The sequence below is a fragment of the Nesoenas mayeri genome (genome assembly GCF_963082525.1).
Source record: "Nesoenas mayeri genome assembly, chromosome: 3".
Lineage (NCBI taxonomy): Eukaryota > Metazoa > Chordata > Aves > Columbiformes > Columbidae > Nesoenas > Nesoenas mayeri.
The window spans coordinates 62,051-125,294 of record NC_137544.1 but is presented as its reverse complement, the minus strand read 5'-3'; the positions used below and the strand labels follow the sequence as shown (position 1 = coordinate 125,294).

Below are 63,244 nucleotides of genomic sequence, written 5' to 3'. Positions count from 1 at the left end.
AGATTTTGACGAGGTCCCTCGCCCAGAGCTCTTTAAAAAGTGCACAGGATGGTTGTCCTGTTGGGGGTCAGAGGAAGCGATTGCAGGGGACATGTGGCATTTTCAGAGGAGCGAGGCCACTGGCGGAATCCCAGGGGGATCCACTCTAACACTGGCCTGTCCAAAATTTCCCTCTGATCTGGGAAATAAGCGGGCAGGGACTACGACCAGGTTTGAGGATTACGCAGAGCAGCAACAACTGAAAGGTAACCACCAAGAAATGCTGAAGGATCCTAGAATATGAGGTGGTTGGGAGCTGGAACAGCAGAGACAATTCAGCGTTACGAAGAGAAAGGCACCCAGCAGCCTCTGCAATCGCCCCTGAGCCTCAGGCTCCTTCAAAGCGGGTCCGAGTTCCCCTGCTTACGGGGTTGCTGTGTGAACCGGGGATGTGCTGAGAGCCCACAGCGACGCTTCACCAGCTCCTGCCGCCCAGCTGGGCTGTGTATTGATGCTTCTTCCTCTTCAAAACCAATGCCCAAGCGTTCACTTCGCTGCAGGTCTCCCATCTTCTAATTCGTGCCAGAGAACAATATCTTCTTTAAAAATGTGTGTGCATGCATACATGCATACACATATATAAACTTATGTCTCTATACTGAACCTGTTGCTCACCAACACAGAACCCACCGGAGAGGCCCAGGCGGTGGCCTGGGCTGCAGCGGCTGTGCCCTGGAACTCATGGTCTCAGGGGACACATCCAGGCAAACAGAGCAGCCAGGACCATGAACCTCAGCAAGGGAACGAGTGGCTGGGGTGTGGGACCCCTGGGGAACGGCCCTCGGGAGAAAAGGAGCATGGGGGCTGGCAGCTCTTCGAGGACACCTGGAGCACGAGAGCCGTGAACTCCCAGGCGCAGGGAGTCGGGAAGGGGAGGCGGACAGAGCGTGGCCGAGCGAGCACCTGCCAGACTGGAGCACAGGAGGGAAACGCGCGGGCTGTGGAACGCACGTCCTGGGAGAACACAGGAAACTGGGCAGCAGTTTAGAGCTGGGATCAGGAAAGCTGGAGCTACACTTCCAAGGGATGTGAAGAATAACAAAGGCTTCTACAGGTACGTCAGTCAGAAAAGAAAGACAAAAGAAATTGTACTTCCCCCTGATAAACGAGACAGAGGATCCGCTCACAGCTCAGACGGAGAAGGTTGAGGTATTCAGCAGCTCTTCCCACCTCAGTTTCCACCGGCCATTGCCGTTCCTACACCTCCCAAGTCCCTGAGTACGGAGGCAGGGGCTGCTGGACGGAGTCCCACCCACTGCAGGGGATCATCAGGCTTGGGGCCGAGGAACAAATATACACGGCCCATGGGACCCGCGAGGTGCAGCGCAGGGTCCCAAGGGAACTCACAGATGTGGTCACTAAGCTGCTCTCCACCGTATCTGAAAAGCTGCGGCACCTGGTCACCCGTGACTGGAAAAAAGGAAACTTCACACTCAGTTTTAAAAAGGAGGAGCCTGGAAGCACCGAGCAGTCAGCGTCAGCTGCGCCCAGCAAGAGCAGAGCAGACCCTGCTGGGGGCAAGTCAGGACGCGTGGGCAGAGGGGTGACCAGAGACAGCCAGCAGAGCCGCACAAGAGCCAGCTCACGCCTGCTCGCCTTCCACAACGAGCAACGGTGTCAGGGGACAGCGGAGCAGCCGCTGATGTCACCAACGCTGATTTCTGTGAGGCTTTTGACACAGCCTCACGACATTGTCACTACAGTGAAGAGCTATGGATTTGATGGATGGGCGGTTCAATGGATAAGGCATTAGCTGCATGGCCACGTCCCAAGAGTTGCAGTCAACTAACAGCTCAGTGTCCAGAAGGCGATCAGTAACAAGCGGTGTCCCGCAGGGGCCCACGCTGGCACCAGTACGGTTAATCTCTCCAGCAGTGACGCCGACAGGAGGATCTAGTGCAGGCATGCAGTGAGGGCAGGGCTGCCACCAGGGACCTGCTCTGGCTTCAGGAGCGCGGCAGCGGAGCCTCGCGAGGTCCAGCAAGGCCGAGTGCCAGGCCGAGGCAGGCCCTGGTGTCAGTCCGGCTGGGGAGGGAGCGATGGAGAGCGGAGCTGCGGAGAAGGACCCCGGGGGTACTGGTGGACACACAACTGGACATGAGCGGCCATGTGTGGCTGCAACCCAGAAAGCCAACGGTGTCCCGGGCAGCGCCAAAGGCAGCAAGAGGCTGAGGGAGGGGACTCTACCCCTTACCCTGCTGTCCTAAGACCCCGCCTGCAGCTCTGTGTCCAGACCCGGGGCCCACTGAACAATGACACAGACCTGCGAGAGCAGGTCCAGAGGCGGCCATGGGAATGATCAGAGGGCTGGAATACATCTGCTGTGAAGAATGGCTGCGAGCTGGGGTGTTCAGCCTGGAGAAGGCTCCAGGGAGGCCGTGTTGCAGCCTTTCCGTACTTAAAAGGGGCTGAGAAGAAAGATGAGGACAGACTTTACCAAGGTGTGCAGAGACAGGACACGGGACAGTGGTTCTGAACTGGAAGAGGTAGATTCAGATTTCACGTAAGAAGACATTTTTCACGATGGGGTGTGAGACACTGCGGGTCACCCAGAGACGCTGTAGATGCCGAATCAGTGGAAGCGTTCAAGGTCAGGTTGGATGGGGTTTTGAGCAACCTCATCTAGTGAAAATGTCCCTGCTGTGGCAAGGGGGGTGGACTAGATGGTCTTTAAAGGCTCCTTGCATCCCAAATGATTCTACAGGGTAGAATCCTGACTTGGATTTGCAGTGTTCGGCTAACTGAACTCTTAACAATGGACGGAACAGTGAACCGCGGCATGGCAGGGCTGCCACCGCCTCACCGGCCGGAGCCGCTCCAGCGAGCGGCCTGCTGCAGCGGGCACGAGCCGGTGGAGCACGGACCGACGGCTGCATCGTGACCTTTTCTCACGTGCCATGTTATGTGTGGGAATACACTGTTGATGTAACTCTGCAAAATCCAGACGGTCAGGAAGTATCTATGTCTAGAAAGCAGGTCTGCTTAGTAACTCATACATGACAGTAAATAGGACTTCAGCCTGAAATCTGCTAAGAAAAACCTTCTTTAATTAATGGGTTTATCATGTTGTCCATCTCTTGGTCTGAAAGGCAATAGATGTGTGGTCAAAGTACAGCTGTGTAGACCAGAGCACTGAGAAATGGAGCAGACAGACAACTGAACAGCACCAGAGCATGCAGGGCAACACACGGGGTCAGCTGAGCAAGGAGGGATGGTCCCGAGAACCCTACACACCACAGAGACAACAAAACACCTTCTCGCACTGGTTACGTTTTATTTTGTTGTCTTCTGATCTTGCCCCTTTACTGCAAACCTTGTGCAGGCTGCACAAAGGCCACGGGCCTGCACCTGCAGTGCAGCGCTGCCACCGCAGCGGCAGCTGCCGCCAACGGGCAGAGCAAGTCCTGCGCGCGCAGCGCGGCACCGGCGCCGTCCCGGCACGCAGAGCGCCAATCCCGGCACGCAGAGCGCCAATCCCCGTGGGACAGGCCGCGCCGCGCTGGGTCTGCGATGCTCGTGGCACGGGGGGCAGCTCTGGAGAACCCCCCGGCCACGCCGCACTTCCCGCCCCCAGCGCCAGCACCACAATCCTGGCAGCAACACAAATGTACAAACCCGCCCGTCCCGCAGGAGCTTCCCCGTGAATTCCGCACCAGCGGCTTTGGCAGACAGTGAAAATTCACGGGGAGGTTACGTGGGGCCAGCTGCCTATTTTGGTGCCTGCAAAACTGCAAGGAAAAGGTCAAATTCTGCAAGTTCCTAGTACAGTGGGTCCTCGGATAACAGAGGTTCTGTGGAACACATTCTCTGAAAGACAAAGCGGGACTGGCTGTGCTGCTGCTTCCTGCCAGCTTGCATGGCACCTGCTGAGATATCCCCTATGATCCAGAGTTCATGCCAACACGTGACTGAAGATAACAGACCCTCTCCATTTAACCTTTTCCACACAGGGAAGACACTGCTAATATACCTCACGCACACGGAAGAGGCAGTATTGAAAATAAACAGGTGATATAAGACAACAGAGGCGGCGTCTACAGTGCAGAAAAAAGGGGCAATATGGGAGCACGGGCACACTGGCAAGGCAGTTCAACAGAACCTGGTTTCAGCATTAGCAAGACCGCTGTTGCACATCTGCGCCGTCTCGCAGTGAGTTTGTTTCCCAGGTGGGTCTGAAACAAGCGGTCTTCGGAGGTCAATGCAGCCCGTTAGTTACCGGGGGTCTCTGAAAGGCCAGTGAGGCTCCAAGAGCCCGGAGGGTATCGGGTTCTCACTGGGCTGGAAGACCTTCCATGTACATTCAGTGCCTGGTACCACAGGGGACGGATGCCGGGGAATGCTGGGCTCCTGGCCAGGGCGACAGCGACGTCCCGCCGCTTCCAGCAGACCAGAGCTCACGAGCTGCCGCCCGGCGCTGAGCCCCACGCCCGGCGCTGAGCCCCACGCCCGGCGCTGAGCCCCACGCCCGGCGCTGAGCCCCACGCCTGGCGCTGAGCCCCACGCCTGGCGCTGAGCCCCACGTCCGGTGCTGAGCCCCACGTCCGGCGCTGAGCCCCACGCCTGGTGCTGAGCCCCACGTCCGGTGCTGAGCCCCACGTCCGGTGCTGAGCCCCACGTCCGGCGCTGAGCCCCACGCCTGGTGCTGAGCCCCACGTCCGGCGCCGAGCCCCACGCCCGGCGCTGAGCCCCACGCCCGGCGCTGAGCCCCACGCCCGGCGGGCAGCAGAGGCAGCGCCGCGCGCAGCAGACGGGCACACCAGGGCGGCTCTTCCCACACCCGGGACAGCGGGACGGCTGCGGGGCCGCTGGAGCCTGCGTGCTCTGCACAGCAACGCGCGGCGGGCGGGCACACTGTGCAAGAAAGGGCTCCCCCTCACCTAAACACTGTGCGAGCCAGTCCCTTACGGGGAGAACTGCTGAAAAAGGACCCTGATCTCACCCATCGGAGCAAGATGATGAAACAGACAGCTGCTGTACTGGGAACCACCAAACAAGCAACGAATGTGACCTAAACAGAGACTGTGACCAGAGCAGGAACGATGCTGGGTCCGGCTAGTGCCCGTGTCCGGAGAACCACGGCAGGAGCAGCCATGCGCCCCAGCCTGGGCTCCGAGCCTCTTGCTGCCGACCAGAGGCAACAGGTTCAAAGTAACGGTCACCAGGTGGAGTGGAGTCACAGTCCCAAAAACATTCAGTTGCTTATCTTGGTGCTGTGGGTTACGAGCCTGATGGAGGTGGTTTGTACTAAAAAGCTTTAGGATTACTCCTTCTCGTCGGGGTTTACTTGCGGCCGCGCTTGCGGCTGGTTTTCGGAAGTTCAGGTCTCTGCGTAGCTGGGGGCTCCCCCTCCTCGCCACTCGCGCTCCCGTTGTCCGCCCGCCGGGGACGGCCTCTCTTACTTCTCCTCATCTTTTCCACCCCAGGCGTGGGAACCTTCTTGGCAGACAGGGCCCCAGTTCTCTTCTTTCTGCCCCGGGTCAAAGGACGTTTCTTCCGTTGCTTCTTCTGCTCTTCTCTTTGGCGGATTTTCATTAGCTTCTCAAAGCTTTTGGTGGTAGTTGTGTTCGCATCAAACCAGTCCTGGAGGGTTCAGAGGCAACAGGTTGGTACTGATGGTGAAAATATAAGCCTGTAAGGGCTTATAATAAAGCTGTCTTGTGGGACACGGGTTTCCTCACACACAAGATCTGGAAGAGCAGCCGCCTAACAAAGCTCTGTTCTTTGATGTTCCTCCTCAGGTGTCACTGAGAGGATTCAGATTTGATTTGGCAATTGCCTGGCTAACGGCACGGGAAATGCAAGAGCTGCTCTGAGCGGCAGCAGCTGGGGACGAGACGCGATACAACGCAACACCTGCTCCCCAGCTGCATTTGAGCGAATCCAAGGCCACGTGAGTCCAGGACGGCTCCCAACAGCGAGCAAGAAGACACACCCGCGCAAGCACGCGGCACGTCCCTCCCGAGCCGCCCTCCCCGCTCCAGTCCCGCCCGCCTCACCTCGGCGTGCACAGAGTTGATGTGGTACTTGACGCCGCTCTCCGAGATGAACTCCTTCTCGCACAGCAGACACTTGTATTTCCCAGCCACAAAGTCTCCCTGCCACGAGAACAAAAACAAGCCATCACCAACTGCTGCCTAAAGCCTGACACACCTATGTATTGTATTTCATGGTTGGACTCGATGATCTTGAGGGTCTCTTCCAACCAAAATGATTCTATGAGTCTGTAAATCTTGCTCAGATATAACCCGGCAGCAAAAAGCAGAAACTCCTATTCACAGCAGATGATGCTTCAGCAGCAGGAGCACTGACATTACCGACCAGTTCTGCCCACAGCGCGCCGGGCTGCTCTGACATGTTACAAGGTCTCCAGCGCTGCACCTGGAGAAAATGCTCTTGCAGCTGTGGCTGGACAAGGCAGGCCTGCAGTTTCACCAAGATCACTGCTGTCCAGATGCCTCCTCCTTGCCTTCAGCAGCATTTGCAACGGCAAAGTCAGGAGCACATAGGAAGTACTCAAATTGTGAGGAACTCTGACTAGCAGATGGCAGAACAACAGCTGGAACAAGGAGATCGGGGGGCAGGGACAGTGAGGCTGCGGGTATAAAAGACAGGGAGCACAGGAAGGCTACCAACCAGGGTACATGTGCCGAGGTGAGACTTGAGTCCCGAGACACTGCCGTAGACGGACTCACAGCCCTGAAACGGTACAAAAAGAGCGTGTCAGCAAAACCCTGGTAAGAAATCGCTTATCCCTGCACAAGAAAGGCCAATCCTCGGGACGACAGCTCCAAAAAGGATCAGAGAAGTAGAGGGAGACACCGCTCCTACAAAGCCAGAAAGCTTCTGGTAAAAACACCATTAAAGGAGATTCAAGCTTTCAGCAAGTTACACACTTCCAGTTTCTGAGCACGTTTAGGCATAATAAAGAGACTCCTGTCACAGGTGCACTCACATTCTATCAACAGCCTGAGTAAAATGCAGTGAAGCCCTCAGCACAAGGAATAGATTTTGGAGTGGCTGATACTTGGTTAGAACCTCATGACTACACGAAGTCTGGTGAACACGAACTAGCTCAACTAGCAGTTTTAGGGCATCACACATGACTTGTTAAGTGACATTCTCTTGCTTAAACTAGAAAGGAATTCACCTTTGGTTACTGTCTGATCGCCACTTTGCCTGAAGCGCATCAGAGATTAATCTCAAACAAAGCAGGGGGAAGTACGAGGCACTCGGATCTCAGCGGCACGAGCAGAACCGCCGCGTCCAGCGCCAGCGGCCGCAGTGCAGGGCAGCTCGGCAGGCCCGGCCCACCAGGAGCTCCGCAGCAGCCTCGGGTGCGCGGCCACGCTCAGCCGGCAGCGCAGACCCTGCAACAGCGGGTGGGTGCAGGACTCGCCCCTGGTCGCGGGTGGTGAACCGGACAGCTGCTTTCTGGGACTGCTCCATATACAACGTTACACTGCAATTCTTATACCTGGAAATGAAACAAGCTGAAAACTGAGGAGCAAGTGCTGGGGTGGGGCAGGGCAGGGGAACGGCATCATCTCTACACCAAACCCATGTGGAAGCCACCACAGACTCTTGCCGGTCCGGCAGCGTGCAGCACGTGTCACGTCTGCCACCGCTTCCACCAACGGTGCCAGTTCCCTCTGGATCTGAGCGGTGACTGCTCCGTGGGATCGCGAGAAACCAAGTGCACGTCCACCCCCAGAGCAGGCTGCCAGCACCACGCGTTTGTCTGCTGGAGCCCCTTTCCAGCTTCCCAAAGAAAACCTAAGTGCTGTGCCAGACAAAGTCCCTCTGCTCTTACACTTCCATCTCTGCTCCTCCCTTCTTCTACAATTAGGTTTAGTACACCTGCCAGACGGGCAGGGGCTTCTCGTTTTCCCACTGCTCAGACCCCCAAAGGGACGAGCTCACAGCTGGACGGGAGAGCAGTACCGGTCTGACGCCCGTTATTGGCTCTGGAGCGGACAAACGTCCCCAGGGTAACAGTCCAAACAGGGGCTCGGTCACGCTCACCAGCTGTCCTGGGACAGAGCAGAACCTGACTCCCACCGAGACAAACCAGATTCAGGGTTGTGGAGAGTTGTTGGCTCACACAGCCCTGACACCTGTCCCCTTTGAGGCTTCAGGAACGCTGAAGGGTTACCTGGTTGGGGCAGTGGACTCTTCGGTACATCTTTATCTCCGTTTTCCATTTGCACAGCACATCTTGACTGAACGTGGGCAGTCCAGGACGAGTGTATTTCAGCTGAGATAAAGAGATGGAATGAAAGCTGGAAGCAGCGTTAGCCACACGCGGTGCCCAGCCCGGCCCTCTCTCTTCCAGGCTGACACAGAAGTGCTATTTCTTCTCCTGCTCTCACAGCCAAGCTCTCAATAACCAACCTTTTCCTGTCTCACTGACTCTCTACAAACACAACTGAATCTGGAAAAAACCCACAATACCGGAACCAAAAATGTCCCATAACTCTGATTACAAGAATTCCTCTAAATGTATTTACCCCCTTAAAATCACAAATCATCCTTTTTCCTTGTGTTTCCTTTACAACCTCAAAGATGCTCCTAGAAACTCTGAAGCCTGAAAAACATAGGAAATATCAGTGCCTGGCAGCAGTGACCTGCAGCCTTGGACTGGTGAGCAGCACACTGCCCGTAACTGCCTTTGTGCCCACGGAAAATTACAGCAACGGGACTTGAGAGTCACTGCAGCCTGACTGGATAAAACATTCTGATCACGGCAACTGCTACTGTATCAATACCATAACCTACGACCAGAGAGAACAAAACCCGACCCTTCCTACGAGGTACCAGTTCTTCAGTACTGCTTTCCATGGGCACTGGACACTGGCGACACTGCAAGCCTCCTCTGACGTGAAGACTCAACCCCATCTCGCAGTTTTAAGGCCGTGTACCTTGCGGTCGTCTGGAATCAAGTCCTGCAGAACTTTCCTCTTGGGCCACTCTTTGGCCAGCTCTTCTCCAGCCAGCTCATGGAGATAGTAGATCGCCACCTTTGCAGATCTCCGCTGAACTCTGCCCGTGCTGCTTGGCTCCCGCTTTACTTCCTTCAGGCTCTCTGTTCTCCTCTCCTCATGGAGGAAGGTGACCTGCAATGAAGGGCGGGTGAACCTCCTCCACCGGTTCTCATTTCAGTGACACTAAACACTGCCAACCTGCACAATCCCTCACAAAACCGCTGCCGCAGCTCCGGCTCCCTGTCACAGACACGGGACAGAAGCACGTCCCGCTGTCAACAGACGCCGAGTCTGCTCGGGGATCCCAGCAGTGAGGGTCACACGGGTCTCATGTGATGTTCCACATCACTCGCTGTAACACACAGACAAGTGTGGTGCTGCCTGTTCTGCTCCAACACTGGGTCTCCAAAGAGCAAAGAAAAGCATCTCAGGAGTTACACGTGTCAGCATCGTCCTTCCGTGGGGCCAAAGTCAGGCTGGGGAAGATCGACCGCTGCCATGGCGATTTAGTGTTAAAAGCTCCATCCTAGTCACAGAACAGCAGCAGCTGCTGCTTGAACGAAAGGACAAGGACAGAATACTCCAGAGGGGCAGAAAAATGCCGATTTGCTCTCTCTCATTACCCACCCAAGCAGCAGACAAGAGCCTACATGTGTCCGCAGTCCAAATGGCTGAAGTCCCACCACACCACCCTGACAACCACAGCAACTTGCGCTTACCGGGCCGTGCTTAGATCTGAGATGGTAGACAAGTCCTGCCTTTGACTTGTATGCTTTTCCACAATGGTGGCACTTCATGGCCATTTTCTCCAGCTCCGAAGCAGCCTTCCCACACTTCTTAATGTGATACAGGTATCCCATTATGCTGGTGAAGCTGCCTGTGCAGCCCTGTCAATGCAGAAGGAAAATGCATGGAAGAAAACCCTCCGCAAGCGATCAGACCACTGTGCGCAGAGTGCACCGTGTGCTGAGCAACGCACCGTCACTTTCCCTGCCAGGCCAGATAACCAGGCAGTAAACTTTAATGTTAGTCCATTCAGATAAACAAAATATGGGATAAAGAATTGCCTGCAACTGGAATAAACTGTTTCTTAGAACTTCTTTGTACATAGTGAATTACAGAAAATTTCAACATACGGAACGAAGAAACCACCTGTGTCCTGGGCTGCACCAGGAGTGTGAGCAGCGAGAGCACAGCATTCAGCTCTGGGTCCTCAGCACAGACACACATGGAGCTGCTGGAGAGGGGCCAGAGCAGCCCCAGCAATGACCCGAGGCTGGAACAGCTCTGCTGGGACAGGTGAGAGAGCTGGGGGGTTCAGCTGGAGGAGAGAAGCTCCGGGGACACCTGAGTGCACCTTTCAGTGCTTAAAAGGGGTGATAAGAGAGATGGGGACAGACTTCTGAGCAGGGACTGTTCTGATAGGACAAGGGGTGATGGTTTAAACTAAAGGAGGGAGATTCAGGCCGGACATGATGCAGAAATTGTTTGTGCTGAGGGTGGTGAGAGCCTGGCCCAGGTTGGCCAGAGAGGTGGTGGCTGAACCATCCCTGGAGACATCCCAGGCCAGGCTGGACGGGGTCTGAGCAGCCTGAGCTGTGCAGATGTCCCTGCTCCCACACAGACCCTTCATGATTCTATGACGCTCTGTCTTACAAGCATAGCTAGGGCCTTGAAACAAGCCCAGCTCTGGTCAGCACCAAAGCGCACCCAGCAGACTTCTCATGATTTCTACGTTCCTGCCTCTGCTGCTGTTCAGTTTAGGACACCGAACACGATGCAGCTTGGCCTTACCTCTCTCGTGCACTTTAGTTTGCCCATACGCTTCAAAACCTTCCGAAGGCGGTCTCGCTCAAGCTGCTCATCCACTTCTCCTCCCTCCTTCACAACTGGCTAAAGCACAGCAGAAAGATGAAAGAAAACCACAGGATGCTCAGCATTTACAGAACTGTATCTAATACGATGATCACTCTATATCCCAGAACAACTGAATTATCTTTAAAAGCAGTAAACTGCCTGAAAACCACTTTGCAGGTAAGAGTTTTAACATTTAGATAGCTATATATAAACAAAACCTTGACAAGAAATGGTGACAACCTAGAGCTGCTGGGAAGGACACAGAGCACAGAGGAAAAGCAGACTGCAGCATTAGTATCTTCACAGTGAGCAGGGACAAGAACTAAACTGCTGCTTCTGCTTTTTTACCTTTGGACTTGTAAAGAACTCAAATCTGGTCTGCTCTGGATGTAGAAATACTGGCACTTTCTAGCAAAGGACTGAAAAATACAGCCTAATGAGCAACCTTTTTTTTCTGATTGAGAATGCCTTTTGTGTGTGGCATGTAACCAGCCTAAACAGAAGTTAGTGCCCTCTGTGATGTGGCATACCTAACATTTCTGCTAACATTCTACTGGTTTTTCCAATGTCAAATCTCACAGGCAAAATAATAGATAGAGTCTAATTGAACAGCGACGACATTTGAAAACCCCCTGTTCTCCTCCTGTGCGCGCCAGGGAAGAACACAGGCTGTGTCGCCTGAAGGATGTTCGGATGCGCAGCAGCCGTTACCTGGTTGTTATGGTCTGCCATGACGTGGTATTTCATCCCTCCTAAAGACTTGAGCTGCTTCCCACAGTGATGACACGTGAACATTTCCTAGGAAGAAGCAAAGACACGGTGCGTGTAACTGCAATTAACCACAGGGGGGGAAACTCGGCAGTGGGAAGGAGCGGGAGAGCAGAACATTTTAACTGGGCCTGGTAACTTCCCATTAAGAACAGAAGAGATTTTATGGAGCCTAAAATTTAGGGGAATAATGAAATAGCTACTCCTTTGTTCGCTACCCCAAACCTCCAGCAAAATGCTAAGCACAAAGCACCGAGTGCAGCCTCTTAAAGATGTAAAAAGGACTCTTAAGAGATATGATGATGAGACGAAACGGGCTGTAAATGCAACACAAACCAGTGTGCAGGCATTTCTGTCAGTAAGCTGGAGAGGAGTAAAGGAAACGTTGCTCATTTCTCGCGTTCTTACCTGCCTGCAATTCAGCATATGTTTCTTCAGTCCTTCTACAGTCTTTCTCACCACGGCCCGGCATGTTGGACAGGTAACTCGGCCTTTGTCCTGGATCTCCAGCGACCACCGCTCCTCCATACTACCTGTCGGAACCGCAGCTCTGGAATGCAACTGCTAACACAGCATCTTTCTTTTTCCCTTCAATGTGCACAATGAATCCCAGAAGGAAAAGGGTCACACGCTACCAAACCCGTGTCCAGCCACACTTCAACCGGCTTAGCTCATGTTCAGCTCTTAACGTGTCGGTGACACAGACACAGCACTGCTTTGGGGCGGTCATTTCCCAAAAGCTCTTTAACCCCACCAGCCCCTTGGGAGAAGTGTTCTCCCACTCGTTCAGTAGAGGTTTCTTCCTTCCTTCCTTCATTTTTATTACACAATTACTTCAGGATGCAGAGTAAACTGTTCTTTTGGCAACAGGGTTTCCACAGCAGAAGCGGCCACGGCTGTGACTGGCGCTTCAGACGAAGCGCGCGGCGCGGTTCTGCCGCCCCGTCTCCAGAGCCCGCGGGGGCGAACGGGGCCGAGCGGCACCAGCCGGGAGAAGGGACTTCGGCGGCACCGCCTCCCTTCGGGGCCTCGTGTTGAGACGCCAAGCACGAGCCTGGCATAACCCACAAGGGTTACAAACTACTGAAACGGGTTCTGTGAGGAAACTGGCTTAGCAGCCACCTGCTTGAACTCTCACAGTGAACAGATCCAAAGGCTTCCTCTTTGCCCAGAACGACAGGCGGGGGGGCTGGGGAAAAGTCTGCGAATCAAACAGCACTTGGCAGAAAACTGGCACATTGAACGAGCACTGTGAGCCACACACACCAAGTCGTTCACGCGCTGAGTCAAGGCTGTGTTGTTTTTCTAGGACGGACTGCTTGGGTCCCTGGCTAGCAAGGCACCAGAAGGGATCTGGCAGCAACAGGTAGAGTTTTGCCTGCAGACATATTCTGCCGAGTAAAAAAGAATCAATACTTTTAAGAGCTTTGTAGTGAAACTCTTCTAACAGGTGTTTGCTCTAGTTCCAGAAGTGATTCCCCGTTCACTGCTCCATTTTGCAGCGGTAAACACATGTGGAGCTGAAGTGCTGGGCAGCCCTTCCCTCCCAGCCCCGCTCTGCAGCACGGCACAGGGCACACGGGCAGCCCTTCCCTTCCAGCCCCGCTCTGCAGCATGGCACAGGGCACACGGGCAGCCCTTCCCTCCCAGCCCCGCTCTGCAGCACAGCACAGGGCACACGGGCAGCCCTTCCCTCCCAGCCCCGCTCTGCAGCACGGCACAGGGCACACGGGCAGCCCTTCCCTTCCAGCCCCGCTCTGCAGCACGATGCGGGGCACACGGGCAGCCCTTCCCTCCCAGCCCCGCTCTGCAGCACGGCACAGGGCACACGGGCAGCCCTTCCCTCCCAGCCCTGCTCTGCAGCACGGCACAGGGCACACGGGCAGCCCTTCCCTCCCAGCCCCGCTCTGCAGCACAGCACAGGGCACACGGGCAGCCCTTCCCTCCCAGCCCCGCTCTGCAGCACGGCACAGGACACACGGGCAGCCCTTCCCTCCCAGCCCCGCTCTGCAGCACAGCACAGGGCACACGGGCAGCCCTTCCCTCCCAGCCCTGCTCTGCAGCACGGCACAGGGCACACGGGCAGCCCTTCCCTCCCAGCCCCGCTCTGCAGCACGGCACAGGGCACACGGGCAGCCCTTCCCTCCCAGCCCCGCTCTGCAGCACGGCACAGGACACACGGGCAGCCCTTCCCTCCCAGCCCCGCTCTGCAGCACGGCACAGGGCACACGGGCAGCCCTTCCCTCCCAGCCCCGCTCTGCAGCACGGCACAGGGCACACGGGCAGCAGACGCCTCTGGTGCACAGCAGTGAACAACAGAAACACAGTGCTGCTCACACCCAAATCTGACAATCACATCTCTTTTAGCTGCTTTATAACCAATTCTAAGCAACTGCTGCTTCTTTTTACCTGCATCATAGGTTTCTGGTTCTTTCTGAACACCGTGGCCTTTTGTTTTGGAGTTTTGTTGTGTTCCAGCTTGTTGTTTTTTTCCTGTTATAACACAAACAAGAAAGATCAGAAGACTTAATTCTTGTTACAAGCACCTGGTTACAAAAAGTGGAGATTTTTTCCTGGGAGGTTGCTGTTTAGTCTGCTGTCTCAAAGCTGCTAATTCAGAGATGCTCAGGGTTTTTTTTTTGTTTTTTTTTAAGAAATTTCCATATTACGTTCCCATCTCCCTTTCGAAACCCATAGCTGTTTATAGCTGCAGACATTAGTCCCATCCAGATATCTGTAATGGGAACTCTTCACACTGAAACACCCTCTGTTCACAAAATGGCTGAGCCAAGATATGCGCAGAAGCACAGCTGGCAGCCAGCAGAGGACAGCCATCGGGCAGAGGAAGCCTGAGGTACCGGAAGGCTTTTAACTAGGAATTACAAGTTATTTGTTTTACCTGAAATCTTCTGCTTCTTCTTGGGAGAGTCTTTAAGATCTTCGCCTTCCCCTTGCTCAGATTTCCTCTTGCCTTTCAGTACTTCTCCTGGTAATGAGTAAGAACAGAAATGCTTCAGTCTCATTATTCAGTCTGGATAACATCTTTGAGTTTCCTGCTGCCTCAGATTATCCTTGTATCCAAAACCTTAAAAATAAGCTTTTGACTCGATACCATTCAGGCGCTCCCCAGCCTGCAGGCCATAACACTGACGTTATGGAAGAAACACCGCGCCACAGCATGGTCTGGGAGAACAACACTCCCCAGGAGGAGCCAGAAGGTGCGAGGTCATTTCATAAAGAGCTCGTCTGCACACACACAAAAAGCAGCACAGAGAAACAAGGGCAGGTGGGAAACCCAAAGAATATCCTGTCTCCCCGCACTGTTTCCTATAAGCCCGTCGAGGGCTTGTCTCCATGAACGCAGAGAAGCGCAGAAGCACAACAGCAGGCAGGGGAACACAAACTACAGACTGAAAGCACAAACACGTTCCCCGCGGGTCTTTCCCAGAACAACGACCCGCACGAGTCAATGGGACCGCGCTCTGAACACCCTTTGGAACAGGCAGGTAGGGGAGCGGCGGGAACAACGAGTTAGTGCCTATGGTATGTGATGCATGGGACAGTAACGATGAACAACTCGGGATTACACCAGACCGGGATATTCAGGAGTGGTATCAAAAGAAGGGAAAGGGAGAGAACTAGCTGATTTGGAGAGGATCAAGTGTGGGAAAATAGAGGTGTGAGAGGCTAAAAAGGGGCACTTCCTTGTGAACAGGCGGTTGGTCACTATACAGGTCTGGTCACACCTGACACCAAACCAGAGGGACCAGGAGAGGAGTGTCTGTGTGAGCTGGTCTGTGAGGTCTACAAGGTCCCTATGGTCTGTGAGGTCTATAAGGTCTGTAAGGTCTCTAAGGTCTGTGAGGTCTCTAAGGTCCCTATGGTCTGTGAGGTCTCTAAGGTCTGTAAGGTCTGTAAGGTCTGTGAGGTCTATAAGGTCCCTGTGGTCTGTGAGGTCCCTAAGGTCTGTGAGGTCGCTAAGGTCTGTGAGGTCGCTAAGGTCCCTATGGTCTGTGAGGTCGCTAAGGTCCCTATGGTCTGCGAGGTCTCTAAGGTCCATATGGTCTGTGAGGTCTCTAAGGTCCCTATGGTCTGTGAGGTCTCTAAGGTCCCTATGGCCTGTGAGGTCTCTAAGGTCCCTATGGCCTGTGAGGTCTCTAAGGTCCCTATGGCCTGTGAGGTCTCTAAGGTCCCTATGGTCTGTGAGGTCTCTAAGGTCCATATGGTCTGTGAGGTCTCTAAGGTCCCTATGGTCTGCGAGGTCTCTAAGGTCCCTATGGCCTGTGAGGTCTCTAAGGTCCCTATGCTCTGCGAGGTCTCTAAGGTCCATATGGTCTGCGAGGTCTCTAAGGTCCATATGGTCTGTGAGGTCTCTAAGGTCCCTATGGTCTGTGAGGTCTATAGGTCCGTAAGGTCTGCGAGGTCTATAGGTCCATAAGGTCTGCTCCAGCCAGCAGCATGGCTCTGTGGGCTGCGGGGCTCGTACTCCCACCCCAGCAGCTGAGGGGACCGCGACCCAAAGCCAGAGATGCAGCAGACTGAGAGGTCAGTCCAGCTACAGGAGAGATCCGCATTGCACATACGTGAGCACACACCTATGTACTGCATTTATATATACGTTTTCTATATGCTTCCTTGCTGCAGCAATCTTGCTGCTATCAAGCTACCAGATTCAGGTCTCCCCACAATGAGATGGAATCAGATTCTGCCTTAGAGATAAGAAGAAAGTGCATTAAAGAAGAGTGAGGTTGTGGCTTTTCGCCACACAAGAAGTTTGGAAAACAGGTCCTAGGCCAGGAAATCTGAATGTTCCTACAGCAACGTAAGGCCCAAACCACTCCGCATCAGAAAATCATGAGTGACAGGAGGGAGAAAAAATCAATAAGAACGGCCTAAAAAAAGAATAATCTACCATCACAAAAGCTGAGTCTAATCCAGAATACTGCTGAATGCTCCCGTGTCTACCTCTTCAGAGTTGCTTGTTCTGTTGTTAAAGCTCTCAAAGCATATTCTTGATATGACTGGCAGAACCCTTATACATATCTCTTCTACAGATAAATCTGAGTTCAGTCACAGAGTCATTGATTTTAATAGATCAGTCACTCAAAAGGAACTGCAGAACAGAGAATTTTACCTCTGTTTCTGCAGTGGAGGAAGTGTATTTCTCTTAATACATGAGCGGCATTAACAAGCTTGTAATTTGTGGCCGAATGGCAGCATGTCCTTCAGATGTCATCTAATATCTCAAAAAAGAACCAGAGAGAAAAACAGTGTTGCATTGAGCCAGGAGTGACGAGTACCTTTTTTTTCTGAAGATTTGTTGACGCCGTTTTTCACTCCTCTCATTTCCAACCAGTACGCGGGCCTGCGGATGGCGCGCCTGCTCCGGGGCTCCGCGCCGTTCACCGCGCTCTGCAGCGAGGCGCAAGAACCGTCGCCGACGGTCTCATCACAGCTGCTGTTCAGTCCTGGGACAGCAGCTTCCACCTCTTCCGTTTGCTTAGACCTGGAAAACACCACCTGTAAGCCCTGGGTATAGGTGTGCGTACATACACACAGCCACAGCAGCCTGACGGACAACGTCCTCTCATCTTCCCAAGTACTCCAAAAACTCATCTCACAGCCCACTGAACCTCCTGAACTGAAAAATGCCGGCAAGATAAAACATCCTAAATGGTATTTTCCGTACATCTTTTAGAGAATAACAATAGAAAGCTCCTTGAGAGGAACCGAAAACAATATTCATTCTACCTCAAACCTTCGGCTTAAGAAGGCAGCACAAGTTAACCTCACTTTAAAACTCTGCATTTTTCCTTAAGCAAACAACGTGAAATTTAAGAATTCTGCAGCCCATCATGACAACAGAGACCTTTTCCATCCCTCAAAGGGCAGTATCTCCTTCACTACGCATTCCCAGAGCCAGAGCTGACACTACACAATTAGAAATGCTAGCAAGGATTTTAAACAGCAGAGCTTTCAGCAACAAAGACAGCTTTATAGTGTACCCTACAAATCACACTGCATTAAGACTAATTTAGACTCCAGCAGGACTGATTTTTCTTCCTGGAGATCAGAGGGAACTCTGCTTCACTACTGGCAAATCTTTCTTCCAGCACTGAAATGCCTGGACATGGACGCCACTGCACAGGACAGCAAAGTAATGAGGGGTCAAGGAAACGGGGGCAAACAGCACGAAACTGAGGGAGCAGAGCACAGGAACACTTTCCGACAACCCACAAACTAAATAAGGGGTCGCTTGAACGATGACTGCGATGGCCAGCCCAGAGCTCCTCTCCCGTGTCCCGAGCTGTGGAGCTCGCCTGTTCTAACACAACAGTAAGCAGGGGACACTGACAGTACCAGTCCAAATCAGCACGCGCTGTGTTCAAGGTGCTGCGCAAGGATGGGGAGAGGAATTCTCAAATTACAGCCTTTCAGTTGCAATCGCACTCAAAATAGACACATTTTGGAACACTGCTGGAGCTTGAACATAAACTGTCTTCCCAGTGTTAAAATCCTTTTAAAAACAATAAATGAAAACTAGTACCCCTTGAAGTGTCAGAAAAGCACATTTCTGACAAAACCAATGAGCAAAATCAGTTCAGACTCTCATCACACAAACAAAAAAAAGTTGCAGCTCTTAAAATTCAGAATATTATGTAACCAAATATGTTTTTCCAATAGGAATCTCTCAGTTTTTTTCTTGCCTTCAGTCAAACTAGACAAGAAACATTCACATACTTTTTGCTTCCCAGAGACCTCTTGGCCTTCTGCTGTCTGTGATGTCCAGGTCTGGCGTCCTAACAAAGCAGAACAATTCACATTAGCAGCGTCATTTTTATTCTCCTTTTGCATGTTTCACGTTTCCCTTGAACACAATCTGCGCTGTGAGAACACGGACACCATCCTTCAGAAAGGAAACCGGTTTTCTGCAACAAGGGAGTGTTGAACCTTCCGACTGCAGCCAAAACAGGGACGAGTCCCCCGGACTCCCCACGCAAAACCAACGTCCCCTCACACCGGGGCACGATGGAGATTCTTTGTCTCCATCCCCTGGTACCCACTTTCTGACCACACTTTATGACACATATTACAGATCCTAACTTTCAGATCCTAACTTTTACAGAGCACTTATTTTTCCCGTAACCAAATAATTTTTGTGTTTACCACGCCAAGACTGTTGTCTCTAGTCTCTTATGCTCCTTCTTTTCTAATTTACGCACAGGAAAAAACTGTAATTTACTCCTCCCAGGCCCACGGTCGGTGAGACACTGACACCCTGCCCTGCAGGCAAGAAACACCGTACAGGGCAACCAGACGAACCGGACGGGCTCCCGAGCGCCGGACTCCCTGGGCCTCCAGCCTCGCGCTCCTCGCACCAAAAGGGTTGGGAAGCGCAGGGGCAAAATTCACAACTGCTTGACCAACGACTTCACAATCATATCTTGTCTTCTTTGGAGGAAAAGTCAACGGAATGTGTTTGTTTTGCTTTGATATGGGTGCAAACAGCAGTGTTTGGGAAAACCCTCCATGTGCAAGATGGAGAAACCTCCTGAGGAGCAGCCAGAGAAAACTGCCTGTGAAGCTTCAGCGACAAAAAGGGACAAACAGGCAGGCACAGTCCGCTGAAATCAGCTGGCCTAATCTGCCTTCAGAAGAACCTACATGATTAGCAAACATGGCACTTAAGATTTTTTTTTTTTAATAAAATATTTTGCATAAGAGTGAAGATTTGGATGAAAAATTTAGGTCACAGTTAAGGATCTGCAATAAAAAAGAGTATAGATGATCTGTCTAGCCTTCCTTTCTGAGAAGCTGATAGCAGCAATTACGAAGGAAACATCTACACCTGTTTAAGTTTTGAGTGTTTTTGACTTATACGGTGCACTGCCCACTTGGGAAGGAGACCTACAGTACGGGGAATGGCGAAGTCTCTGCATGATGAGGAAGACACTTCATTTGTGAGCGGGGATTTTTGCCTCTCCAGGGACCGCGGGACATTTCTGCGGCCCAGCTGGAGCCAGGCTGCCCCCGGCCACGCGTGGGCAGCAGCTCTCGGGGCTCAGGACACGCCGATGAGGGCTGTGCAACCGCTGGCGAGTCCGTCCCGCAGCCGCAGGTGTCGGTGAAGCACCAGGACCCTGCACCGCCCCGACTGTCCCTGCCCCAGGGAACCCCCGGGCCGGTGGGGCCCCAGCTCCCCGGGAGACCCCCCGGTTCAGCCCCGGTTCCGAGCTTCCCGCGCACTTCACGGGCCGCCGGCTCCTGCAGTCCAGAGCGTTTGGGCAAAACGCACGGCCGGCGCCGGGAGCCAGCGGTGCCTGATCCGGACCCCCGCTCCGGATGCCCGGTCTCGAATCCTGCCCCAGCTCCCCGCTCCGGGTCCCTGGCGGGCCCGCGGCCGAGCACACCGGCCTCGCTGCCCGCGCTCGGCGTCAGGGGCGACCGGGCCTTCGAAAGGCACGCGGGCGCTGCCGGCGGCGGCTCCGCGGCCAGCCCGGAGCGGCTCTGCGGCCAGCCCGGAGCGGCTCTGCTGCCAGCCCGGAGCGGCTCTGCGGCCAGCCCGGAGCGGCTCCGCGGCCGGCCCGGAGCGGCTCTGCGGCCAGCCCGGAGCGGCTCCCGCGGCCAGCCCGGAGCGGCTCCGCGGCCGGCCCGGAGCGGCTCCCGCGGCCGGCCCGGAGCGGCTCCCGCGGCCAGCCCGGAGCGGCTCTGCTGCCAGCCCGGAGCGGCTCTGCTGCCAGCCTGGAGCGGCTCCCGCGGCCGGCCCGGAGCGGCTCTGCTGCCAGCCCGGAGCGGCTCCCGCGGCCGGCCCGGAGCGGCTCCCGCGGCCGGCCCGGAGCGGCTCCCGCTGCGGCCCGCCCCGTGGGGACAGGGCCCGGCCAGCGGGGCCGCCCACCGCGCCATCGAACGCCGGCGCCGGGCCTGGGCGGGGGCAGCTCGGCGCAGCGAGACCCTCGGGGCGAACCGCAAGCCGCACCCCGGCTGCTCCGGCGGCGCCGTCCCGCTCTCGCCGTCCCGCGGCGGCTCCCGGCCCGCGCCCCGGCGGCACCGCGGGCACCCCCGCACCGGGGACACTCACCGAGCCGCCGCCGCCCCGCATGGTGCCGCCGCCGCCACGTCAGCACGCACCGCGCCCGCCCGCGCGCCGCCGCCAGGCCCCGCCCGCCCACTTCCGGCCGCCTCCGAGCGCGGGGGGGGAGCAGCTGCCGGCTGGCGCGGGGGGGGAGCAGCTGCCGGCTGGCGCGGGGAGCCCGCGGGGAGCCCGCCGTGCGCACCGGGCCGCTACCGGACTGCTACCGGACCGCGCACCGGGCCGCTACCGGACCGCGCACCAGACAGCGCACCGGGCCGCTACCGGACTGCGCACCGGGCCGCGCACCGGGCCGCTACCGGACCGCGCACCGGGCCGCTACCGGGCCGGCGGCGGCGGCGGCAGCAGCAGCGCCACAGCCGGTCCCGCGCGGGGCTGTGGGGCCGCTCCTCCCGCCGTCACCCGCGCCCCGGAAGGACACGCGGGCGCTGGGAAGATGGCGGCGGCGGCGAGCGGCGCGGCGGCCCCGGTGTGCGTGCTGGTGCTTGGCATGGCTGGCTCCGGGAAAACCACCCTGGTGCAGGTGAGCGCGGCGGGGGCGCTGCCGGTGTCCCCGCTGCCGTGTCCCCGCGTCCCCGCTGCCGTGTCCCCGTGTCCCCGCTGCCGTGTCCCCGCTGCCGTGTCCCCGCGTCCTCGCTGCCGTGTCCCCGTGTCCCCGCGTCCCCGCTGCCGTGTCCCCGTGTCCCCGCTGCCGTGTCCCCGTGTCCCCGCTGCCGTGTCCCCGCGTCCCCGCTGCCGTGTCCCCGCTGCCGTGTCCCCGCGTCCCCGCTGACGTGTCCCCGTGTCCCCGCAGCGCCTGGCGGCCCAGCTGCACGCGCAGCGCTGCCCCCCGTACGTCATCAACCTGGACCCGGCCGTGCGCGAGCTGCCGTTCCCCGCCAACATCGGTGAGTGCGGCCGGGCCCGATCCCGCCGGGACACGGTGTGACACCGGGCACTGGGAACACAGTGTGTGACACCAGGCATTGGGAACACAGTGTGTGACACCGGGCATTGGGAACACAGTGTGTGACACCAGGCACTGAACACACGGTGTGACACCGGGCACTGGGAACACAGTGTGTGACACCGGGCACTGGGAACACATCGTGTGACACCGGGCACTGAACACACGGTGTGACACCGGGCACTGAACACACACGGTGTGACACCGGGCATTGGGAACACACGGTGTGACACCGGGCACTGAACACACGGTGTGACACCAGGCACTGAACACACCGTGTGACACCGGGCATTGGGAACACATCGTGTGACACCGGGCACTGAACACACACGGTGTGACACCGGGCATTGGGAACACACCGTGTGACACCGGGCACTGAACACACGGTGTAACACCGCGCATTGGGAACACATTGTGTGACACCGGGCATGGGGAACACTGTGACACCGGGCACTGAACTCACGGTGTGACACTGGGCACTTAACACACACGGTGTGACACCGGGCATTGGGAACACATTGTGTGACACCGGGCATGGGGAACACTGTGACACCGGGCACTGAACTCACGGTGTGACACTGGGCACTTAACACACACGGTGTGACACCGGGCACTTAACACACACGGTGTGACACCGGGCACTGAACACACGGTGTGACACCGGGCACTGGGAACACATTGTGTGACATCGGGCACTGAACACACTCCGGGTGACACTGGACGTTGAACACACACCGTGTGACACTGGACACTGAACACACTCCAGGTGACACCGGGCACTGAACACACTGCAGGTGACACCAGGCACTGAACACACTGTGTGACATTGTGCATTGAACACACGACTCGTGTGCCACCTGTGCATTGAACACATGGCCTGTGTGACACCCATACATTAAACATACGGCCCGTGTGACACCCGTGCATTGACCACACAGCTGTGTGACACCCGTGCATTGACCACACATCCCGTGTGACACCTGTGCATTGAACACATGGCCCGTGTGACACCCGAACATGAAACATAAGTCCCATGTGACACCCATACATTAAAGACATGGCCCGTGTGACACCCGTGCATTGACCACGTGGCCTGTGTGCCACCCGAACATGAAACGCACATCCTTCTGGAGTGCCCGTGTTCCGCGGCACCGGCAGAGGGGGCGGGTCTGTCACCCGTTGGGCTGATCGCTGATGTCCTTCCAGAGCTTCCCAGTCCCAGCACAGGAACGACTTTAAGCGTTTGTTGTTTGTTTTTAAATGTAACTCTTTTCTCCTACTGGTCTTTAACAGGTGAAGATTTAGGACCAAAGGCGTTTGTCCATTGGTTTTTTACTAGATCTGGTGCAATTTGATGTGTTTGGGTTCTTGTGTGTTTTTTTTCTTTGTCAGTGATGAACATATTGGCAGGTTCCCTGTGGTTCCCTGTACCCAGAGCAGTGGTGGCCATATCTGCTAGCAAATAACTTCCTTTAAACAACATGAACTTTAGAGAAAACACCTGAACAATGAAACAGACCTTATGTTATATAATCATAGAATCATTTTGGTTGAAAAAGACCTTTAAGGTCAAGTCCAGCCGTTAACCTCACTGCCAAGGCCACCACTGCCCCCTGTCCCTGAGAACCTCATGTCCGTCTGTCCAGCCCTCCAGGGCTGGTGACTCCAGCAGTGCCCTGGGCATCCTGTTCAATGCCCTTCCTTTGGGGAAGGAATTGTTCCCAGATCCAACCCCAACCTCCCCTGGGCCACCTGGGGCCGTTCCCTTGTCCTGCGTTCCGCCGTTCCGGGGGCTCACGGATCGTTAGGTTTGTGAGCGTCCTGCCTCTTAGACTTTCCCAGGTTTGTCATCCTGCCTCTGCAGGGGGTAAGACAGGCAGTGCGGGTGCCCAGATGGTTTTACTGGTGTCAGGCAAATAATCAGAGCATCTGCTCCAGTGCTGGATCTCTAATAACACAGTCAGATACTGTTACCTTGTTAACTGATGTTGATCAGCTGAGAACAACATTCAGCTGAAGAGATTGCCGCTAAAATCCTAAACTGGCGGTGTTTCATGTGAATTACATTGGGTTTCGTATATATCTTGAGCACTTGGCAAATGGGTCAGGTTTATTTATTTGGGAGATCTTTCCTGTTGGTGCTGGATCTATTACTGAGACAAAAGGAAGAAAAAAATAAGGGTGTTCAGCTATCAGCAAATTGATGAAGAGGCATATTTTAAATGTGTTGTCCTAAAACTATTTATACGTCTTCCTTTTCTAGATATCAGGGACACTGTGAATTACAAAGAAGTCATGAAACAGTATCCTTTTCTGTCTAAATACCGATCCGTGAAATCCCAGGTTGGTGGGAGCAGACTGTTGGTTCTGCAGGCCACATGAAGGCGGCAGGAGGTGCTGACGTTGCAGGAATGCAGAATGCTGCTTGAAGATTGGAAGGTTTCGACTGTGTATTTCTTGCATGTGGGGTTAGAAATGTATGTTCTACGGGTTCTGATACCCCTTAGGTCATTTTCTCCTGTGCTGAAAGTGGTTCTGCCTATTAGTATGTTCTTACAAGCCATAGACCCTCTGCCCACATTTTTTTCCTTGTTGTTCTTCTGAAGAGCTGGTGTCTTGCTTTGTGGAAGCCAGCAACCTTCTCCTCATGTTTTAACGAATCAGATTTAATTTGGTATAAAAAAATACGCAAATTCCTATTTGCCTGTAGTGGGTGGAGAAAACTGTCTCCACGTTGTTTGACTGTAGACAGAGCACTGTTGTGTTTCTGGATCTCAGGCGCTGGACCGCTGGCTCTCCCTGCACAGCAGCTGGTGACAATGGGGCAGTAACGTCACACTGAAATGGCTGCGCTTGGGAGCGGTGCGGACGCCCTTGGTCTTCTACCCAGTAGCTTGTGCAGACAGGGATCATGTACAGTGTTTGGATTTGACTTCTAAATTTAATGTTTTAGACAAGAATAGAGATGGTGGGAGACAGAATTACTGGTTTTGGCTGTTGGTTGATTTGGAGTCACCAGCAAGACATCCAAGTACAAGTTTCGGTTTGGCCCCTAGGTGCGTTCTTTGCTTTGCCGTGTCTGTCAGCCAGTGCTGGAGTTCAAGCACCTCATTAAATAGTCGTGAAGGAGGGTGTCTGGCCTCGTGCTTGGATGTTGAGAGCAGGGGCCCTGGGAGACAGTAGGTACTGATCAATCAGTGCTGGTTCTTATGTAGTTAAAATAAAAGGAACTTGATTAATATATAGATCTGTATATGTGAAAAAGTATTTTGAGTCTTTAAGGTGACGCTTGAATTATCTTGACAACATTAATTCCCATTATCATTTGAATTCTGCTGAAAAGTTCTTTTCATTATATTTTGAAGTATATATTCTTGAAATTCAGGGCATTCGGACCATTGTTAAATTCCGAGTTATTGGCTGTGTTGTAAATCTCTTTGGAAAGACAAAGATGGCTTTGATGTGTACACATACCTGTATTTTCTCTTTGTCCAGAACAGTTCTGCTCGAATACCGGCAAGGGGAAGCCACGGCCTGGCCCCGTTCCCTTGGTCCGTGACACGTGTTCGGGCAGGACAGACACCAGCGGTGTTTGTTACAGGCTGACTGTGTGTGGGGGTGTGTTGGTGTCCGTGCGCGTGGTACGTGTGCAGCTGTTACCAGGGTCGGAAAAGCCCTCCGGGTCTGCTCGTCGCCGCTTTCCTGAACAGAGCGTCCAGATACGGGCTGGGCCCCAACGGTGGGATAGTGACCTCTCTCAACCTCTTTGCCACACGGTTCGATCAGGTACGTGGTTGCTCTGTGACACCGCGCTACGAACGCCGCGCCGGGACAGCGAGGTGTGCGCGGGGTGCCAGCAGCGCCGCGTCGGGGCGGCCGCGCGTCTGGAGGTGCCGCTCTCCGCACAACCAGGGGTTCTGCGGAGCAGCCGAGCGCATTAACTTCCATTTGAGACATTTCAGTTTTCAGCTTTTTAAAAGTAAAATTTAGAAGCCACGTGCACAGAACATTCTTTAATCTTCGTACATAACTGTTGCGTTGCACTATGTCCACTATAAAATCTTTCGTTTGAATGATCTGGTTTTGAAGTAGGGAAAAGTGTTAAGTTTTCCCAGGCTTTGATGACTGGCTGCTCTCTGTAATCAAAACGCTAAATCAGCGCTGGGGCAAGAACTCAGGGAAGATATTGAGACGGTGCACAATCTCGTAGTAAAAAGGTGGGAACGCCTGTGTTTGTTACACCGTCTCTTCAGCCAGGTGCTAGAACACACAAAACCAGGGTTGTCGTTGCCCTGTGCAGCGTCAGAGCGTTCATCACCCTTCCTTAGTTGGACATCTTCACACGTAGAGGGGTCGAGACTTTGATCATCTTTTGATACATATTCTGTTATGAAATGATTATGAAGTTTCCTGTTGTGGGCCTGAACACAAAACGCACTCCTCCTTTTCCATCAGGTGATGAAGTTTATTGAAAAACGACAAAATGCATCCAAGTGAGTACATTCTACCTGCGTTTCTGAGATCAGTGGGGGCAGACCCTGTGGAGTCCTAAAAAGGCTCTCTGCATGTTTCCCAGTTGTTTCTCAGCCTCCGTATAAATCTTGCGTGGAAAAGGGCATAGAATTAGAAGAGATAAACCAGACTTCTGATATATCGAAGAAATGTCTGCTGATGCCAGTTCTGCTTTGCTTGTCTTCCATTAGACTGTCATTGTTCCTCACACAATGTTCCAATAGGCAACGATTAATTCTTCTTATGAACGATTTGCAGTACTAAGTGTCTGTCAGACTGATACCTTAGACTTCAACAGAACCTGAAGAAAGTAGGTGCATCTCGGTGACGGAATCCACGCAGGAAGTTTTCGGGCATGCCCACAGATCTTGTCCCTGTTTGGGAGAAACTTCTCTGATCTGTAACGGAATAATCATGTGATTTGCTGTTATGTGCTCGTGGTAATTAGTCTCTTCAGAACAGGACCTTGTGCTTAACTAATCTTCCCTCATTGTTTCTGAGGGGCTGCTTCTTAACAGGTATGTTATTATTGACACACCAGGGCAGATTGAGGTGTTCACCTGGTCAGCATCAGGAACCATCATAACTGAGGCCTTGGTGAGTGTTTTCTCCGTCACTTGGCAGTGAGGCTGCGGGAAAGAAGTGGCTGTTGAACAGCATGTACTGCCGATTAAAGTGCCTTTTACTCTTTGTTTCCAGGCTTCCTCCTTCCCGTCGGTTGTGGTTTATGTGATGGACACCTCTCGCAGTACCAGCCCTATCACCTTTATGTCCAACATGCTGTATGCCTGCAGGTGGGAGGAGCTGGAGACACAGTCCATCTGCTTGGATTGCCCTGTCTCTGATGCTTATTTTGGAGGGGAATCAGGGAATGGTTTGGGTTGGAAGGGACCTTTGAAGACCATCCAATCCAACCCTTTCCGTGGGCAGGGACATGTTCAGTAGATTGGGGTGCTCAGAACCCCATCCAGGCCCCATCCAGCCTGGCCTGGGGTGTCTCAGGGATGGTTCAGCCACCACCTCTCTGGGAACCTGGGCCAGGCTCTCACCACCCTCAGCACAAACAATTTCTGCATCATGTCCAGCCTGAATCTCCCTCCTTTAGTTTAAAACCATCACCCCTTGTCCTATCACAACAGGCCCTGCTCAAAAATCTGTCCCCATCTTTCTTATCGGGCACTTTTAAGCACTGAAAGGCCGCACTCAGGTGTCCCCGGAGCTTCTCTCCTCCAGCTGAACACCCCAGCTCTCTCACCTGTCCCAGCAGAGCTGTTCCAGCCTCGGGTCATTGCTGGGGCTGCTCTGGCCCCTCTCCAGCAGCTCCATGTGTGTCTGTGCTGAGGACCCAGAGCTGGACCAGCACTGCAGGGGGTCTCACAGAGCGGGGCAGAGGGGCAGGATCCCCCAAACCTGCTGCTCCCGGGGCTGGTTCTGGGTGGGTGGGTTCTGGGCTGTGAATTCACATGGATGCCTCATATCCATGGAATCTGCTGGTTTGTTATTCTCTGTCTTAGTGCTTTTCCTGTTGGATAAGCAAAATAATTTCAGTGCCAATAGATGTTTTAAAGTCATTGGGTCAAACTCCCAGTGAAGACATCACACAGTCCTGAGGCTCCGGTGTGATGAAGGCTGGTTACATCAGATCTAACGCGCTGCCTGTTGCTTATAAAATCATTTATCTGAGCAGTATCAAGATAGCGTTGTTTAAGCTCCTGCTTATAAACACATAATATTTTATTCTGGTGGGTTGTTTTGTTGTTTCGTTTTTTTAATATTATTGATACTTTCCATGATTCTTCAAGATTTGTTTGGAGCTCAGCATAGCATGGAGTTATTTGTCTGTGTCTTCTTCCTCATGCATGGATTTATCTGTTTGGTTTCATGTTAACCAGGGACTAAATACTTATGTAAAGATAACATATCTAGAGCTGTCATAATTCACGGTAAATGTTGGTCGGTTTTCAACTGGTTTCAACTGATTTCAAAAACCTGTCAGTCCTGGTCAAAGGCAAAAGCTTTATCACTGTAATAGGCAGTTCTGCTTTATAGATGTTCTGAGTTATTCGAATTCATTACCCAGTTCACAAAAAATATCTCAGAACCTAAGGTTTGAGTTAAAATAATTATAAAATGCAAAAAGAGTTAAAACTGGGATCTGAGAGTCCTAGAAAACAGTTATCAAAATCAACTGGCTGTCTAGAAAGGTGTTTTATATCTTGCAGATGTGCTCTTGCATCTGGGGGTGTATTTTGTTCAAGCTAGATCTGGGTGAAAATCACATTCTAACTGATGCGGAGGAAAATCATCCCTTGAAGTCAAATATATTCAGTTTTGCATAAGTCTTGTCTGCCTTATGCTTAACTTGTTTTCTACTCTAGTGAGATTGAAATTGATGTGTAATTTTTGGTGTGTTTTGTTTGTTCTCCTCCCCTCAGTATCCTGTACAAGACAAAGCTGCCTTTCATTGTTGCCATGAACAAGGTGAGCGGAAGCGCGGTGTCTGCGTCCTGGCGGAGTGCTGCTCTGTTCAGTTTGCTTTGCTGTAGTGTCTTTGTCCTACTACAAACGCAGATTTTCTAGGAGAGAGGGACGGGAGGGAGCTGCAGGCTGAAACTGGACCTGAAACGGGTCTTCAGTCTCATACAAATGCACAAGGAGAGTCGGGTGGGCAGTTACACCCAAACTGTCCAGTTACAGGTAACACTGACAACCTGAAAAATAGTTTGCACCATAACCCTCGGCTGTAGGGAAATGTAACGTTGTAACGAAAGGGTGAGTTCACCACCGAATCTGCTCTTGCAGTGCCCTGTAATCAGTCCTCATTAATTACTTCTGCTCGGCGGCGCGCTGAGCGGGAATCGTGGGACGCCTGCCTGTTGTGAGGAGGAAGTCCCACGTATTGCGGCAGCACAAACTGCACAAAAGGTTAAGCTCAGTCCAGGGCTGAATATTTTCAATCCACATTTTGAAACTAAGTTTAAAATGGAAATTTTTTCTTTGTCCACTGAACAGCCTGTCTAAGCATTAGTTCTTACTTCTAAAAAGTGTCTCTTATCCTTCCAGACCGACATAATTGACCACAGTTTTGCAGTAGAATGGATGCAGGACTTTGAGACTTTTCAGGATGCCCTGAATCAAGAGACGTCTTACGTCAGCAACCTGACTCGTTCTATGAGTTTAGTGTTGGATGAGTTTTACAGTTCACTGAAGGTAAGGATCTTCTTTTTTTCTTACCTCTCATAACATTCTGGAGCAGAGAAAGCTGGAGGACAATGTCATGATTTGTATAAATACTTGATGGTGGGAATCACTGGAGAGGGTCCAGAGGTGGCGATGAAGATGCTGAGGGCTCTGGAGCATCTTTGTGCTGAGGAGACTGAGAGAGCTGGGGCTGCTGAGTGGAGAAGAGAAGCTGAGAGGGATGTGATCAATGGATCAATAGCTCAGGGTGGGTGTCAGGATGGACCAGACTCTGTTCAGTGGTGCCCAGCGCCAGGGTGAGGGGCGACGGGCACAGACTGAAACACAGGAGGCTCCATGTGAACATGGGCAGAAACTTGTTTGCTGGGAGGTGCCAGAGCCTGGCCCAGGCTGCCCAGAGCGGGTGTGGAGTCTCCTGCTCTGAGACATTCAAACCCCCTGGACACACCTGCGTGATCTGCTCTGTGACCCGGCGTGATCTGCTCAGTGACCCTGCGTGATCTGCTCTGGTGACCATTTGTGATCTGCTCAGTGACCCTGTATGATCTGCTCGGTGACCATTTGTGATCTGCTCGGTGACCCTGCGTGATCTGCTCTGGTGACCATTTGTGATCTGCTCAGTTACCCCACGTAATCTGCTCTGGTGACCATTTGTGATCTGCTCGGTGACCCTGCGTGATCTGCTCTGGTGACCATTTGTGATCTGCTCGGTGACCCTGCGTGATCTGCTCTGGTGACCATTTGTGATCCGCTCAGTGACCCTGCGTGACCTGCTTTGGTGACCATTTGTGATCTGCTCTGTGACCCTGTGTGATCCACTCTGGTGACCATTTGTGATCTGCTCAGTGACCCCGCGTGATCTGCTCTGGTGACCATTTGTGATCTGCTCAGTGACCCTGCGTGATCTGCTCTGGTGACCATTTGTGATCTGCTCGGTGACCATTTGTGATCTGCTCAGTGACCATTTGTGATCTGCTCGGTGACCCTGCGTGATCTGCTCTGGTGACCATTTGTGATCTGCTCAGTGACCCTGCGTGACCTGCTTTGGTGACCATTTGTGATCTGCTCTGTGACCCTGTGTGATCCACTCTGGTGACCATTTGTGATCTGCTCAGTGACCCCGCGTGATCTGCTCTGGTGACCATTTGTGATCTGCTCAGTGACCCTGCGTGATCTGCTCTGGTGACCATTTGTGATCTGCTCGGTGACCATTTGTGATCTGTTCAGTGACCCTGCGTGATCTGCTCTGGTGACCCTGCGTGATCTGCTCGGTGACCCCGCGTGAGCAGGTGGGGCTGGGGACCTGCAGAGCTGCAGCCCGGCCAGGCTGGGACTGCGCGCTGAGGAAGACAGAGACACACACGCTCTTTTCGATGGTGCCCGGTGAGAGGACAAAGGCAATAGACACAAAGTGACATACACGAAACGGGGGCTAAACAGAAGAGGGAAAAAGAATTACTGTGATTTTACTGATTGAGCACTGGAACAGATGGTCCAGAGAAACTGTGAAGTTTCCATCCTTGGAGATGCTCGAAACGCGCTCCAACGACATGAATTACCTGTTCTAGTTAGTCCTGCTTTTTGAGCAGGAGAAGTTGGGCTACATGATCTGCAGAGGCATCTTCCAGCCTCAGCCATCCCGTCTTCTGTGAAAGGGCTTTGTGCTGCCCCTTTGAACTGGAATCTGTTGGTGGGCCCTGCATTGGGTGAGAATTTGCAGCTTTGAACACAAAGTAACTTTTGTGGCAGCCTGAATCATATCAAACCGAATTTGACTCGTCAGGGGCAGAAAGCTAAGATGGGCTGGTAAGAGGTAACGGGCAGTGTTGCGGTGTTTCCCATCCGAGACAATTCCCCTGGTTCTGAAAATGTCAAGTATAGCTGGACAGTTCACTCTGTAGGAAGAAGGGAAAGAACCTGAAAAGCAAACAAACAAAACGCTGTGTATTTGCTGGCACAGGAAAAGTGGGGATTTCACTTACCGGGTTTGAGAGGACAATCCATTCCGTTTCTCTGAGAACACCGTACGCTGGAGGGTGCTCGTGATCCCGTAGTCTGTGCTAAAAAGGGTTCGCTGAGTGTGTTTTTCATGAGATTTTACTTAAGAAAAAGCAAACCAATGGCTTTATGGATATTACAAGAAAGGCAATGAAAATGACTAAGTGATTCCATTCATACAGATAATGATAATTTAGCCAAAACAACAATACTACAAGTGCCCTGAATGGAACAATATACAGTATTTCAAAGCTGACTGTAGTGGTGCCTGGTCCTTATTTGCTGATCAGCTGTTAGAATAGCAGAGTGCAGAGGACTATAGAGGAGAAGGCAGCTTGTGCTGGAGTGCAATGAAGTGTACATATTAACATATATATGCACAGTGCCTAGACCAAAGCTTAACGTCCTTTGGAATGCGTGACTGTGTGCTGCGCTACTGATGAAATGCGAGGCTGTGCTGGAAAAGCCTGACGTCCAAAGGCGAGGAGTTAAGACTGTCCCGCTTATGACAAAGAGGGAGAATTTTCATTAAGGGATGTAAGATTCTTAAGGGTCACCAAGTACTGGCTAGTAGTAGCCTTCGTTAGAGGTATTTTTTGATAATTGGTCTAATAAAAGCAGAAGAGGTGGCCAGAAGGGTAATGACAGGTATGTGTTCGGGACGTATTGCACAGTAACCGATGGAATCCTGCACCTCTTGCTGTGCTGGGGCTGGATTTGGGTGCCCTTTGAGACGAGGTTCAGCAAAGCTCGGCACTGCCAAGGCTGCAGATCAGTTCTTGTGTTCTGCTGTGCTCTGGTTCTAGTGCGCGGATATTGCAGCGGTCTTACCGACCGCTTGCGGCACCGGGGGCAGAACGGGAGCTTGGGTTACTAACAGCCAAGTAAACAGAGAAGGACTTGATCTTCCTTTGAATCGCCCCATCTCGTTCATTATGTTTAGACATTGTCTTAACTCTGCTCTTTGTGGGATATTGAGATTGGGGGTACCAGGACGGTGCAGTGAGGTGTTCTGTTTGTCTGTCTGTTTATAACTGGAGTTCCTCCCTCATGGTGACATTTGTAAAGCAGACAGGAAAACCAGGCTCTGCAGAAAGGAAAGAAAACCAAACCAAATCAAACAGAAACCCGGACTAACAAACCCAAACCAAACAAACCAGAGGCAGCGACATTAACAGTGTGCGGGGAAAGAGGTTGACAGCAGGAGTGACAGAAGCAGGAGTGTTACTGCACACCCCTACACACTGTGATGGTTAAATGGGTGTCATTAGATCCCCCTGGTGTTTTCAGTTTAGTTTTTGGTTTGTTTTATTTTTTTTAAAGATATCGCTTAGTCTTTCCAGCTCTTACTATCCGTCAGTTACCTAAAGCTTGGCTCAGTTGCTCTTCAGTGCTGGTGTGGTTTTCTTTCATAGGTGGTTGGTGTTTCTGCTGTGCTTGGCACGGGACTGGATGACTTCTTTGTTCAGCTTTCTAAGGCTGCAGATGAGTACGAGAGGTAAGGCCGTGACCGTCAGCCCCTGAAGTTGCTCATTCACTCCTTCCATCTGAAGGACTGTCCAGGGTGTTGATAACTTCAGTGCAGGAGGCACCACAACAGGCAGCACAGGGAGAGTTCGGTGGTGATGTTTGTGCTAACTGTTCAGTGAAGGGGTAAAAGCCGTCTGTGCCAGCCAGGCCGTGACTCCGTACAGTGACCGAGGGTGAGCTGTGCGGGAAGCTCGCTGATCCGCTGGCAGACCGAACAGACGGGCGACTGGAAATCCAGTAATCCTCTGAGAGTTTGCCCCTTGCTGGATTCCTCCCCGTGCGATACTGCCAGGGTGCTCTGTAACACTAGAGTAACACAGTCACTTGGGTTACTTGGAAATACCTAAACCAGACCACAGACTGTTGGGGGAAAATACATCATGCTGGACTGGACAGCCGCAGAGAGGGCGCCCTGGCTTCATGCTCCCAGGTCTAGCTAGTCTGGCCTAGTCTTGCCCCGGGTTTGTGTGCTGCCTGCTCTGCTAACATACAAACAGACCCATTTTTTCCCTTATCCCTCTGTTTTCCTGACTTGTTCCTCCACAAATCTCTAAGTCCCTCCCTTTTCCCACCTTTGGTTCCTCCCCTAGACATCCCACAATAAGTCCTGTGCTGTCCCCAAGTGCTCTTTCCCTGTCCCCGGGCAGACCCTGTTCACCAGGTGGCGCCGGGAGCTCTGCTGGGTCACGGTGATGGTGTCGCACCAAGAGCCCGGGCTGGTGGTTCTGGGACAGCCCCGGGAGCCGGGACGGGGGTCGTTCCTCCGAGTCCTCCAACTGGGTTCCTGCCAGCCCCTGTGCCCCCATGTCCCTCTGGGCTCGCTGAGGTGGCTCTGCCCCGGTTTGGTGGCTCTGCCCCGGTTTGGTGGTTCTGCCCTGGTTTGGTGGTTCTGCCCTGGTTTGGTGGCTCTGCCCCGGTTTGATGGCTCTGCCCCGGTTTGGTGGCTCTGCCCCGGTTTGGTGGCTCTGCCCTGGTTTGGTGGCTCTGCTCTGGTTTGATGTCTCTCCTGTGATGGCTGGGAGTATTTGGGCAGGGTGTCATTTGTGCTGTCCCAGCTCCCTCCCATTGTCTCTGTGCTCTTTGGAGGGGCTGAGGAGTTTCACCACGTAACCAACAGCAGCTCTGGGATCCACGGCCTGTGTACCAAGCCCTCGTGAGCGGTTTCACATCAGCCGCTTGCGTGCAGCCCCGACAGGCGGCCGTGTCCTGGGGGAGGTGACTGTCCCTTCCTGCTCCGCTTCCGTGGGGCCGCCTGGCTCTGTGTGTCCAGCCCTGCCCGCGGCAGAGGACAGAGCCGTTAGAGCCGGGCCAGGGGCCGCCGGCAGCCGGGGCTGGAGCGCCCAGCCCGCAGGAGGAAGAGCTCCACAGCCCTCACTGTGGCCTTTCAGCACGCGGAGGGGATGTAAGAGAGACAGCGAGACGTTTTACCCAGGTGTGTGGTGGTGGGACACAGGCCAGCAGTTTTCAACCGCAAAAGGGTACATTTAGATTGGACGTAAGACATTTTGTACAGTGAGGGTGGGGAGACACTGGAGCAGGTTGCCCAGACAAGTTGTGGACTCCCCATCACTGTAGGTGTTCAAGGTCAAGTTGGATGGCGCTTTGAGCAACCTGATCTAGTGAAGATGTCCCTGCCCGTGGCAAGGCAGGTTAGACCAGATGGTATCTGAAGGTCCCTTCCAACCCAAACTGCCCGTGATTCTATAGGGCATGCACGTCTACTTCATCCTTCCTTCATTAAAGAAATATCCGAGGTCCCATAGTGGTGCTTTGGTTGGGGAGCCTGGGAGCTCCTTTCTGTCCGAGATCCTGTGAGCTCTCGGGAGGCGCGAGCAGCGGCAGAGGAGGTTGTACCTGTGGTCAGAGGAGGTTGTGCCTGTGGTCAGAGGAGGTTGTGCCTGTGGTCAGAGAAGGTCACGCCTGTGGTCAGAGGAGGTTGTACCTGTGGTCAGAGGAGGTTGTGCCTGTGGTCAGAGGAGGTTGTACCTGTGGTCAGAGGAGGTTGTACCTGTGGTCAGAGGAGGTTGTACCTGTGGTCAGAGGAGGTTGTACCTGTGGTCAGAGGAGGTTGTGCCTGTGGTCAGAGGAGGTCATACCTGTGGTCAGAGGAGGTTGCGCCTGTGGTCAGAGGAGGTTGTACCTGTGGTCAGAGGAGGTTGCGCCTGTGGTCAGAGGAGGTTGTACCTGTGGTCAGAGGAGGTTGTGCCTGTGGTCAGAGGAGGTCATACCTGTGGTCAGAGGAGGTTGCGCCTGTGATCAGAGGAGGTTGTACCTGTGGTCAGAGGAGGTCATACCTGTGGTCAGAGGAGGTTGTGCCTGTGGTCAGAGGAGGTTGTACCTGTGGTCAGAGGAGGTTGCGCCTGTGGTCAGAGGAGGTTGTACCTGTGGTCAGAGGAGGTTGTGCCTGTGGTCAGAGAAGGTCACGCCTGTGGTCAGAGGAGGTTGTACCTGTGGTCAGAGGAGGTTGTGCCTGTGGTCAGAGAAGGTCACGCCTGTGGTCAGAGGAGGTTGTACCTGTGGTCAGAGGAGGTTGCGCCTGTGGTCAGAGGAGGTTGTACCTGTGGTCAGAGGAGGTTGTGCCTGTGGTCAGAGGAGGTCGTACCTGTGGTCAGAGGAGGTTGTACCTGTGGTCAGAGGAGGTCGTGCCTGTGGTCAGAGGAGGTGACAGATGGGCTGACGGGCCTGGCCACCTCAGCCAGGCTGCTTTGATTTCTTACCCAACAAGATGGTGTGAGAAAGGTTCCCTATTTTAATGTAGCATGTTCACTTATTTTTCATCCAAATCTGTATAAAAAAGTACTGTTAGCCTTTCTGAAATGTCTCTCAAACATGACAGCCTAGAGAAAACTTGGGGGAGGGCGGGTGTGCAGAAACAAGCCCCCAGATGATCCATACTTAATATAAACTGTGTATTAATTCAGACTGGGTGTGCTGTCTGTATTTATCTTTTCAGAGAGTACCGTCCAGAATACGAACGCCTGAGAAAAACACTGGTAAGTACTTCAGTATACCTGGGCAGTGTGTCTTGGGGTCACTTTGATGCACAAAATCGCTTCTATGTTGAGAGGGTCTAACATTTCATTTACTGATCTCATTCCGTGTGGAAAAACTCCTGTCCTGAAGCTCACTGTGTGTCGCTTTTTCCTGGAAAGCTGTTTTGTAAAGCAGATGTTGCTCAGTGTTCTAGTGCTAATAATTTATTTGGGCAAATGGTGAGAAAATGATGGGGAAAGCTTTTTGTATCTTCCATTCTGAAGGACAGAAACTTTTTCAAAAATAACTTTTGCAAGTGATTTGCTGAGAATATCCCTGTACCTGCCCGCACCGGTTAAGGGACTTAGACAATTAATGACTAGGACCGAATTACTGTACCAGAGTCAGTTGCTCTGCTCACTTTGAGCTCTGGCTGCCCAAGGGCAGTCTCTGCAAGCTCAGCTTTGCTGAGCGTGGCTTCCTGATGCTCCTGGGCATGTCTGGGCGTCCATCATGCGCGTAACCTCAGTTGTAACGTCAGACCTTGTTGACTTGGCTCTGCTGGGGGACAGAACTGGTGAGGTTACTCTTCGCTTGCGTTCACATGTGCTCAGGACCCACATGTAACTGTACCTGCAGGAGGAGGCTCAAAACAAACAGAAGAGGGAGCAGCTGGAGCACCTGTGGAAGGACATGGGCAGCGTGTGTGTGCAGGGGAGCACACTTGCAGGTACCTTACTGAGCAGATCAGGTTGTGCAGAAGTTGTTTGAAGAGTCCGCCTGGGGAAGTCACATAGTGCTTTCCTGTCTTCACAGCAAAGGCGTGAAAGCAGCTCCGTGTCGGTTCCCGCGGGCCGGGCCGGACGCGGCTCCTCTGTGCCAGGCACAGGGGGGACGAGCCGTGCTGTGTGCACAGAGCCGTGGACAGACTAGGAGTGACGAAACCTCTAGGAAAGGTGGAACAGTCAGAACAGGGGAAAGCTCTGCTGCTGGTTGAACTGTCGTCTTGTATGAGGCTGAGTACGGCTGATGCAGACCGTCCTGTATCTTTGGGCTCCAGAGCAGCTTTCAGTCCCTTAGGTTCTAATTGCTGTGTCGATGTGCAAATAGGAATTGTGAGGGCATGAGCCACCTTCTTGTTAACTGCTGGTTTGTGCATAACCGTTTCTGCTCCCTTCAAGGGTCTGATGATGCTTCTGCAATGGGACCCTCTGAGCTGATCCTGACACGAGGAACTCTTGATGAAGAAGAGGAGAGGGAGAGTGATACTGATGACATTGACCATGAAGGTAGGGGAATGAGGGACCTGATCTGGTCTAAAAGCTGCCTGACTACTCAGGAAATACGCTCTGTAGTTCATTAACTGAATTGACTGTAACGAACACCTAGAAGATCAGCAAACTTCCAGTCACCTCAGTAGAGGTGTCAGAATCTATAGCAGAAGTGCAGCTGCAACGCTTAGTCCAGCGATATCACTCTCTAACCTTTGTGAAAACTCAACTGTAAATTTTCTGTTCCAGTAGTTATTTTTAATAGGTGTATGACATGCATAAACCAGACAACTCGTTACGCTTGGAGCGTGCAGGGACCCCCGAGCCTGATCAATGCACAATATGTTTCGTAATGTTTTGGCTGGTGGTTTCTGCCCCGGCTCTCCTCCCTTTCCCGTGGCTCCAGTCCTGGAGCAATCTTCTAAGTTCTTACAGTGTGTGACTTTTATATATCTCGCAGACTTAATCTTTGTTCTTTCCCTGTTGCGTTGATTTTTAGGTTCAGTTATTTCTTTTGCCTTGTAGTGAAGATGAAATAGACTCTGTTGCTCTGACTAGCCTGACTCTAGCTGTCCTCAGTAACACAAGCAGAACAAGTGCTGAAATAGTGCTGAACTGTTGCTTTTTTCCTACCAGTTACCGAGGAGAGTCATGAAGAACCAGCCTTCAAGAACTTCATGCTGGAGACACGGATGAAATACCAGAGAAGCAGCAATCCAAATTAATGAGATACTCAGAAATAGGGGGTTTGGAGTCCCTTGTAATGGAGTTAAAAGTAATGGAGCAGCATAAAGCAACTCGCCTGGCACCATGTATGAAGTCTTCTACCTGTGAACAGCTGCTCCTCTGATATATTTATATCTTGCTGCAGTAGCTGTCGGTGATGTGAGTTGCAGGTCTTTTATGCAGCTGGCTGCTCCACCGGCCATCTGCCGCTGGCTTCCTGCAGCTCCCGGAGCCCAGCGGCGCTTCGTTCTGCTCCAGGTTCTTTGGACGTGCCTGTTGGGAGCTGAGATCCTGAGCTCCGACAGCAGCAGCATCTCCAGTACTGACCGATCTCCACAGTGCGCTGGTTCCCCTGTGCAGACGGGACACAGTGACATCTGTGCTATGTGAAGCTCCCTCTATCTGGTGTTTGTCTTGGTTGTAATTAAATATATTTTATGTACTAACAAATGTGTGATGGTTAGTAGCAGGAAATTGAATGTTCTAATGCGAAACCTTTTTCTGTGCTTACAGCTCACCCATATGGATGCGCAGCAAATGCATCCTAATAACATTACATATACACAATACAGGTGCCTCCTAGGAGAATTCTGAGTGAAGAGAGTTCCCAGGAGATTAAGTAATAAAAAGAACATGGCTTGATTCAGCTGAGAAGGGAAGTGTGCATGGCTGTGTCCTGTATCTGTAGGTAACGTAAACCAAAGCTGTTTCTGTGGATGGGTGCTCACCATAACCCACCCCAGCACTGACCCATGTCCTGAGAGCCTCATGTCCGTCTGTCCAGCCCTCCAGGGCTGGTGACTCCAGCACTGCCCTGGGCAGCCTGTTCCAATGCCCCACAGCCCTTTGGGGAAGAAATTGTTCCCACATCCAACCTCAACCTCCCCTGGACAACTTGAGGCCGTTTCCTCTGCTCCTGGCGCTTGTTCCTTGGAAGAAGGGACCAACACCTTCCATACTCCAACCTCCTTTCAGGTAGATAATGCAGACAGGGACTTGGAGGTTGGCTGATACTTATTTTCCTGGTAGGCAGCACGGGCACAGATGTTCACTTGCTTTTTACCATCCTGAACTCAGAATCTTTGTTTTCTTTCCCCCTAGACAGTGAGGTGACCCCCCTGGAGATCTCGGTGGGAATCTGGCAGCAGACTCCACCCGCACAGCTTCTGTAGCTTTGTGGAAAAACAGTTTCTGTGGATTTCACGGGTACAGCTGGCAGGGAAGGGGAACGGACAAGCAGCGTTACCTGCCAGCTCTGGTGTGGTCACTGCTTTATTCACGTAGAGCCTTCCAAGAGTATGAGTTTCAAATTTAGATAAACTAGACTGATCCTAGAAAGAAGTATAATGAGAAACAAAGCTGAAACAGTCTCCATAGGTACCAGTAAGGTTAACTGGAGAATCATACTATGGTTTGTGTTGAAGGACCTTCCCAGCCCCCCAGTCCCCTGCCATGACAGGGACATCTGCACCAGCTCAGGCTGCTCAGACCCCGTCCAGCCTGGCCTGGGGTGTCTCAGGGATGGTTCAGCCACCACCTCTCTGGCCAACCTGGGCCAGGCTCTCACCACCCTCAGCACAAACTATTTCTGCATCACGTCCGGCCTGAATCTCCCTCCTTTAGTTTAAACCATCACCCCTTGTCCTGTCACAACAGACCCTGCTCAAAAGTCTGTCCCCATCTTTCTTCTCGGCCCCTTTTCAGTCCGGAAAGGCCGCACTCAGGTGTCCCCGGAGCTTCTCTCCTCCAGCTGAACCCCCCAGCTCTCTCACCTGTCCCAGCAGAGCTGTTCCAGCCTCAGGTCATTCCCGGAGCTGCTCCGGCCCCTCTCCAGCAGCTCCATGAGTGTCCTGCTAAATGCTCTCTACCCCAGGTTTCCCACAGCAAAGTCTCAGGTGTCTGTGCTTAACAAAGTGATTTAATCAAAAGATAAAATGGCACAGTACAGCAAAGCCACGGTCCGGACTGGGTGCCTCTCAAGGGGAGAGACCCCAACACAAAAGAGGTTTGGGCTTTCAGCCCTCGCGGTCTCTGCACCCGCTCTCCGCGTGTCCTTTACGTGTCCTCCACGTGCTGTTTGGTCCAGTGGTAATTCTGGGCCTGGGGTCCTTTGTTTCTTATGGGATTCTGTTTCTCCACCCTCCAGGCAGCTCTTTGATGTGTCCCTTGGATGGTTTGCAGCCTCTGCTGGCAGTTTCCTCTCTGGCTCCTGGTCTGGTCTGGTCGCCCGTCACCAAACACCCAGGTCACGAAGGTTCTCGAGGTGGCCTGAGCTCCAGCGAGCCCGGCCGCGCACCTGAGTTTGGCTGCTCTGCTGAAAGAGGCTGTGCAAACAGAACACAAATCAACATTTAGTTGGATTAAACTTGTTCTGCAACAACCAGAAGTGTCCAATAGTTTCCAGGATGGTGCGTTAGTTCTGGGCCTCTGGCCCTCCATTCCTCCATTATTGTAGTTGGATCCTGAATTTCCTGAATCACATTCAGTTGAAGACTCAGGAGAGTTGCTGAAAATCTGCATTTGGAAGTCGTGCCTCAGTGACTGTGCAAAAACAAGTTATTTCTTTTTACACTGCTCAGGTAACAACCGTTACACTTGAGCAAATGGCGTTTGTAGTGTTGCTGGATCGCAGGGCAATAGCGTGGACACCGGCGTGGGAGCCTTCCCCACCATCATCGCAACGTGTTGGTTCCTTGGGGAACGTGTGTGGCTGTGGGTGGTGGCGCCGCATGGGGGCCACGGGTGTTCACGGTAACGAGGGAACGGCCCCGACACGGCACCGCGCTCTGTGCACCAGGATTTGTACAGCAGGATTGGACACGGCACCGCGCTCTGTGCACCAGGATTTGCACAGCAGGATTGGACACGGCACCGCGCTCTGTGCACCAGGATTTGTACAGCAGGATTGGACACGGCACCGCGCTCTGTGCACCAGGATTTGCACAGCAGGATTGGACACGGCACCGCGCTCTGTGCACCAGGATTTGTACAGCAGGATTGGACACGGCACCGCGCTCTGTGCACCAGGATTTGCACAGCAGGATTGGACACGGCACCGCGCTCTGTGCACCAGGATTTCCACAGCAGGATTGGACACGGCACCGCGCTCTGTGCACCAGGATTTCCAGGGGACACAGCGTCACTACGGGACCCCAGCCCCCCGGGACCCCAATCCCTCGGGACCCCCGAGCCCCCCGGGACCCGCTGTCCCCGGACCCCCAGCTCCCCGGGACCCCCGTTCCCGGACCCGCTGTCCCCGGACCCCCAGCCCCCCGGGACCCCCGTTCCCGGACCCGCTGTCCCCGATCCCCGCCCGCCGCGCTCTGCGTCCCCTCCCGCCGCCGCCTTCAGACCCGCCCCTCGGCTGGCACGCGCCGCCCGCCCATTGGTCCCCGCTGCGGACGGCCCCGCCCCCACCCGCCTTCCTCCCGCCCCGCCGCGCTTACGCCGTTTCTCATTGGCCAGCCACGCCGCCCGCCTAGCGGGCGGGGCGGGAGCTCAGCGCTGATTGGCTGCCGGGCGCAGTTGGGGGTCCGAGCGCGTGCGGGGCGGCGGCGATCGGGATAGGAAGTTGTTGTCCGGGGGGGTTGGTGAGGAGACAGAACGATTCCGGGGGGGTTGGTGAGGAGACAGAACGGTTCCGGGGGAGTTGGTGAGGACACAGAACGGTTCCGGGGGGCGGCCGGGCCGGGCCGGGCCGAGGCTCGCCCTGCCGAGCGCAGAGCGGCTGTGCAGGCGGGAGCGCTGGAAGGGGCGCGGGGCTGCGCCTCGGGGCTGCCCGGGGGAGCTGAGGCGGCGCGGGCAGCGGGTGGGTTCGGGCGGGCCGCAGGTTCGGTGGCCGCGGCGCTGGCGGACGGTGAGTCTCTTGCAGAGCTCGCGGGTGTTCCTGCGTTCAGGGAAAACTCTCTTCAAGCGTTTCATTCCTCTTGTGGCTGTTGCTGCTGCAAGTGAAGCACCTGATTCCATTGAACCCCTGTGCGCGCAGGGACGCTTTCTGCAGGGGCACCCGTGTCGGTACCAGGGCCCGGGCTCCTGCCCGCAGACACGGGCTGTCCCCCAGCGCTGGGCGGACACGGCGCGGCGACACGGGACGCAGGGCGAAGAGCAATAGCGGTGAGCACGTACTCTGTTAAAAAAGTCTTGCCAGTTAATGGTGAATCCTACTCCAGTTGTTGCCTTGTCGTGATTTCTGGAAGCCCTGGCTGTCTTTCTCTTCCCCTTTACTGGTAAAGTTGTGGTTTTGTTACTAGTAGGTTACAATCAGGTGTTGATTCTGGAGATGCTGAATGTGCCTGAGGAAAGCTGTAAATACAGTGAAGCTGGTGATTTGTACAGTACAGTGATATTGACTGCCTCTCTGGTTTTCAGTACTGTGTTCTGAGTGGCATTTGGGAAACATATAACAGGAAAGGCCAACTGCAAGGATTCAAAACTGGCTACAGGGTTATGTTGTGGGGTTTTTTAACAAATTTAATTGGACTCTGGAAATAATTTTATAGATGCTACAAAAGTAAAAAATATAACAAGATTTGCAGAAACTGTTGTCAGCTGTAATAGGAAAAAAAGCAAAAGTAACTTTGACTTTGGTTCAAAGGAGGCATTTCAGAACCAGAAATGAAGGTGAAGCTTTGCGTGGGAGGGCGATCAGCTCGGCACTAGGGAAGCTCCTTTTCCCTGGGTTTCCTGCAGCACAGACTTGGCGTGGATTCCAGAAATTCTGCTAAAATATCAGTTTATCAGCCAGGCCCAGTGTAGAGCAGCTCGAGCTGCTGCTCCTGAAGAGGGACCGGAGCAGGAAAGTCCTGGGCAGTTCTGCCCGCACGGCCCCATCAGCCCGAGTCCTGGCGTTGGGTTGGTGTTCTGCACCGGCAGCTCCGGGTGAGACCCAGTGGGACGCGGTTCTGTCCCCTCGCGGTGTGGCGGACGCGGCTTCGCTCCCGGGGACACGTCGGTACCTGTGACCCAGAGCTGGGCACCGCTCCGCGCTGGGACCCCGGTGCTGGGCACCAGCAGCACCTCAGGCTGCTACCAAAGAGACTCCTTTGCCACTGTCACCTCACGGGGGTGGGGGAGGGAGGATAAAAGTGACAAATTAGCCGGATAGTTCAACTTGTTTCAAAAAGCCCCAACATTCCAAAGCCAACTGCGAAGCCAAACGTATTCCTTTGCATGCGAGTTTTTCAGGCAGTTCCGGTGGACTGGAGAGTCTTTTAAAAAAATGCAATGAAGGCAGCAAGCGTGGGGACCAGCAGCCAGTAACAGGAGTGAGGCAAATGTTTATCAGTTAAATCAGCTCATCTCACGTTCTGATCATGTTCCCCTAACTTTCCAACACGAGTGGAGTCCAGCTCCCCTACGTGCCGCCCATCAGCTGCGGCAGCTCGGCCAGCTGTGCTGGTGTGTGTGGCTGGGGTTGGTTTGGTTGCTTTTGGTTGTTGTTTGTTGTGTGTGGGTTGTTTGTTTGTTTGTTTGTTTAACCAGGACTCAAAATGAATGGGGCAAAAGAGAAGAAGGAAAACTGGGAAGAGCAGGCCAGGCCTGATAGACACTTAGAAATAAATATTTAGGAGTGGCAATGGCCCTTGCCACAATAATTATCCACATTTCCTACAGGTCTATTCTAATTATATACTAATAATTTATCAATTTCTTTCAATAATTTCATGAAGAAATATGTTCAGAAAAAATTTTATTCTGAAAAAATATTCTATATTCCAGTCGTATTTTCCTGCCCGCAAAGGAAAGCTGCTCTTACAGTTCATCTTATGATTGCCTGGCTGAAAGACACGATTTAAATACAAGTTTCCAGCAAAGCACAAGCCAGAGTAAGTCACCGTTAGGGACAGGCTGCCTTAGCTTATCTAATTACTGAGTATACGGCTTCGTACAGAGCCTGGTTAGAAACGGCTTTATAGAACTCGCTCAGCATGAGTGAGTTTGCCCAACGCAGCTGTGAGCTGTGGACCCTGGAACTTCTGTTTGTTAAGGAAAAAGGGCTCAGAGTGCTCAAGACGAGGGAGCTGCTGAGAGGAACAGGACGGGTCTGACGGGATGGGACACACAGGGCTGGTTTGGCTACTGCAAATAACTCTTTATCTGCAGCTGCAGCTGCAAAACGGGAACTTGCAGGTCAGGACTTGGCCTGATGGCCCCATCTGAGGAGAATGGGGAGATCCCATGGAGAGCAGGGAGACCCCAGACTCCAGTGGTGCGGTTGGCCCGCGGGCCGTGCAGGGGCTGGGGCTGCGGGATGTTCCTGCAGAGGGTCCCTGTGCGCAGACGCCCAGCGCACGGTGCTCTGGCTGTGCTGGCAAATCAGTGACTGAACAGTGATTCTGGAACCTGTGCCAGAGTGTCCGCAGTGCAAACCCTGCGGAAAAGAGCTGCCCTGGCTCGTGTGCTCTGACTGCGTCCCCAGGCCCATTGAATTCACGTCTAATTAAAACAACAACAACAAAACCACTACCACCAAAAAACCAGAAACACGCACAAAAAATCCCCCATAAGAGTCAGAGGTGCTCCAGCTGCTGTAATTGACTTCCCCATCAGCTCTGCATGTTGTGTTTGGTACATTCTCGCTTGCAGGTCTCTCTGTGAACCCGTTTAACCAAAAGGCTTGAAGGAAAAGTTATGAAGGAAAACTAACAACTAATGTAGATAAATGTCTGGTGTGGATTGTTCTACTTCTCCAGCCGCTGTTCTCCTCTGGGTCTCGGCTGAGCCCGGCTGATTCACTGGTAATGTAAATCGCACTAATAAGAGAAAGAGCCAGGTGACGAAGCTCTGATTTTAGTTGTCTGCTGAGCACTTAGAGATGTTGACTGCAGCAGGGTTACAGCCCCTAGAGTTGCTCAGTGTTCTTGCCGTTGGGAATGCTGTGGTTGAGCTTGTCTGTGCCCAAGCAAAGGGCTGTGTGTTCGGTGGGTAAGGCTGAAGCAGGCGCTCCGTGGAGGCGTTAACGTTCCAAAGGTGCTGCTGAGAACCCTATAATCACAGCCCGTCTGGGAAGGTGGAGGACAGCAACAACACAGCGGATCAAACACGTGTGCTGTGAGACCCGCCAGTGCGGAGTCTGCGGTGTCTGCAGTGGGGATTTTGGGCAGCCCTGCTGTTGGTCTGTGGAGAGTAGAGCCTTACGAAAGCACGAGAAGTTCTTGGGAAGATCCGCATGTGTGTGACTGTCGTGTTTCTTGTTAGGATGGGAAAAGGCTTTGTCCTGAATTGGGAAACAGTGGGTTGAGTTCTGTCACTCTTTGGTTGGTCTCTACAGAACAGGTGACTCGGTCATGGAGTTGTTAAATAAACCCATGAAGAGACGGGAAGGGAAGGCTGGACAGTGCTTTTTCCTCATGTAGACTTTTGACTTGTGTACAATATGAAGACAGTTACTTCACGCTGTATTTTGGTTCACATTACGTGATCCTGCAGCTGAGGAGGAGCAATCAGTGCAATAAAGTGAGTGTGCTCGCAGAGGTAACCTCAAAAATGTGTCACCTGCCAAAAAACTACAAACCTTTTTATTACCAGGCAAAAAGTGGCAATAAAACAGTTTTCTGGAACTATGAATTTCAAAGACAAGTGGTCTGTAGAAGTGAACGAGGGACAGTGGGAAACGCTGCGTGCCTGGACTGCGTCAAATGGACTTTAAATGGCACTCTGTCCTTCCTCTGACGCCCTCTACAGTAAAACTTGTTATTGCTTAAATAAAGGATTTTCTCTTATGCTCAGGATGCGTTATTGAACGATGTTGAGGTTTTTATCACCATATTTTCTGTGAATATTTTATTTGGTTCCCCTTTAAGTTTGTTTTTCTTGTCCTTAACAGGCAGCTTTGAGAGCTCTCTAAGTAAAAGCGATACTTTTTTGCCTTTTTATTGCTCTTTTCATGTTATGAGCAGCCACCCTCTTTATGCTCAGTCTCATGCTTTTCTTCCTTTCTTGCCCAGGTTCAGAATACTGGGAATACCAAGCTTCAAGTTTCCTGTGGAACGTTGCGGGAGACCTTGACAATGTGGCACTGAGGGAGGTGATGAAGAGAAACAATACCTGTTCCTTTTCTATTTCGAGATGTTATTTTTTACCTTCCTGGTAGCTGTGAGATGATTTGCAATCTTGCGCTAGCATCTGCCTGAAAGAGAACACGGACCCTCTGGGTGCCTCCTCCAGAAATACTTGCTCTGTGGTTCTGGTGATGTCCAGGCTTCGAGGGTGGGGGATAGGGGAGCGTAAGTGTTATGGGGCCTCCCGGGATGTCTGCAGGTTTGGGTGACCCGTGGCTGGGACGGGGATGCCAAGGTTGTCAATCTTGCCCTGAATCTCTCTCTGCCTCTCTTGCAGCACCTGAGACCGAATGGAGGAGCAAGTGGACGGGAAGTTCCTGCGCCACACACAGATCACATTTATCGCTCTCGCCCTCAGAGACCCGGAGATCCAAACCGTTCGCATCGTGCCTTGAAGCAGCCTGTGCTCATGCGCTTCTCCCAGGGAGAAGGCGGAATGGCAGTGACTGGCCACGTTAAGCCGCAGGGTGCACACTGTGCAGCTGTCAAGCCCAGCTCTGCGTTAGCTCACACCTGCGGTTTTGCGCCGCACACGCACATTTGAGTTGTCGCTGGTCGTTGCAGTGTTTGGCTTTGGTGAGGACAGCGTGTGTTTGTCAGCAGTTGGTGTAGGTGGAATCTTCAGGAGAAAGCGATATTTCCGTGCCAGAACTGGTTGGTGTTTGCATGGTATTGTGGCGGTTGTTCCTGCAGGCGATGAGTGCTGGAGCATTATTGCAGGATGAGGGGATTTTGGAGGCTTGTCTGTGAGATGCACTAGAGGCAGCAGCTGAAAGGGAAAGGCTGAGGTTTGGAGGGTTTGTCAGTGGGTTTGAGGCGGTTGTCAGCTGAAGAGTTGGCTGTTTGCAGGTGAGGTGTAGGGCAGAGGGTGAAGCTGACTTTGCCTGGGCGGCGCAACGGGCTGGGTGTGCAGAGCTGAGGAGAGCGGGCTGCTGCGGGTGACCCTAAAGCTGCAGAACCAGCCGGCAGCTCCAGCCGCTCCCGCTGCCGGGCAGGGCCGTGCAGGCCAGTGCCCTGGGGCACAGCGACGTGACCCTCCGCAAGTACCAAAGAGCAGGTGAGGACCGTGGGCACTTGTACTGAGCTGTGACATCTCTAACCTGTAACACTGGGGTCCAGCAAGTACCAAAGAGCAGGTGAGGACCGTGGGCATTTGTACTGAGCTGTGACATCTCTAACCCGTGACACTGGGGTCCAGCAAGTACCAAGGAGCAGGTGAGGACCATGGGCATTTGTACTGAGCTGTGACATCTCTAACCTGTGACACTGGGGTCCAGCAAGTACCAAGGAGCAGGTGAGGACCGTGGGCATTTGTACTGAGCTGTGACATCTCTAACCCGTGACACTGGGGTCCAGCAAGTACCAAAGAGCAGGTGAGGACCGTGGGCATTTGTACTGAGCTGTGACATCTCTAACCCGGGACAGTGGGGTCCAGTAAGTACCAAAGAGCAGGTGAGGACCATGGGCATTTGTACTGAGCTGTGACATCTCTCAGGCATGTGCAGGGGCCGGGGCCAAGGCAAGGTGGACGCGCTGTGGGGTGTGGGGAGGTGTCAGCCCCCAGACTTGTCCCCTGTCTGACTGTAGTGCCCTTGGGCTGGTGTAGCTCAGTCCTTCGTGTGTTTCTCTTCAGGTGGAGCAGCGTGCAAAGGAAAAAGGAGGCAGAGGAAGGTGGTGAGCCTGTGAGGAAGAGTGTAGCGAGTCTGGCGTGCACTCACGGTAAGGTGCCGTGAGAGGCAGTAATTACAAACTCAGGTTTGCATTTATACTCGCTATGATGCTTGCTCAAGCATTTGCTGATTAGCTAAGTTAGACATTACATAAGCGAAGTATTTTGTGTTCCCACCAAAGTTACTGCCAATAACACATCTTTTGTCTATCGTAATCTGTCCCTGCTGGTGTAGCTCAGTCCTCCATGTGTTTCTCTTCAGGTGGAGCAGCTTGCAAAGGAAAAGCAAGGAAGGAGGCGAACCTGTGAGTAAGAGTGATCGAGAAAGAGGGTTGGAGCGCACCTGCCAGTCAGGAGGGATCAGGAAAGAAGACACCGGTGGTGGAACCGCAGGTCAGGAGAGCTCAAGGAGGGAGAAAGGTGACTGTAGCCATATGGGTTTTTCTAGCTCACACACCAATGAAAACAGTTTGGATAATAAAAGAAATGTATGCAAAACCGATAAGTAAAGGCAGAGAATGTTTATGTGCTATGTATGGGATAGACCTGAAGGTATATTTATTCCTACAACAAAGGAGAATTCGCAATGGTAATTGAGGATGTGAATTTCCAGATTGCATTGGCAACATACGCAGGCAACATATCCGTTTATTACCCTCAACATAAACTGTGGGCTGAAATTGGTAATTTACCATTGTGCAGCAAATGCTGCTGTCAGCAACGACCAGTAAGTGACAAGACTGTATTTACTGATGCCTCTGGTCGCTCACGTAAGGTTGTAATTACATGGCTAAACTCAGATACCCAGTGCTGCAAACACAAGGTAGAAAAAGAGCCCAAGGGTCAAACAAGTTCTTGAGCTGACAGCTGTTAGGATCGCTTTGAGGTGTTCTGTAACAAACCTTTGAATGTTGTCACTGACTCATATTCTGCAGCTGACATACCTAACCGCCTGGAAGCTTCTTTTCTTAAGGAAAAGGATAATCCTCTTTCGATGGCTGAATTGAGAATGCTATGGTTTCTAATAAATCATAGACATCATGGTTATTATGCAATGCACACCCGCTCTCACACGGCCCTTCCAGGACCACTTGCGGAAGGCAGTAGGAGGGCCGATGCACGAGCTGTGCCGCTCACTGTGCCTAAAGCCTTGGAGCAAGCTAAATGATCACATAAATTCTTTCACCAGAGTGCAAAGGCGTTAAAACGACAATTTCAAATGACAGTGGGTCAGGCCAGGAGCGTTCTTATGTCCTGCCCTGATTGCCAACAGTTGGCACCCGCGCCATCCACAGAGGGTGTTAATCCAGGAGGGGTTACTGCCAATGAAGTACGGCCAGCGGATGTAACGCATTGTTCTGAATTGGGTAAATACGTACGTGTTTCTGTAGACGCTCATTCCAGATTTCTCGTTGCTGCTGCACACGCTGGTGAAAGAGCACGAGACGTCTGTAACATTGGTTGGCAGGTTTTGCTGTTTGAGGAGTTCCACGGTCTGTAAAACCAGAGGAAAGCGGAACGCACGCTCAATTAGAGGAGCGATCCCCCAGCGCGCTGTAATAGAAGTGCCTGCTTTTTAACACTTTCAAAACAGTGTTAAAGAGTCTGTTTGACGACTTTTCGGTATCATTTCTGGCGACGAGGATGGGATAATCTGCCTGACCTCCCGTGGATCCCAGGATCTCTGGGACCTTGTGCCGGCACCGGGGAATTCCCGGAAGGGACCACAGCTCCTCGGACCAGCTCGGGACGCGGGTAAAGCCCCATCAGTGAGATCAGGCACTTTCGTTGTCTGGCTGGGTTGTGACGCTGCCTGCGCGAGACGTGGGCGACACCGGCGCGTGGGGTCTGCGCATTCGCGTCTGCGCATTTTGGTGAACTGAGTAACTTAAAAAGAAATGAAAAATTAAAGAGGAAAATGAGAAAACAATAAATAAAACAGAAAAACGAGGGAACAGGAATTTGGTAAAGCTGCCTTTAGGGATTTTGCTGTTTTTCCCTTAGCAATTGTATGATTGTGTCTTCAGTGACCTGTTGTTGTTGTTACTCGTGTCTTGGGTGATTTTATAGTCCAGTACTTATGGTTCACCAATTGTCTGTTACCGTGGTTGTGAAGTAGGTGGTGGTACAATTGACAGGAGGGATTTGGAAGAAATCCCCCCCGGGTTGTATTTCGTGACATTGGAAAAGGATCATTTGACTCTCTGGGGAACAGCAACCAGGGGGAATCTGATTAAATATTGTAATTAATGGTGCCCACTGCAAATAATATTTATATGCTGAATAGGTCTAGGTGGGTATACTTTGGGATGTGTAGTATAGTACTGCACTACATGTAATATATAATAAGATATATATTTTAAATCATATATTGCTTATTACATAATGTGTATTACACAATACATAATGTTACATATGCACTGTATTTATCTCCGTCAGATCCATTTGTTTTGAAAAAGGATAATCAGAAATTGAAACCAGTACAAGGTTTGTTGAAGAACAGCTATTGGTGTAGAGTACACAGAGAACATGAGATCAGAATTGTCCCTCGGTCAGTCCAGGGTGGGATCCTGATATCCTTATATCAGGGGACAGGCTGCATTGGTATGGACTGTGCATTTTATACGGGGTTAGACGCGCTGCGCCTAAAGCTGTAAATACACCAAAACCTTCTGAGATTAAACAGGATCGTGAGGAGTCGCCCACGGAGTTTTTACACCGTCTTAAACTGACAGCTCAGAAATATATTAATATAGATCCTGACTTGGAGAACAGAGAAATAGAATTCTTAGGTGACTGGGAGCTCATTATTCTGTGTTAAACACTATGCAGGGAATATTAAGTAGCGATTCTGTAACAGTTATGGGAGCCACAAAAATTGCGAAACACGGCCCTTTAACCCGCTGCTTAGAATGTTTGTATGTGGAGTCTGTACTTATTGATTGTGTACCATGTGTCTTCTCTTGTGCACAACGAATGGTTGAAAAAAGCTTTAATGGTGCAATGGCTGTGCGGTTACACGCTGCTATGGCTGCAATTGTTAAACAAGAAGGGGAGATGTGGCAGGGTTGGGACATCAGGCCTGAGAAACTGCAGGAGTCACAGTGTGAGAACAAGCACTGGTGGAACAACAAACAGCAAAGACTGTGGGACATGAACCATCAAGGACAGAGGGACTGATACGGGGTCGGTACATCAGGGACAGAGGGACTGATACGGGATTGGTACATCAGGGACAGAGGGATTGATACGGGGTTGGTACATCAGGGACAGAGGTATTGATACGGGGTCGGTACATCAGGGACAGAGGGATTGATACGGGGTTGGTACATCAGGAACAGAGGGATTGATACGGGATCAGTACATCAGGGACAGAGGTATTGATACGGGGTCGGTACATCAGGGACAGAGGTATTGATACAGGATCGGTACATCAGGGACAGGGATCGATACGGGGTCGGTACATCAGGGACAGAGGGATTGATACGGGGTTGGTACATCGGGGACAGAGGAATTGATACGGGATCGGTACATCAGGGACAGAGGTATTGATACGGGGTCGGTACATCAGGGTCAGAGGGATTGATACGGGATCGGTACATCAGGGACAGAGGGATTGATACGGGGTCGGTACATCAGGGACAGAAGGATCAATACGGGATCGGTACATCAGGGACAGAGGGATTGATACGGGGTCGGTACATCAGGGACAGGGATCGATATGGGATCGGTACATCAGGGACAGAGGGATTGATACGGGGTCGGTACATCAGGGACAGAGGGATCGATACGGGATCGGTACATCAGGGACAGGGATCGATACGGGGTCGGTACATCAGGGACAGAGGGATCGATACGGGATCGGTACATCAGGGACAGAGGGATTGATACGGGATCGGTACATCAGGGACAGAGGGATTGATACGGGATCGGTACATCAGGGACAGGGATCGATACGGGATCGGTACATCAGGGACAGAGGTATTGATACGGGATCGGTACATCAGGGACAGAGGGACTGATACGGGATCGGTACATCAGGGACAGGGATTGATACGGGATCGGTACATCAGGGACAGAGGTATTGATACGGGATCGGTACATCAGGGACAGAGGGACTGATACGGGATCGGTACATCAGGGACAGGGATTGATACGGGATCGGTACATCAGGGACAGAGGTACGTGATGTTTCAAATGCAAACCTGAGTTTGTATTAAATGTCTCTTTGCATCTTAAAGAGAGTCTGTGCCTCATCTGCTACACCCCTTTATCTGTTTCCCAAATTGCGATTTAAACACCATTGTAAAAATAAAGCTTTCCCCCCTTAATTTTTGTCACATATTGTAATTAGAATTAATAGAGATCTTGAAGCCCATGCTAACTAAACTGGAGAAAAGACAGCAGCCATGTGTATGTTTAAATAAAGGTTAAATCAAGTGTGCTAGCTCATTATCTTTAAGCGTTTCACTGTGATCACCTCCCTCCCAAGGTTTTGTGTCTGTTGTATCAGGGCCTGACACCCCCGGCCACAGCGGATGAATCACCACGGGCACAGCACCAGAACCCGCCTGTTCGTGTCCAGGATACCCACTGCAGCAGACACTGTTGGTAAAAGAGCACATCATGGAACTGAAAAACCATCTAATTGTGTCATCATGCACATTCACTGCTCTTTTTTCTGCTTTATACCCTTTGTAGCACACGAGCCTGATTTTCCTTCTCTAGGGCCTTTCCCCCGGTTCACCGCACCCGTGTGATCATTGCGCTGCACGTGGGCAAAATCAGCTGTGCCCTGTGCTTCTCTGTAAAATAGTAAGAACGCTGATATAATCGTGCCAGGAACTGCCTTCACAGTGAATATTTGAAGGAGCCCACTGGTAAAGTATTGTTAATTGGTACTTGCATTATGGATTAGATGCAACAAAAATCCGTACTTTCTTTTATCCTTTGCTGTACAAGAGGTGGTTGAACTTTTCTGTAGCAGATTCAGTCACCTGTTGTAAAGCAAGATGCTCGTCTCCTGTGGGAACCAGGGTAGATTTATCCATACTCTATAAGCACCATCGATGAGCTATGTAGAGTGACAGCTTAAAAACAAACAAACCAACAAGAAGAAGCTAATGATAAAAACAACAAAAGAGGCAAAAAGCCCCACACAAACCAACCCTAAAGCGCAGAGGCTCCTGAACGCCCCCTCTCAGTGCTGCGATGGCCGTTTCCAGGGAGCCCGCGGGGTGTCCCCAGAACCACAGACACAGGTGACCCGGTGGGTGGTGCCGGCAGAGAACAGTCTGTGTGACCCAGCCCAGGAGCTGCCCGGGAAAGCCGGGGACAAAGGGCCGGGGCAGCAGGAGGCTGGTTCCAGCTCACGGAACAGCCCGAGCCGGGACGGCCCTGGCCGTGCCTCCTGTCCCGCCGCCGCGGGCTGTCCCGGCGCTGGGCATCGTTGCGCAGGGTCGTTTGAGAACCGCTCCTGAAGGATGCGAAGCGCCCAGAACAGCAACACCTGCCCGGCTGCTGCTCAGCCGTGGGGAAGGGCTGGAACGGACCCCGTAACAGCCCCAGAGCTGCCGCAGCGGAGGAGCCGAGTTATTGCTGCAGACGAGACTCGGGCACAGGCAGAGGCAATGTATTTTATTAGGCCGGAAGACATCTTGAGGAAAAATAATACTTTATAAACGTCGGGGTCTTATCTTTTATCAGCGTGTCTGCCGTGCCCGCGGCTCCGGGAAAGCGCGTTCAGGGACCCCGGCTGCCCACGGGTCAGGAAACAGCGCCCGCGCTGCGGGCCCGGGGGCGCTGCGGGACCGCGCTCGGTGCTGCCGCCTGGTGGCCACAGCCCGGTACTGCAGCTGGGGAGCGGCGCCCTGTGCCCGTGCCGGGGGGACGAGGGGGCGCTGCCGCTGCGGGCGGGGTCGTGCCGGTCAGAAAGCGGGGGGGGGCAGCGGTCGGATGAGCCGCCGGGAAACAAAGAGGCCCCCGGCTCCCCCGGGGCAGCCCCGCTGCGAGGGGAACGGGCGAGGCGGCAGCAGGAGGCGGCGGCGTCTCCTCGGTCCCGGGCACAGGGGAGACAAACCTGCCGGCCGGAGCTCCTCAGGGCTCTCTCTGTTCACAGTGAATTTATGGATAGGAGACCACCTGCCCCCCTTCCCAGTGCAAAGCAAATGAGCGCGGTTTGTTTCCTTTTAAACGCGGCTGCTGGAAGCCGCGCGGCGAGCAGGGGGGGTGAGGATGCTGCTCCCAGCTGTGCGGTTGTACCGGCGAAGGGCAATGCAGGACGGAAGGGCTTTTTGTGGTGCGCGGACCCAGCCGCCCCTTGTCAGCGCGAGGCAGCGGAGCGCGGTTCATTGTTCCCTTTGACACGCGGCTGCTGGCGCGGGAGGGCTGGAGGGCTGGGAGGGCGGAGCGCTGGTTGGCTGCTAGGCACGTCAGTCGCCACTCGGTCCGCCTATCAGGTGGCCAGAGGGGCGGGCGTTGAAGTCTACGTACTGCGCATGCGCCAAAGAGCGAGCGCTGATAGGCGGCGAGAGAGGTGATTGACGTGTCCTAGGCAGCCAACCGGGACGCGGCAGGGGGCGGGTGCAGCGCTCTCACTACTGCGCATGCTCAAAGCGCGAGCGCTGATAGGCGGCGAGAGAGGTGATTGACGTGTCCTAGGCAGCCAACCGGGACGCGGCAGGGGGCGGGTGCAGCCCTCTCACTATTGCGCATGCTCAAAGCGCGAGCGCTGATAGGCGGCGAGAGAGGTGATTGACGTGTCCTAGGCAGCCAACCGGGACGCGGCAGGGGGCGGGTGCTGCGGGCTCCCTCCTGCGCATGCTCAAAGCGCGAGCGCTGATAGGCGGCGAGAGAGGTGATTGACGTGTCCTAGGCAGCCAACCGGGACGCGGCAGGGGGCGGGTGCTGCGGGCTCCCTCCTGCGCATGCTCAAAGCGCGAGCGCTGATAGGCGGCGAGAGAGGTGATTGACGTGTCCTAGGCAGCCAACCGGGACGCGGCAAGGGGCGGGTGCTGCGGTCTCCCTCCTGCGCATGCTCAAGCCGCGGGCGCCTCGCGGCGTTGGCGGGGCGGCGGGGGGGTAACCGGGAGCGAACGGGACCGGGGCGGCTGCGGAGCGCTCGCTGCGGCCGGCGGCCGGGCATCTGGAGGCAGGCGGCTCCGGGCCGCCCTTCGTGAGGCTCCCCGGAGGCGGCAGAAGGGCAGAGGGGAAGGAGGCGACAGCCGGGGACCTCCCGCCGCGGGGGTCTCCGGGGCGCGGCGGGTGTCGGTGCCCGCGGAGCCCGGCGGGACGGCGGGAGAGCGCGAGGGGAGCGGAGCGGAGCGGCGAAAGAGGCGGCAGGTGAGTGCGGCCGCGGCGGGGGTGACCGGGGTGCCGTTCCGCTTCCCCCCCCCGCCGAGCTGGCGAAGCTGGTGGGAGGCGCGTGTGGGACCCTGCGGGCAGGTGCGCTGAAGGCTGGCGGTCTGGAGCCGCGTCTCCCTCCGGCGCGGCGCCCGTGCCCGGTCCGGCGGTCCCTCCGGGAGCGGCGCAGCCCCCGTTAGCCGGGGGGACGTTGCAAAGCAGAGCTAAGGCGCGGTTGCAGGCTCGGTGGCGTGGCGAGCGGGGCGCCGCTTCGGCGGGAGCTCGGGGCGAGGCGCGGCGCGGCGGGTTCTGTGTCCCGGTGGCGCGGCTGTCGCGCCGCGGCTGTCTGTGCGCTTTTTTGTTTGGTGGCGTTTGTTTTTTGGGTTATTTTTTGGGGATTCCCGCGGCACGCGGCACGAGCGCTCGGCCGGGGCTGCCGCGGCGGGTCTCAGTGTCGCCGTCCTGTGGGCAAAGCGCGGTACTGCAGCCGGCCGCCCCAATGCGGTGCCGCGGCGCGCCTCAGTGCTGCCGCCCTGTGGCGAAACCCGGGTACTGCAGCGCACGGCCAGGGGGCAGAGACGCCGGTTGACCCGAAGCGCTCAGAAGTGCCAGGTAAGTGCCAGGTAAGAAACACAAGCAGTCCGAGGTGCCCGATAAGAAACAAACGTCAGAACCGGTAGGAGCTGCGGCTTAACAGCTCTTTCAGCGTTGATCGTATGACGCTGATTTTGATGCTAGTCATTCTTACTTGCATTATGCTACAGTGTTCTGTTTGGTGCTGCTCTTGCGTAACAAATTAGTTTATATGTATAGTAAAAAATAATGTGTGCTACTTAATCCGCCTGGTAGTAATGTAATGATAAAAACGTTAAAGTGGAAAGAAATGAAATTATTTAGGCGTGAGCAATAACTAAATTTAATTTCAGCTATTACTTGGTGAACTAGGCAGCGGTTATTCCCAATCTGAATCCTAGTTTAAAAAGCACATTGTTTGGAATTCCTTTTAAATGATAAAGGCGGAAAACTGATGTGGAGTCATTGGTAGCCACATTTGAACAACCTGTACACCCACAGTACTGCCCCACAGCACCATATAGCTCCTGTACTCTGCCCCATACATCCACAGCAGTGCCCCACAGCACCCCATAGTGACTCTGTTCTTCCCCATAGACACACAGTGCTGTCCCACAGCACCCCGTATCTTGTTCCCTCTGCCCTATAGACCCACAGTGTAACCCCACAGCACCCCACAGTTCCTCTGCCCTACAGATCAACCGCACAGGGCTTCGCGAAAACCAACAGTGTCTGGCAGAGCCCGACAGGAGTGCAGGTGCTGTTACTTCAAGTGAGATTCCAGGTGATTTGATTGGGGTGGTGGGTGGGCCTGGGGTGATTGATCCCTCCCCTTCCCAGGGGATTGTAGGAAGGGGTGGGCGGGGCTCAGGGTATTTGAGCCCCAGTCCCCGGGGAGGGAGCTCATTCAGCTCCAGGACCGCTTGGGTGCCGGTTCTCTGCTGCTCTTTCGGCAGTCGGCAGCTTTTGAGCTGTTTCAGCTACGTGGGCAGACGTCTTAGGAGAAGCGGAGGTGTCCGTTTGAGGCAAGAGCTTCGGGCGCGGCAAAGGTTCAGTAGCAGCTGTAGTAGAAAGGTTGTTTGTCGTTATGTTTCATTGGCTGATTCAGTTCCGGGGGCTTTGCATTTTCCAGTAATTCCTGACTATGATGAAGATGGAGTGTTGTGTTTTGGTTTGCATTGCTGTATTAATAGCTGTTAATATAATCTCCTCTCCTAGAAGAGTGTTTTGTTTCCAGGACCTTTGCAGCGTGCAGCGGCCCCCGGTAGATCGTTCAAACGTACCTCCCGGAGCTCAGCCACGGCGAGCAATGACTCGTAGACTGCTACCGATAAATATTATTCGGGTGCCTAATCGTAGGCATGTCCTTGCTTTCCTTATTGTAGGTGATGATGGAGAAAGTGAGAGCTGCAGGAAGATCCCCGTTAGCCCACGTGGCGTTTTCCTCTGTTGAAGATGGATCTGGTCCCTTGTCCGTCTAAAAGTTAAGTGGAGGCACGAGGGCTGGGAAGGGGCTGGGAACTGCAGGGAGGGTTTAAAGTTCTCAGGCAGAAAAGGGCAGTCCAGGAGCAGTCCCCTTTGGGCAGATAAACGGGGTCAGGGAACTTTACAGCGCCACGCCAGCGTGCGCCGGGCAGGGCAGCTCCAGCCCGCGTCTGTTGTCGCGTAGTTCGGGAAGCGCGCCTCGCGCCTGTCAGACGATCCTGGGCTACCATTGCGCTCCAGGGGCACGAAAGCCATTTCAAGCGCCATCCCGGGGTCTGGCAAGCCGGTGCCGATCGGGGTAGCACCAATCGGGTGCTGGTTTTCTTGTATCGACAGCCGAAAGGGTGCACGGTTCTTGCATCGTGAACGTTTCCGGTCAGTTGTGTTTTATGGTGTAGTTCTGGGCTGCGACAGCAGCTCTGCTCTCTACCCATCCAGTCTAAGGGACTGGCACTTCTTCCCAGCATCTTGAAGGTTTTAAGTCTTGCAGCAGCTTCTCTGTGCGTTTGCGCCAGAGCTGCCGTCTCATAAGGGGCCCTCACCAAGGAGGAGCAGTAGATGTGGTGCCCCCGCCCTGGGAGGTAGACCTGGGGGCCCCTTGGGAGGGTTAATCCCAATCCTCGTTTTTTTTGGCAAGCCGGCCCTCGGCACCTCTCCGGTGGCCCCTGCGCAAGGAGCAGGCTCAGGCAGGGGTGAGCTACGGTGCTAACGGCCGCTGCTTCTTCTTTCCCGCTCCCAGAGGCCACGCTGAGGATGTGGCCGTTCGCTGCCCCCCCGGGGATGCCGTGGGCTGCGCCCGCCTCGGGCAGGCGAGGCTCGTCTCGCAGCGCAGAAGGCAAAGAGACGGGGGAGCGCGTCCCGTCCGTGGACGGGTGCTGGCGCGGCTGGAGCCGGAGAGGTTGGGGAGAGGTAAAGAGGAGGAAACGCGGGGCCGTGGGCCCGACGTCTGCTTCCTGCGGCGGGCAAGAGAGAGAGCCCCTCTCTGCGGAGGGCGAAGGGTCCCTCTGCGTGGCGTGCGGCGGGCCAGGCCGCCAACGCGCGCGGCAGGGTCCGTGCGCGTATCCTGGAGCGGGACGGCTGCGTGGCGAGCGAGCCGGCGAGGCTGCGTGTCCCCGAAGCCTCGTCTCGTGGGAGCCCTGACACCCCACCGTGTTCTCCTAGGCTGAGGACGGCCGAGCGCCCCGAGGGAGGAGAGGAGGAGACAGGAGCGTCTGAGCTGTTAGAAGCCTCCTGGCAGCCACGGAAAGCGAGAGCCGCTGTGAGTCCCTGGCCCTCGGGGCCTCGTCCCCGGCTTGTGTGTCCTGGTGCCTCCCTGCCCCTCTGTCTCCTTTTTCCCCACGCTTTCTCTGGCCCGTTGTGGCCCCCGCTGCTCTGCCGCCCCCGCTGCTCTCTTCCTCTCTGCGTCTGTACGTGCTGCTCTGTCCCCCGACCTTCCTGTCTTTCTCTTTCCTTCCTCCCTCCCTCCGCCTTGTCTCTCTGTGCCTTTCTCGTGCTCCGCGTTGCTGGCTTTCTTCATTCTGTACGGCGCTGTTCCCGTCCTCGTTCCTGTTCTGAGCCTTCGTGCTGCCCCCCGCCCCGTTTTTCTCTTGTTTTGTTGTTTTTTCCCTGCCCTCCGTCTCTCCGCGGGGCTCCTCGTTCCTCTCTTTCCTCCTCCAGCCCCCTGTGCTCCCCGCCGTCTCTCTGGCTCTGCCATCGGTTTTGCCCGTTGCTCTCCCTCTTGCTTCCCGTTGATAGGAGGAGCAAAAGTCTTTTAGAAAGCCCTCGGCATGAGGTAGCAAGACTAGGCCTAACGTAACAGAAACCTAACGGAGCAAAACTAGCTCTGTAGGGACTGGAGGTGGGGCAAAGTGCGATGTCCTTGGCTCGCAGGCTGGGAAGAGGGAACGTTCCACTGACTGGAGAAGGAGCTACTGGAGTAGCAGCACCAAATGGCAGTGGGCGTGCTCAAGAGATGAGGTCGAGAAGCCGACACCGGGGCGGGGGGGCACCGGGGACCACTGGAGACCCTTGACGGACACTCTGGCGTACCGACGATGGACTGCCAGCGGAGGGTGGCGTTATGGAAAGCGCTTCTGTTTAAGGCATTAACTAAGCGCTAGCAGCAAATGAACGTGCAATAGGTGTATGTCATAAATACCAAGGAGCGTGAGTCACGCGCACGCTCGATGACAGGGGCGATCCTCTGAGCGTGCGGCGCGCTGTATTGAAATTGCCTGCCGTTTAACGCTTTCAGAGCAGCGTTAAAGAGTCTTTTTTGCCGACTTTTTGGTATCTCCCCGCGTCCCGTGGCTTCTCGCTGCGTCCCCGTGTCCCGCTCCCCGCCCGTGGCCGCGTTCCTCTCTGTCCCGTTGGCCGTGCCGGGCTTTTTTGCCCCGTCTCCGCCCCGCCGCGCCGATTTGTTTCTTCCTCTGCCCTGTTCCTCGGTGCTCTTCCGGCCTCTTTTCCTCTGTCCCCCCCGCTGCTCTGTTCTCTGCCTTGTTTTTTCAGATGCCTGTCCCTGCTTTCTCTTCTCGCCTTTGCGGAGAAGCTGCCGGGGGGCAGAGCCGCTGTTTGACCCGCGGGGTTCGCAGTCAGGTCTCTGCGTGTCAGTGTCCGTCCCCCCGATGGGGGTCAGGTCCCCGTTTGTGTGCAAACAACGTCCCTCCCTCGGTGCCTCCTTAGAACGTTTAATGGTGTAAATATTGCTACTGCTGACGTTGTCGGTGCGGCTTCTTTCCTCAGCGGATCCGTCTTGCGGTCGGGGGCCCACGAGTGCTTGGCAACAGCAGAAGCGGCTTGAAGGGACCGGCCGCTGGAGGATGCCGAAGGCTCCTGGGTCGCTGACGGGAGCGGCTTTGCGTAAAGCCAGGGGTACGCGAAGCCGGGCGTGCGGTGACGGCTGCCCAGCGGGTAATGGAAGCGAAACCTTTACCTGCAGGGACTTCTGCCCAGAAAGCTGAAGAAATTGCTCTCACGCGAGCTTTAGAATTACGCAAAGAGAAGAAGATTAATATTTGCACTGATCCTAAGCAGGTTTTTCGCATGGTGCGTGCCCTTGAAGCCATTTGAAAAGAATCAAGTTTATTCACAGCACAAGGAAGGCGGATTGAACATGATGCTCCGGTTGCTGGAAGCTGTGCTGTTGCGAGAAAAGCCGCCGCCACGCGTTGCAAAGGGCCTCGGAAGGGAAACACTGGTCAGGAAACTGTAACAAAGAGGCTAAGAAATGCATAGGAGATTTCTAGCCGAATTAGAATTAGGGTCCAAAGAAGCTGTCACCGGCGACGGGAGGGCAGCGGTGCCTCGCGGCGTGAGGAGCTGATGCGCTCTGTCGAGATTAGGCGAAAAGGTAAGAGCGAATTTATAAACTCTTTGCGAACGAGTGACCCGGCAATGTGAAACGTGTCTAGAAAACCACCTTAGTACTGGATACAGGGTACAGACAAGAGCAACTGGACGAGGGAAATGTAGCAGGGCAACTCTGGCCAATAGAGTTCTCCAAAGTGCCTGGAAAAGGGGGGGTATCGATGTTGGCCGGCACGAACAGGTCCCTTCTCAGGCTGGCCAGCAGCATTGCCGGGCCGGGGGGCAGCTGCCGGGCTGTGGGCCGGGGGCTGCGGCTGTTTGGGGCGCTGCCCCCGCTTTGTTTTCCTAGGGGAGCCCCCCCCGTTTTGGGGGGTGGTGGTACGTGCACGTGTAAGTGACACGATGTTCCCAGCTGCTTTGTTCTCTGCCTTGTTTTTTCAGACGCCTGTCCCTGTTTTCTCGCTTTTGAAGAGAAGCTGCCAAGTTAACGTATGCTGCGCTGAAGTTATAGAAGATGTAGCCCTCCTTAAGCGGTTGACGTGCGGGAAAGGCTTTCTGACCGCCTGCACGGCGAGGGGGCGTTTTTCGCCTTTCCGATCCTTCTGCACGACAAGAGGGAGACGAAAGGTTAAGTAACACGTTGTTTAGAAGCTGAGAGCTTAGTTTGTATTTAACTAAGAATTCACAGATGCGTGGTCAGCGAGAAACTAAAGGGTTATAAGTAAGCTCATGAAATGAAGTAAAGAACGCGGCTTAGCCTTGGTTTTTGACTCTGCACTGGAACGGCAATAACTACAGCAGAAGCTGCCGCGGCTTTAACGCGCAAGGGGCGTGAGCGTTGTGAAGCCGCCTGAGTTGCAGAGTGTCCTGATTGCGGTGCTGAGTGTTGGATAGATTGGAGCTGCGTAGCGGAATTGTTTTGTTTTGGAGAGGGTGGGATCAAGTTGGAGCACAGCTTGTGAGGGCGGTATGTCGTGGGTAGGCTTTAGTATTATGCGTGGAGCGGTGCTGTAAGCGTTGCTAGTTACTGCCTGTCTTTGTTCCAAGATGAGCCGCGTCGTTCTGCGTGACGCGTAACGGGAGGACGGCGTAGGAGCGTCATTCTGAAAAAGAGCCCGTTGGGGGGTATTTTAGCTGGCAGGAAAGAGCCTGGGGAACCGCCCGCTGATAATGCGAGTAGAGCAGCCTTGATGAGATGTGATGAGCAGAGGCCGTTGAATAAAGTGGACAAGGAAGGAAAGGCTGCGGGCAAAGCGCGGCGCTGCAGCCGGCCGCCCCAGGGCGGAACTCTGCTGTGGAATTCCTGTGTTTCAGAGGGGGAGCTGTGACCGCCCCATGCTCAGCAGAGCCCCCAGCCCAGGTCGGGGGAGCAGGACTCGTGGCACCGTCCTCTGTCCCCAGCGTGCCGGGGTGTGGCTGCCGGCCTGTGGGACGTGGCTGTGGCTGTTCGTGGCGCTGCCCCCCCGTTTTTGGGGGCTCTGGTATGTACATAGGTAAATGGCATTTTAAAGTAATGAGCTGGCAGCTGGGGCTGTTTTCCTTTTCTACCTTTTTTTTTTGGAGTGAATAAATGGGGGGACTCAGGGCGTGACCATGATGTTACTGGAGGAGCAGGCCAGCGAGAGATGGGGGCTTACAGCCCCAAAATGCCTGAAGAGTCATGGGCGGGGTGTTCAGTGGTACTGTGGGGAGGAGAAATTACTCCCCATCCCCTGCAGGATAAACAGAACAATCCCACATCAAAGCCGTCCTAGAGAAATACTCACTGTTTGTCATTCAGGTTCTAGAACGGCCCAGTGTCCTGTTAAAGGTTGTGGTGGTGCGGGTCAGGGATCCCCAGGCTGTGTCGGGACCACAGGACGGCTGCTGGTGGAACCGAAGTCAAGGACAACTTCTCAGAGGTAAGAACCTTCCGATTTGTTCCCCTCAGGACACATCCCTTTGCCTCTGGACCCCTCACAAGCTTACTCGCCCCCTGGTTCCCTCAGAAACCCATTTCTTTCCAGTTCCTCTGCGATTACCCTGCCTGCCTTTGGGTCCCTGCAGGCTCTTTGGTGGCATCACGGTGCCTGTTTGACCTTTGCCCCATTAAATTCCCCTCAAAACTTGCCCATTTGCTCTTGACACATCCCAGAGGCCTCATTTTTCCCTCTTGTCTCCTCTCAGGACCGCCCATCTGTTGGCCCCTGTCGAGGGTTTAGATTGCGGGGTGACAGTAAAACCGTGGCAGACATATTGTTAACCCCCTCTCCCCCCCACTTCCCCCTTTTGCCCCTCCCTCTCCCCTTTCCCACTCAGGACAGGCGATCGGGAGGGAAAGAAGGACAGAGAGAAGAGAGTTGGAAAAATTAACAATGTTTTACTAATGCTACTAATAAGAATAGAGAAAATCATACAAAATATACAAAACCAATCTTTAATGTCTCAGCACCTGCAGAGCCGGCACCCGAAGTCCTGGACTGGACTCTGCAGACAACCAGAGCTGGATTCAGTCTCTCGCTAGGCCTCAGTTCGCAGGGACGACTAGCAAGATCCTCTCCTAATGTCACCATAAGCAGAAGGGACGAAAAGGGGCCAAGAGGACAAGATCCTCGTGATCTCCCACTTTTATATGAAGTATTCACGTGAATGGGATGTTATACACCGTTGGTCAGTTTCTTGGTCACCTGTTTCTTGTTGCCCCTCTTGCAAGATGTGAATCTGCCCTTAGCAACAAGTTAGCATTCCATTGCTCTGTTTACCAAAACAGGTATCTGGTTCTCCAGGAAAATGCAGCTAATGTGAAGCTTTAGCTGACAGGCAAATTCACTAAAAGAGAAACTTGTTTTTTAACAAAACCAGGACAGCCCCCCACCGCGATCCCCTCAGAACTCCTCTGATTCCCATCTGCTCCTCTCAGGACAGCTGAGCTTGTCTTTTGGGGCCCCTGAGAGCCCCC

At 53.7% G+C, this 63,244-nt stretch overlaps 2 protein-coding genes across 2 annotated transcripts; one reads left to right on the top strand and one right to left on the bottom strand.

Annotated features, from left to right (window-relative positions):
- Positions 1 to 4,727: 4,727 nt before the first annotated feature.
- On the bottom strand, positions 4,728 to 20,746 carry ZNF512 (zinc finger protein 512). The gene is made up of 14 exons (XM_080341843.1): positions 20,725 to 20,746; positions 18,387 to 18,445; positions 16,946 to 17,151; positions 14,545 to 14,631; positions 14,055 to 14,138; positions 12,054 to 12,178; positions 11,589 to 11,675; positions 10,815 to 10,913; positions 9,740 to 9,907; positions 8,958 to 9,152; positions 8,192 to 8,293; positions 6,673 to 6,735; positions 6,036 to 6,134; positions 4,728 to 5,619 (listed from the first exon to the last, which is right to left on the bottom strand). The coding sequence occupies exons 1-14, from the start codon at positions 20,743 to 20,745 to the stop codon at positions 5,320 to 5,322; spliced, it is 1,695 nt and encodes a 564-aa protein (XP_080197969.1). The 5' UTR covers position 20,746; the 3' UTR covers positions 4,728 to 5,319.
- Positions 20,747 to 20,867: 121 nt separating this feature from the next.
- On the top strand, positions 20,868 to 38,405 carry GPN1 (GPN-loop GTPase 1). Its single transcript, XM_080341894.1, has 14 exons — positions 20,868 to 21,259; positions 21,530 to 21,623; positions 23,946 to 23,985; positions 25,402 to 25,468; positions 26,138 to 26,175; positions 26,713 to 26,791; positions 26,894 to 26,988; positions 28,630 to 28,675; positions 29,258 to 29,404; positions 32,809 to 32,891; positions 35,877 to 35,916; positions 36,536 to 36,626; positions 37,078 to 37,185; positions 37,804 to 38,405. The coding sequence occupies exons 1-14, from the start codon at positions 21,173 to 21,175 to the stop codon at positions 37,890 to 37,892; spliced, it is 1,104 nt and encodes a 367-aa protein (XP_080198020.1). The 5' UTR covers positions 20,868 to 21,172; the 3' UTR covers positions 37,893 to 38,405.
- Positions 38,406 to 63,244: the final 24,839 nt, after the last annotated feature.

Coding starts and splice junctions, on each gene's coding strand:
- ZNF512 (XM_080341843.1), bottom strand. CDS start 20,745: ATGCGGGGCGGCGGCGGCTCG. Junction 9,153..9,739: donor TCAGATCTAAGCACGGCCCG/GTAAGCGCAAGT, acceptor CCTTCATTGCAG/GTCACCTTCCTCCATGAGGA. Junction 8,294..8,957: donor TGATTCCAGACGACCGCAAG/GTACACGGCCTT, acceptor TCTTTATCTCAG/CTGAAATACACTCGTCCTGG.
- GPN1 (XM_080341894.1), top strand. CDS start 21,173: ATGGCGGCGGCGGCGAGCGGCGCGGCGGCCCCGGTGTGCGTGCTGGTG. Junction 21,260..21,529: donor GGAAAACCACCCTGGTGCAG/GTGAGCGCGGCG, acceptor GTGTCCCCGCAG/CGCCTGGCGGCCCAGCTGCA. Junction 37,186..37,803: donor TGATGACATTGACCATGAAG/GTAGGGGAATGA, acceptor TTTTCCTACCAG/TTACCGAGGAGAGTCATGAA.